Source organism: Heterocephalus glaber, unplaced genomic scaffold, assembly GCF_053883595.1.
Source record: "Heterocephalus glaber isolate CG9 unplaced genomic scaffold, H.glaber_assembly_v1.0 deba00001457, whole genome shotgun sequence".
Classification (NCBI taxonomy): Eukaryota; Metazoa; Chordata; class Mammalia; order Rodentia; family Bathyergidae; genus Heterocephalus; species Heterocephalus glaber.
In genome coordinates, this window is record NW_028258305.1 from 20,880,074 (window position 1) to 20,930,996 (window position 50,923).

Sequence of the window (50,923 nt, forward strand, 5' to 3'; positions counted from 1 at the left end):
TATAGTTTACCTTTCAATTACACCAGCAGCCCTTCCTTATGGAATCCCGGGTTTGCTGGACCTTTATTATGTCTTTATACAGCACCTACTTATACCCCCTTAAATAAGCCTTATGACATTTAGCTATTCCTTTCCTCCCTTGCATTGTCAGAATCAGCAGCTATCAACATATAGATAAGCTCATATAGATTGCTAATGATACTTCTGATCATGTCATGATCTGACTTCCTGCCCATATATTCTGGTCCTTACTAAGAAGGAACTTATTTTCACTTTTTACAATTCATCCACTCCTTGGTACTGATCTTTTTAGGCTCTCAATATTACCTCACCTGCAAACTTTACATGGTTCACTCCATGTGTCATTAACAATAATATTTTAATAAATAATATAATAATATATATTAAATAATAAATAATATATTTGATAAATATTAACTGATATTACAGTGCTAAGACAAAAGGCTGAAGCCTAGATCCCCACCAGTCTCACACGATTGGATGGGAAACCCTGCTCTTGAAGAAATTACCTCAGCACTTGAATATATCTGACAAAAATGGTTTGGGGGCATTTTGATTGCTGTCATTATAACAGTAATGGCATTGGCAACTATAGCAGCTACAGCAGAATGGCTATTTTCAATATGTTACTTCTGAGCTTTTAACTAAAACCAATATTGATAAAGAAATTTTACAATGATTGGATGGTCTCAAACCCACAGTAGGATGGCTCGGTGTACATCAAGTTCTTTGGACATGTAGTAGGCTCAGCTGTGATGCTGGTTACTATTCTATGTACTTTACTCCAATTCCATTTTATCATTTCTAAATCCTGGGGTGAAGTCTAGCATATGATCCATGGTGCTTTTCACACTTATCTCAACAGAGAGATTTCTACTCTCCAAGGCCAACTATAGACCAGTTATATAAACTTCGACTAAAACCTCATAATATTACTTTAAAGTCATCTCTATGATATTGCCTACTGGCTCAACCCTGGGAACAGGTTCTCTGGTCTTAGCCTTCACATTTGGATTCTTGTTGCTATTGGAATGATTTTCTTTTTGCTCTTTCTTGCAGTCCTAAGTGTTCTCTGTACACTATTTTAATAGACACTCTGTTCAGAAGCCATGATGACCTCCCTACACCAAGTCCAATGCTCCTCTACCCTGTACTATCCCCCCTCTGCTCAATCTAGTTTATAAAACAAAAAAGAGGGAACTGTGAGGAGGCTGTTGCTGGAAGAGTGATTGAAACAATTGCTGAGATGAAAGGATCCCCTGTGACAAAGCCCCAGACTTTCTGGAATGCATGGTTAAAGATTAGAGCAGACGGGGGCCAGGGATTTAGCTCAGTGGTTCTGCCACCTGCCTCGCAAGTGCAAGGTCCCAAGTTTGATCCCCGGTACCAAAAAAATGATTAGAGCAGACCTGCAAGGGCAAGAGTTGAGTGGGATCCAATATAGATTATCCTTAGTGGTTAATCCTCAGTGGTTGCTCCAGCCACTGTCCTCTCTCTCCCTGATGACTTGTTTCAATTAGAGAAAAATGAGTCACTGCAGACCACCCTGTCCTTCCTGCATCCCCTACATGAGTTCATATAGAGGTGTCTTTCTTTTGCCTTTTATCCTTGTTTCCTGGTTCTATCAATAAAAAGCCATAGAAGTTTCAGATCAGGGTTGTTTTTTCCTGAGACTTTCTCACGCTGAGGTGTCTCAGGTAAAAGTAGACTCTCTGGGCTGCTTGGAGGTAAAAAAAAGATTACTCTGAGTAATCTTCATCCTTTGCACTGCTATGGTCATGAACAATGACACTAATTAAATCCTTTTATAGTTTTCTTCTCTCTGCTGACATTCTCTATCTATTTATGCCTCTTACCCATCTGTTCCAGTAGATTCCTTAATAGAGCACTTATACTTATTTCAAAGTTAGCTGCCTCATAATTCCAACATTTGGGGCACTCCTGGGTCTTATTCTGTTGATTGCTTTGTCTTTTGACAATGAGTTGTCTTTTTTCTTGCTTTTGTGTGTGTGTTCATAATTTTTTACTGAGTTCTGAACAATGTGGTAAAAGAACAATAGAGACTGATATAAGTAGTATTTTCTCCTAGAAGTGGACACAGCTTTTCCCTGTGAAACTACTATGTCAGAAGTTCAGTCAGTCTATTTGGTAGTTGAGCTTGGTTTGGGTTGTGCTGTTGATATAGTTACCGTTACAGCTTGTGTCTAGATATCCCCCCTAAAGCCTCACATGGTCATAGGTGGAACTTTTAGAAGGTGACTAGATCTAGAGTGTGTGATGGTAGGATTAAAAATGTGAGGTTGGGATTGATTCATGGTGTGATGCTAAGATTAAGGCTGCCCCACCCTGGGTGTGAGTGCTACCTGGCCTAAGGGCAGGAAGACTGGATAGAATAAAAGGGACAGAAAGAGGGTTGCTGTTGTCAATGCTTGTCACTTGCTGCTTCTTTGCTACTTTGCTGCCTTCTGCCTGCCATGAACTGTTTCTCCTCTGTGATGCCCCTCTGCCATGCTGTCCTGCCTTGAAACCAGCCAACTATGAACTAAAACCTCTATAAACTGTGAGCTAAATAAACTTTTCTTCCTTTCACTTTGTGTGTCAGGTATTTTGTTTCAGCAATGAGAAAAGTAACTAAGACAGTTACCTTCAGTGCACCAAAGAATTTAAATTACTCCTGTGGTTAGCTGCTCTCTAGTGTGGGTCCTGGAGCACTAGAGGTTTTTCTCAGTGTTTCCTGCTCCCTGCCTCTCTCATATTTGTGCCTCTACCCCAGTGGGAAATGCTATGGCTTGTTACTCAGTGCAAGGCTCTTGATGGACGCAAGGAAGGGTTTTTGGTTATCCTAGTCCAGCCTCAGTCTTAGGCCTTGGAGGTAGAACTTTCTTGGTGTTCCTTACCCTCTTACCCCATGAAAGTCAATTTCTGCCTTGTAACTGTGGATTCCTGGGTAGGAGTTTCCTGTCTTAAGAGTTTCACTGCCTTGACAGTTTCACTGCTAGTGAAAGCAGATATGCAGTTTGCATCAGTGCAGGATACTAGGCCTCACGAAGTCTTCCGCCTTTTCTAGGGGCGAGTGGCCTTTGTTTGCCCTCTTCCCTCAAGGGCAGATTAACTTTGCCTAGAATTAGGGTAGGAGGGGCTTACAATCTAAGGAGAGGATAAACTCCAAATTGAGCATTTTCATTTGTTTCCCATATTGGCCAGGGTCAAAAATACACCAATGTGAATGTTCCTGGTCACTTGGCTGATGTCCTGCAATATGGAGATGGTTGTTATAGCAAAATATTAGTATTTCTTGGGGTAAATCATCTCCTTTTTTCCTGACCTTCTTTGCTTGTCAAAGAATTTCCTGGAATGGATGTTACTTCTCACTTAACTTCCTTCTGGGAATAGCCTAAATTATACTATTGGCAATTGATACTGATCTATATCTGGTTGACCTGATGAGCTGAGGACCAGGCCTGTGGTTTATAATGACCCGAGGGAAATTCTGATGCTGGGAAAATGCAGCTGGCCAGCAAATACCTTCCCCCCCACCACACTGATTATAGATCCAAATTGTGAAATATGTTATTCTGTATATTTTGGGTGTTACCCAATGTATAACTAAAGGACCTGCAGCATAGTTAAAATATCATTCCTCAAGAAATAAACTGAGAAAATTCTATTGGGACAGACTGATGGTTGTTTATTCAGTGTGAAAAGTAATAGGGCCAGGCTGGGGATTTAGCTCAGTGGCACTGCACCTGCCTTACAAGTGCAAGGTCCTCAGTTCAATCTCCGGTGCCAAAAAAAAAAAAAGAAAAGAAAATTAACAGGGCCAATCATGTGGAGAAAAAGTACACACAAATTTATCTGTATATCCACACATGCACATACAGAATTTATATTTACATATATATCTCTGAGTGTGTCTCAACACACACCTAAAAACTACAACTCTGTTAGGACTCCACTTGTTGCCAAGGTGAAACTTGCTGGAACAAATGCAGCTTTGCTGGTCACCTCAGACAGAGCAGCATTTAGGACACCTCATTCCTCTGCTGAGGAGCCCTCCCCTTCTGAGGTCCCTCTTCCTGCCCACTTACTCGCCAAAGCCAGGCAGAAACACACACTGCCAGCTATGGAGCTGGTTGAGAGTCTGAGGAGTTCTCTGTGGGAATCCCCAGTTAACACATAGAGCCCAAAAAGAAACAGGAAAGAATTCTCCATGCTCAGCTGAATTCCAGAAGCCTTCTCATTCCAATACTAACAGATGAGTAGGAGAACAGGAAAGCAAGTGTCATGATCCCAGCCCTTCCATTTTCCCCAACTCTCTCCTCTGGTCATTCCAGTCTCCTCTCTCCAGCTCCTGGATCCGAAGAAGCTCTGACACTGACAACATCTGGAGTCTCAGTGGGCATTTTTCACTTCTCAGTCCTTCAGGCTCTACCAAACCAAAGAACTTTTGTATGCTTTTGTATGCTATGAAGAGCTCTGGGAAACTTCCACCTTTTTCCCAGGGAGACAGGCACAGCGCACAGAGCTGGTACCTGCTGCCACCCAGGATGACCAGGACAGGGCAGGGCCAATAGAAGTACAGAGACCAGAATGCTCATATGCCATCCCCGGACATAATTTTTGTATCTCTAAACTCCAACAATATTCTTTATTTTTTCTCTTTTTTCCTTTCTCTAACTCCCTAATATCAGAGAGAACACTGACTTGCATTTTGAGGTCTAGCCGGGCCTTTGAATCTGCTGCATGTTTTCCCCTAGATCTCTCCAGAGGCAACATGCAGTCCCTTTGCTGTATTTTTTCAAGAAATTCACTCTTGTGAAATGCTGGCGTAGCCCAGGATGGACTCAAACTTGTGGTGATCCTCCTGCCTCAGTCTCCTGAGTGCTGGGATTACAGGCATGCTCCATCACACCTGGCAATAAATGCTGGTTAGTTTAGCGGAATTCATTTTATCTTTGGTGGAGCTACAAGAGGATAATATCACAAAATGAGGAGCCTTCTCCTGTGTCCCCAACCTCTGCCCTCCCTATTGTCTGCCTACCCCTCCCTCCAAATCTCTCTCAGTTAAACAATAGTTTCTTGCTCTAAAACTTTAGTGCTAATTGAAATCCAGAGCCTGAATGAAGTTGGGAGTAAGGAGATTAAAGGAAATGTGAGGAGGGAGTAGGGCAGAGATTCTACTTCCAAATTTGCATAAAAATAACCATCAAATGGCTCAGAAAAACAAAAGCCTCTTCATTAACATAATTAATTCTCTTTAGAACACATAAGTAACAAACTTCCCACCCCAACATCAGGAAATATACATATGTATGTATCAAATTGTGTGGGTCACAATGGAAATCACTTTTTACTCTGGGTTCAAACAAAGGAATTAGAGGAAACCTGCTTGCTGTGTCTCTTGTGGGCATTTTGGTCTCTTTGGAGAACAGCGCTGTTCTTTTGTCAGAGCTGCAAGTCTCTGCTTTGCTGCCTGGTAGCTGGAGCCCCCTCTACTCACCACTCCCTTTTCATGAATAGGCTATTCTGCTTCTTTTGTCCTCTCTGTAGAGGATGTGTTCCATGGAGCCACCAGTGATAATTTCCAGCTCATGCCTTTTAGGATTCTTCTTTAAACTTGAGTTGTGCTAAAATTCTTGTCTGTTCCTTGTTCTCTCGATTTCTTGATGGCTCTTTTCTTTGAAAGATATCCCCCAGTATTGCATGCAAAAGTATTTTTTATACAAAAGTATTCTTTAATATCAATTTATTTATTGTCCCATAGCCAAGTTCCACTGCCTTGACTTCAGTGTATATCCCAGTCCCTCCTCAGTGTGTGTGTGTGTGTGTGTGTGTGTGTGTGTGTGTGTGTGTGTCTGTGTGTCTGTGTCTGTATGAGCCCTGAGTGGTGGAGAGAATGCAGTCCTATCAATTCTGGCCTCCTGGACATTTTCCTGTTTCTCCTAGGGTGCCTGTGCCAGCTCCTTGTATAAGATTCTCTAAAGCTATCCTGAAAAATTCTGTCCAATAGAAATGTAATGCAATCCCTAATTTCACTTTAAAATATTTTTAGTAGCCACATTGTAAAAGGGGAAAAGAAATCAATGACAGTAATTTTAGTAATATTTTAAAATTTAATCCAATATATTAAAAATACTATTTCTACAAATGATCAATGTAAAAATATCTTAAGGAGTTGTTTTTGTTTTTGCTTTGCACTGTACTAAACCTTTGAAGTCTGGCATGCGTCATATATGGACAACTCACCTCAATTTATTTTAAGGCACATTTTAGATCTCAGCCACATTTTAACTGCTTCATAGCTACAATGGATGTTATCATATTAGACAGCACAATTCTAGAGTATCAAAGGTAGGTATATAAATAGCTCCCTTTCTGGAACTCTGGCCATACAAAATATGCATAGATCAAGTATAATCTCAGCTGAGCTTTTAAGGCCCTCTGTAATCTGTCCATCATTCTAGCCAGTCAAGTTTCCTTACAAGTCTCCTAGCCAGTCAAGTCCTCCATATCCCAGGTCCATTTCCATATCTGTGGCTGACCTCTGCTGGTTTCATGACCAATGAGTTTCTCTTCCCTTTGTTGTTATAACTCCTAGGCTCAACTCAAGCTCCCACTTTTCCTCAACTATAGCAATTCCTACTGCTCTTTGGAGCTCTTTCCAGTAAACTTATACTATACCATAAAATTTACCAGGTACTTTATAATAAATAAATATAGATAATAAATATAGAAATATATATATTGCTATTTTAAAGAAATATCTCCATCAAAACTGGCATCACTTTCAGAATAATATCCATGTTTTATACTATACTTCTCAAAAAGCCCACATAGCCTATTTTAATGCAGAACCCATGATACATACAATTGCTTTTTAGTGGCCTAATATGCTGTTTCAGGTAGGTTTCATGCCATTTCATTTATAGCTTGTTTTTCTAGCTAGACTGAAACTCTCCCCAAGCTAGATTTTGGTTGTATTTTATTTTCCTTGCCACTTAGCACAAATATTACTAGGTTTTAAATATCTAAGCTTAGCTAAAATTATAGAACACTTGATGGGTTAGTAAGTGCTTCTACATATCTAATCTCATTTGATTTTCAAAATAACTTCTGAGGTAGGGTTTACTGTTATCATCAGCACTTTATAAATGGTCAATATGTGGCTCAGAGGAGTTGACTGATTAGATTGAGGTCACACAGCAGAGAATTGCCAGAGGCCCAAATGATCCAACCATAAATGAGAAGTCATGCTTTCCAAATCAGCGGCTACTATGTGCTATCATTTGGCTGTCTCCAAAGTTCCCATGTTAGACACTTAATCCCCATGTGTTCATGTAATAAAAGGTAGTGCTTTAAGAGGTGATTAGGTCATGAGGGGTCTGCCTTCATGTTGTTATTGTGAGACTGGATTAGTTATCTCAGGAGTAGTTCCTGATAAAAGGATGGGTTTGGCCCCACCCTCCCCTTGTCCCCCATCTCTATCTATGTGCATACATGCACATGCAGTCTTGTCTTCTGCTTCTACCATCCAAAGATGTAGCGAGAAGTTCCTTAGAAGATGCAGGCTCCTCACCCTTGAACTTCCCAGTCTGCAGAACTGTAAGAAACGAATCTCTGTTCTGCATAAATTAGCCAGGGTCGAGTATTCTATGATAGCAGCCCAAAATAGACTAAGACACTGGTCCATTGGACTAAGACTTGCTAACCCTGCTACACCCCACTTTATCCCTCCAAATCAGAGTGAAGCCAGGGGTTCTGTTTTTCTTGGGTTTTGTAATTCATGTTCCTCAGGAGATTTTTGGGCATCCAGCCCTCCCATGTCCAAGAACAAGGATTTGGGAACTACTCAGGTAAGGTCACATAGAAGGCAGCTCCCCTTGCTGCCCCTGTGATAAGGTTTTGCAGAACAAGGCATTCTCACAAGCGGTTTCCCCATCTGCTTCTTTTCTCTGGTTGCTTTTTACTCCCCTTTCACTTTGTCTGAAAAGAGAAAGTAGTACAAAAATTGTTAAATATGCATGATGAACCTCAATAATTGTATCTAAATGTAAACTCTTGTGATTATTACTCCAAAAATCCAGTGATAATAGTTCAAAACTTTAAGCGCCCCCCTCAATGCCCCACACCCATTAAAAGCAGCATTATTAAAAACAGCAGCTACTGGGCGTGCTTAGAAATGACTCTTCTCAAGTAAATAACTTGGAATGTTTTTATTTTAGAATATCAAAGGGAATCTGGACCACATTATTGCTAATTGACTACATATTTCCATGAGCAGAAATGAAGCTATATTTTAGTTATAAGGATACCAACCACAATGTCTTTAATGTTGGTTACCAGCTTTTTTAAAAGAGGAGAGAGAGAGAGAGAGAGAGAGAGAGAGAGAGAGAAGAAAAAGTGTACTGCACAGTAACTTTCAGCCTGACTTAAATCTTAGCTTCAGTTCTAGAACAAGGACAGAATAGAGTGTAGCACAGGCATTTTGGCCTGATTACAGGGATTTCAACTAAGCTGCTGTGGCCATACTTTGTAAAAATAAATTCTGATAAAGATACATTCTTATGGAGTGTTCTTCTTTTCCCTATCCTCCCAATCAAGTCTCCCTGACTCCCTCTCCCTCTTTCCGCCTTGCCCTCTCTCACTTTCTCCCTCCTTTTTTTTCCCTAATGGGAAGTGGTTAAAGCAGCCTGCTTTCCAGAAACAATGAATTCTGAAAGCTGAGCATATTTGAACTGCCAAGCCATTCCTGAAGTTAAGAAGCACTTATGGCAAAACTGATCTGACTCTTCATGATTTGTTTAATCATTTTGTGCTACATAGTAATTAGGCTTAATAAGCATTATTTGCTTTACAACCTGACCAGCCATTTCTGGGCTTAGCTAGGGGTGGGCAATCTGTGTGAGAGGTGGAGAGTTCACAGTGGGGGCCTCTCCTCTCTGCCTCTTCACAGCTCCCTGGACCTCAAGGGCAGGGCTACAAGCGAAGCCACACCTGGCACCCCACACTCCTGGGGCTGGTCTCCTCCCTGTTTATTTTGCTAGTGAGAAAATTGCTCAACTGGGGACTTCTAAAACTGTAGGCTGTGGGTGGCCTGGATTAAATGCTCCAGGAAGGAAAGAAGAGAGAAAAATCTTGATTATCCGGAACCCTTGGATGATTAATCTTTCTGGGCAGTGGAAATTTCCCAGATAACTGAGCATTTCTTTCTTTAAGCCCTAAACATTTACTTTTAACCATTTCAAATGGAAATCTCAATCAAATATATCATAGTCTTCCCTTGGTTTTTAAACAATGGACATAATTTTTAAAATTCTACACTGAGTCGTAAAAATGATAGTTTATGACATTGACTTGTAACAGAAAAATGACCTCAGAGGTTGCTGAGAAGATAATTTATTTTTATATATAATGACCCAGATTTTTATATATGTAATACTTGCAGTGGTTTTAAAATAATTTTTTCTGAAAATGTCCCTTTGTTGTCAGTGTACCTGCCACCAGCAATTCCATTTCTCTCTTCTAAACTGCTACATTCATGGAAATTAGAGAAACAAGGGTGTCCATATGGAGTGTAAAGTAAAGATAAAGACTCTGAGGGTGGACATAGGGCCAGCAAATAGGGATATTATGTGTTCTCTCCAGTTTTCTTACTCTTGCCAACTTGCTGTATGGGGAGGTTGTTAGAAAGCTAAATTCTGGAAAGGGAAGAGATAATCACTGCTGTTCCAGTGAGGATGATTTAAAAACTTAGGAGGGCCAGGGGTGGAGCTCAGTGGTAGAGCACTTGACTAGCATGTGCAGGGCCCTGGGTTCAATCACCAGTACCACAAAAACAACAAAAACTCAGGAGAGGAAGGTGAAGAATTTATAATAAAACAATGTACTTTTTCTAATGATAAAAGTATATATATGTGCCAGTTTTGAAAATTGTCAAATTTTATAAGTATGTATGATGTGGAAAACAAAAGCTCTTCACATTCTCCCCTCCCTAACCCTAAATAACTACTTGTGAAAAGTATATCAATTTTTTCTCTATCTACATACTAGCATGTTATTATGACTTTTAAAGACATAGATTTGATATCTATTTGTGCCTTACAACTTGGTCTTTCAACTTACTAGTTTATATTAAATTTCTCATAAACTTCAGACCATTTTCACTGCTTTTAACTACACCTTAGTATATCCATTAAAAAGTATTACAGTTTATTTAAACAGTTCTCTGGATATTTGTATAATATCCAGTTTGTCAAAATTAAAGTAAAAGAATGAAATGACTGCCTTTGAATATGTATAATTAAATGAGTATTTGGGTGGAACAAATTCTTAGAGGTAGAATTTGATCTTTGTATTGTATTAGTTTCCTAGAGCTTCTATAATAAATTATTACAAACTGGATGGCTTAATGAAAATTCTCTGACACTTCTGAAGGCTAGAAGTCCAAAATTAAGGTATCTGCAGGACCAAGCTGCCTCTGAAAACTTTAGGGATACCCTTTCTTACCTTTTCCTAGTTTTGATAGTTTCCTGGCAATTTTTGACATTCCCTACTGTGGTGGATTAACTAATGGTCAACTTGTAACACCCAGCTGAAGTGAATCAGCCTGGTTTGGGCATGGAAGATCCACCTGAGGATTGTTGCCAATAGCATAAAAAGAGAACTAGAGGAGAAGATGGAGGCAACTGACTTTCTAGAAGCTTGCTGTGGCTGGTTTTCCTGATGCAAACTTGGCTGTTATCAGAAGAGGAGCTCAGGTCCTCGCTATCACTGGAAATGGCTAGTGCTCTTGTCAGGGGAGCACTGATCTTCACCAGGAGCATCACTTCCTGGATCCAATGTATATCCCTCAGCCTAGTGGCATAAATCCTTCATTCCACCAGTGTAGGTTTTCTGGCTTCCACCACTGGCCTTTGGGCCTTCTGGGTGCAGATTCCCAATATGGACAAGCATGAGACATTGCCTTGGGCTCTAGGTTACTAGCTGGACTTGTGGAGGACATTGCCTTGCACTCTAGGCCTTCAGCTGGACTTGTGTGGGACATTGCTGTGAGATCCAGGCCCTTGGCTCGATTCTCTGGACCTCCAGTGTGTGGCTAATCTCTCGCACTCCTCTGTATTTGACTTTTTGGGTAAATATCATAAAATAATCCTATAAATTGTGTGTCCTGTATTAAATGTAATCCCTTGCCAAAACCCTGACTATAACACCTACCTCAAAACTGCATAACTCCAATCTCTGCTTTCAACATCACATAGTGCTCTCCCTCTGTGTCTCTGCCTTTACAATCTGATAAGGACAGCAGTTACATTGGATTAGAGGCCTACCCCATTCCAATATGACCTCATTTTAACTAATTACATTTGCAAAAGCCTTATTTCCAAATAAGGTTACATTCAGACATACTGGGAGTTAGCATTTCAACATATATATATATATATTTGTGTGTGTGTGTGTGTGTGTGGGAACAGAGTGGGGGGGACACAATTTAACTCAAAAATCTTCAACTGGTAAAAGCTTTAAAAAATTTCAGAAACATTATGCCAATTTATATTATCATTAACAATTTATAAGAGCACCAGAGTCTAACTTTCTCATTTACACTGGATATTATCAATTTTTTTTTTTTTTTTGGTACTGGGGATCAAACTCAGGACCTTGCACTGTGAGGCAGGCTAAATCCCCAGCCCTTATCAATTTTTTATTTCCTAATCTGATAGGCAAAAATGCATAACTCATTATTATTTCATTTTTGCTTAACTATTAGTGAAATAGAGCAGACTTTCTCTTTTACTGATTTCCTCTGTGATATACTCTAGTGCCTTTTGCCCATTTTTCTATTGCACTGTTGATCTTTTTCTTATCAATTTCTAGGTAGATTTTGTCAAGCTCTTTGCTTATGATATATGTACTTTTCTTCCAATTTATCTTTTACTTATTTTTTTTTACTACACAGAAATTTAGTATTTTATGTAGTTACCTCTTTTTAGACCCTAGGAATTTTCATTCTTAGGCCTTACCCAACACAAGATTATAAAAATATACACCCACATTTTCCTCTAATGGATCTATGACTTCATTTATACATTTATTTTTTATTCTTTTGATATGTATTTTAGTGTAAGGAGGAAGATGATGGTTCAGTATTCTTATTTTTCCCAATAGCTATTAGTTGTCACAAATCATCTTTTGAATTCTTTTTCCCAAACATTGGAAATGATACCTACACTGCATTTTGCATCATGTGTAAGTTGCTACCCATTTGGATGTTCATCTCTGGGCCACCTCTTCTGTTGCATTGGCCTGTCAGACTCTTCTGATCTTGAGTCATAGTGGAACAGTTACTATAACTTCCTAACCTACCCTAATATCTATTGGAGTTTGTTTTCCTCCTTTACTTTTCATTGTTTTCCTATTTTCACAAGTTTATTCCTCTAGGTGATGTCTAAATTTTGTCAGGTTCTTTAAAGAGTTATGTTAGTATTTTGATGGAATAACATTAAATCTATAATGAAGACAAAATTGTCACTTTATATTTTACTAAAAAATGGAACTTTTCATGAATTTGAATCTTTTATGTCTCTCAATATTATCTTTTCCTTCATATAGTACAAGTTATTAACTATTTCATTTATTAATTACAACTGTGAACAAGATATTTTCTTCCAGTAATTGCAATTTTGTATGCATGAAAGTTGTCATTTATTTATTTATTTATTTATTTATTTATTTATTTATTTTTGGGTCCCGGGGATCAAACTCAGGACTTAGCGCTTGCCAGGTAGGCGAGGTGCCATTGAGCTAAATCCCGGCCCAGTTGTTGATGTTTTTAAAAATATTAAATATGTGACTGGATACCTCCCTGAATTCTGTATTGTTTCTAACAGCTTTGCAGTTGTTTAAGTTTCAGGTGTATTGTTATATCACATGCAGTAATATAATTTTGCCTTCTTTCTTAAAATATTTATACCTTTTACTGGTTGTCTTATCTAATTGCATTAGCTAGATTCTTCATAAAAAATGTTAGCTAATAGCAGCAATAGTGGACATTCTTGTTTTATTCCTGATTTCAGTGGAAACATTTTCATTGTTTTGCTGTTAGTCATGATGTTTTCCTGTTAGTCATGATGACTTGGAATAAATATTTCTATTACAGGAGTATTTATACATTCCTGTTTTGGCACAGTCATAAGAAACATGTCACTAAATACCTATATGTGATCCACTTCTTAGATATGTGATCCACTTCTTAGATTTGTGACCCACTTGTGGCAAGACTCTTACCCTTGCAGGTTTAGTGTCTTCATCCATTAAACAAAGACAATAGTACCTCCCTTGTTGGGTGATGATGAGGACTAAATGAGAAAATGCACACAAAGCTTGTTAGACAGTGCCCAGTACATAATAAAGACAAAATAAATGTTAGCTTTTGCTATTTACTATGAATGGATGTTCAAATTTATTACACTTCTTTTCTATATCTTGGAAGGTAATAAAACTTTATTTTCCTTTGACTATTTAGATGGTCAATTATACTAATAGCTTGTTCTAAAATTGAATCACCTTGAAATGAGTTTCTCCTTGTCATAGTGTATTTTTTCACAGACTATTGGATTCTATTTATTAAAAATTTTATTAGGACTTTTATGTTATATTTAAAGGCTAGAATATTCTGGGAGGTGTCTCTGGTGTACAGGTATGGGTGAGGTGTACACTGTATGTATAGGTATGGGTGTGGTATAGATATGTTTGTATTTGTGCAGTGGTGTGTGTACATGTATGTGGTATGGATATAGTCTGAGTATATGTGTGTGTGATAAATGGGTGGTGTATGTGTATGAGGCATGTTTGTAATTGTGTAGAGTGAGGTATGTGGAGTATGTGTGTGTGTGAATAGTGTGTGGTATATATGTGTGGTGTGTCTGTATTTGTGTGATGTGGGGGTGGGTGGGTGAACAGTTTCATGGGATGTGTGGTACATATGCACGATTTCTATGTTTTGGTGCCAACGATATGCTGGCCTCATAAAGTAAGGATTTTTCCTTTATGCCCTGGATTAAACAGCAACAGAATAATTTCTTCCTTGAGGGTTTAAAATCAGTAATTTTTTGAATGATCTGAGCCTATGTAATTCATGGCGGCATTGTCAATTTCTTCCACGGCTGGGGTTTTTAACAATCTCTAGGGCTGGGGATTTAGCTCAGTGGTTTCGCCGCTTGCTGCGCAAGCGCAAGGACCGGAGTTCGATCACCGGTACCAAAAAAAAAAAAAAAAAAATCTCTGAGTCAATTCTAGTAAGAATTTCTTTCAAAATCATCCATTAATTCTTGTTTATTACAAATATAAAAATAGCTGTTTGAGATATAATATCAAGGTGGGAGAGATGGGGCACAATGGTCGAGCATTTGCCTAGCATTACTGAGGCCCTGGCTTCAATCCCCAGTACTAGCAGGTGGGATAAAGTTCAAGAGATATAATATCAAATAATAATGCAATATACTAAAAGCTTTGTTCACATTTATTATGAAGAGAAAGAATAAGAACTGAGAAGCAATTCTGTCACTAAGAACACTATAAGGATGGTCAAGAATATGTACTTACAATGGAACGGGGTCATCTTTTGAGAAATAAAAATGGAGAAATATGTGATTGATTGATTTACCATGACTAGGTAAACAGTAAATAAACACCCACAGAGTGAATGTGATCAGTGGAGTAAACACTACCAACCGTGGCAGCCCTTGAGGAAAATACCTAAGGCCTTCCTCAAGGGGTAGCTGTACTAGGGCGCATGTGCAGAGAAACCCTCAGCGGGACGCGTGCCTGCCGACTCAGCAGAACCGGAAGGACTGAGACAAAACCACCAGAAGGACTTCTCTTGGAGAAAGACAGGAACAGAAAGTGAGGCGAGAGGCCCAGGGATTTAGCTCAGTGGTTTCGCCACCTGCTACCCAAGCGCAAGGACCGGTTTTCGATCCCTGGTACGAAGAGAGAAAGAGAGAAAGAAAGAAACTGAGATGAGAGACGTGAGAAGGCCCAAGAGGCTAAGGGCATAGCTCTAGGACTAGGGAAACTTGGGTACATGTACTTCAGAAGTCAGCTAACCTCTGGTTTTTACTGGACTTGTATCTAAGTTTATTCGGGGACGCAAACTGCTTCCGGTACACAGTGTGGCCTAGGCAGGTGCTGGACTCCCCGGCTCTATGGCATTTCCCGCCTCATCCCGTGAGTGTGCCATTTCTTCACTTTCCAGAGGCTGCCCTTCCTTAGCTGAAGTTTCCGAGAAACGCAGCAAGCTTTCCGCTCTTGGGTTCCATATGCCCAGAAGTGTTGGTCTCTGGCTCAATGGGCTGCTGCTTCCACCACCATACAGAACCCGGAAGATTGCTGCGCACAGACAGGAGAGGGAAAATGAACTTCCCACTCTTCGTATGACATTCCAGGTACCTTTTTGTTGTTCTGAGGAAATATTTCTGTCCCTAGTTCTCAAGGGAAGGTTAAAATGAAATAAGTTGTATTTGTCTACAATTGTAGCAGTTAGAACTGCAAGAGACATTGCACCTGGAGAAACAAGACCTTAGAACAGTGATGGCGAACCTCTTAGAAAATCAGTGCCCAAACTGCAATTAAACCTACATTTTGAGGTTTTAGTTTAGAAAAAATATATATATACTTTTGACTCCCGTGCTAAGAGAGGGTTCTGCGTGCCCACTGTGGCACGCATGCCATCAGTTCACCACCACTGCTCTGGAGTTTTGTGGATGATGTTTTGCACATGGCAGGTTTTGTTGATTAATTTTATGTTAATTTGACTGGGATATGGGGAGTACAATACTGAGCTGTGGGTCTTGCTGGCTGTTCATTCCATCCTTATTGGATTGGGTGCTTTCTGAGGAAGTACACTAAGGATGTTTTTCAAGGTTCTCTTATTTTACAAAGATCACATGGAGTAGTCGAAAGAAGTTTTGGAGCCAAGTAGGTCTTAGCTCAAAATCATGTGTTCCTCTTTCTGTGTGACCTCAAACTGGCTCCTTAACCTTTCTCAGCTACTGTTCCCTCATTTGTGAAATGAGGCTAGCATATGGAACTAACAGAGTTACTGGCAGGATTAGAGATAATGTATAGTATATCTGCCATGCTGTAGTTGGGAGTACTTATGTCAATTTTTATCAAAACCTTGGTTGAATTTAGCAGTATAAAATGCAAGAGTCAAGGTCACATTGAAGAATGCTTCAGGCTCAGGACCCAGTCGTCTGTCTGCCTCTGCCAAAAGGAGGAAACATTGTTCAAGGATCAAAATGAAAATCATCCAGGAGTCTAATACCAGGGATTACACTAAAAATTCTTGTTAACTTTAGCTAGTAGAAGCAGAACCTTCTGCAGATGTTAGTGTAGTATCTAATGGCATACAGACTGCTTCATCCCATCAGGGTAGTCAGTTTTCAATCTGTGGACTCAAATGTTTCTGCACTGGGTATCCTTGCCATGTGCAGTGATGGCAAATCTTTTAGATTTTTCAATGATATAAACAGCCCATTGTGGCATGTGTGCTGAAGGTTTGCCACTACTGGCATATAGAATGATAGTCCCTCACTCACTTGATTTCCAGTAGAGGGCAGTCCCAGCTGTGGGTACCTGTGTGCCTCTATAATTGGTTAAAGATGGCTGCAAATTCTTTAATACTTACCCCATACTGAAGTGGGCTCCATTTCCGCTCCCCTTGATTTTGAACTATCCTAGTAGAGTACAGTCTGGGGAAAGCTATGCTAGTTCTGTGGCTAGCCTTTAAAAGAACAAGCAAACTGGAGATGGTGATGGATGACTATAATCCCAGCTATGGGAGAGGCAGAGGCAGGAGTACTGTATCTTGGTTTGAGCCTAGCTGGGCAATTTAGTGAGATCCTGTCTCACTAGTCTGGAGATGTAGCTCAGTTGTAGATTGCTTGGGGAAGAGGAGGGGATGACACTTTGTTGCTTCTTTGGACAGATCACATACTGAAGCCATGAAACTAATGGACAGAAAGAGGAACCAGCCAAGCTGGCCTTCCAACTGGAGACATTCCCATTAAAGTGCCAGAAATGTGAAGAAAAACATTTTGGATTCTCCAGACCAGACCAGCAGCAACTGAATACCACTGAACAGTCCCAGGTAATACCATGTGGAACAGAATAATCAGCTGACTGAGATATGCTGAATGCCTGACCCCCAAAATAGTTAAATATAATGACTGTCATTTCAAGTCACTAATTTTATAATAGTTTATTATACAGTAGTAGGTAAGTCAGAAGAAAAAAAGTCTGCACTTGGAAAGCTGTTTGTAAAGTTGCTCATGCAACCCTAAGACTTCAAATGACTCAGCCCTCTGAATACTCTATTAGACCAAAATTTGGTGTGTCTTGGAGTTTTTACCTGCTCACCATCTGAGGGCTCAAGGTGTGTTTCTAGGGGGACATACAAAGGAAGTTTCCCAGGTTCAATATAGAAATTGACTAGCCACTTTCAAACCCAGCTTTCTTTCCCTTGACCATTGTTTTTTAAAATTGCAATAATAAGATTATAAAGAGGAGAAAGTTGAGTGTGGAAAGGAAGAATGAAAAGAAAAAAAAAAAGAAGTTAGATCAGTTGCCAGATTAGTTGCCATCTACTCAGAAATGAAATAAAATCAAAACCTCCAAATAAAGAAATGGCCCTATTCTTATGTACCCTTCAATATCATTTAACACATCAAACATACAAACAGGGCTGGGGATTTAGCTCAGTGGTTCCGCCGCCTGCCTTGCAAGCACAAGGTCCCAAATTTGATCCCTGGTACCAAAAAAAAAACTTAGAAAAAAAAGAAATACTATGGTGGCCGAGGTCCATGACAGAAAGAGTTGAGGTTAGTGTACCCACCTTGCACCAAAACCAGTGGCCTGATACTAGCTGGCCTTGTGGACTAAGAACCACAGAGTCTGACCTTCACTGCCAGTTGTTGTGGTTTAGATCAAGAATGTTCCCCAAAGGTCTTGTGCACTCATAGACAGGGCTTTTGGAAGGTGATTGAATCATCAGGGCAATAGCTGACTTGCTTTTAGGAGGTCGGGTCTGGTAGTAAGAGGCAGGTCATTGGGCATGTGATCTGGAAGAGTAAACTATCTCCCTCCCCAACTCCTCTCTTTTCTCTCTGCTTCTTCGCCATCATGATATGAGCAGCTTTCCTCCCCGTGGGCCCTTCCACCATGCCTTACCTTGGAGCCAGCTGACTGTGGACTAAAAACATGAGGCAAAATAAACCTCTCCTCCTTTAAATTGCAGGTGTCAGGTATTTTGTCCCAGTGATGAGAAAGTGACTAAGACGGTGTGGTATCTGAGAGTACAAGGAGGATAAGAACACTTTGTTCCCCATTGCCACATCACCTTTTGAGTGCTTCTGTCATCAAGTGTTATAAATCTTTAGGGAAACATTCATGTACTCCAAATCTAGAAATGTCATAGAATTAGAGTGACCAGGCAGTAGAGATTCTGTGTATGATAGCTACTAGATGTACCCCAAACCAAACATCTTTCATGAGTAGTCAGTTCGGTTCCAAGAGAGAAGAAGTCTTTCCCAAATCCAAGGGCTTTATTTCCTGCCTTAGTGTTAACCATTTGTAATTCTTCATGGCCTCAATGGAGTGAAAAATTGTCTAACAATATATTCCCATTGTCAGTGGCCATTGCAGTGCAATAAAACAGTCTGCTTCCCTTGCAGAGAGAGTACACACATCCAAAATTAGGTGACAACAGAAGAGAATAATCCATTGAATCACAGAACTTTAGAACCAGGACATACTCTAAAGACCATAGAGCTCAACCTTCTCATTACACTCATAAGGAAACAGGCTTACCCAACCTGTGAGAAGCATGCACAGCATTTGGTAGTTGAAACCAAGTCCTCAACCCAAACTCTATTCTCTAGATTTTTACATTACTGACTTCCTGGCCTCAAAACTAAACTGAAAGATACTTAAATAATTTGGGGGCTTTACTTTTTTTTTCTGTCTTTCTTTTTTTTTTCTTTTACTTTCTTTTTTCAAGAAACATTCCTTGTTAAGCCAAGGCAGGGTCTGACAGAGCTTGGCCACTGGAAATGTCTTTCTAAATCTGGAAACACCACATCTCTTTTGAAAGTGGGAGCAATAATTTGTGCTTCTTAAATGTGAAGAAATGTATTTTTGTGCAAAAAACTGCAGTGAAATTGCTGAAGATAAATACTGGGCAAGGCAGTCCACAAAGCAAGAGATACTGAGTTTGTCAGAACAGTTAGTTTCTTCATGTGCCAAAAAGGGAGAAAAGAACATAGGAAAATTATTTTCCATTTGCAAATATGTTCTCCACGTTTTCCCAGAAAATGAATATACAAGAACTGATGAGTTACAAAACTGAATGCTCAATTATTTGATAAACAGGACAGGCTGAAATAGGGCTAAAGAGGAAGAAAATAAGTTTTATTATTAACCCTGTCCTATAAAATTCTCTGCCATTACCATCCAGGATCATTGAAGAGCTAAAGTCAAATGCTTGGGATCGCTGGTTTTGGGGAGTTGTGAGTTTAAAACATACACCATTTATTCACAGACATAGATGATGTGAAGATAATGATATAATTTGTGAAGAAACACTTATAGGGCTTCACTTTCACTTCTTAAATACCTGCTGCATGTCAAGATTATAATAACTCATGGACATACAAGGAGAAATAAGATATAGTAACTACTCTCCAGTTCTCACAGTCCAAGAGAGGAAGACAGACTAATAAACAGATGAGAGCTGCAAACCAAACACTATGGTGGCAGAGGCATCAGGGAAGGGTAAGGACATAAAGGTGCAATGACCTGAAATTTAAAGAGATTAAGGCTGCAGGCCTGCTGGAGGCCATGATACCCCCTCCACATCTCATGCACACAACAGAATCAGCTAGTGTTATGACTCAAGAGGGGCGTACTTCATGTACCTAGCAGAATCTACCACTGGCCAGCCCTACCTGACAAGGCCAGCACTGCCAACTGCTTAGCAACTTTAAGAAGCTGCATTCATACAGGATTATCTGTAACCTGTTGGAACTTTATTCCTCAGAGCCTAGTCTCTTTGCAAAATTAGCCACCTGCTTTGCAATAATGTGTTCTATTTCATGCTCAATCTTCCAGTTCTTAGCCTTCAGTAGATTTCTGGTCTGGATGGCTGATGGTATAAACAAATGAGAAAACTTAGAGAAAGGCTGATGAATTTGATTTTGATCTTGTGTTTCAAGTGTCCATAAGTCCAAAATTCCTCCAACCAGTGGTGAAATTATTTCTTTCATTTATTTGGAATTTAGTGCACAGCTGCCAGCCACTTTGTTTTTTGTTCTTTAGCTTTAGTACCTCAGCTTTTTCTGTTCTTCCTCCCCTTTTTGTTTCCTTACTACTACATCATGACAATGTGCCTTCATGAGTGGTTGATGAACTCTTCTACCATAACACACCTTCAAGTCCAGTTCCCATTGTCTTCCCATTTTGAATTCATTCAGTTGTATTTACTATGTGTCTCTGTGCCTCACCACTGCACACTTATGCACTGTTTTGCATTTTTTAAAATTTTCTTACTCCCTTATAACATAGTCAAAAAGTAGCTGTGATTAACTGAAGTAAGATAAGACTGAAATTCTAGAATTAGGTCTGTTCACTAGAACTGGGGACAGGAGAGCAGGCACATACTCTGTGGGTATAGACCTTGCTACAAATGTTGGGAGTTCAGTCTACAGGCAAAGCAGGGGTGTGACAGTCGGGGATGGGCCAAGTTGACACTGGGATCCTAGGATGTAATATGGGGCTATGGAGTTCATGCCAGAGTGGTATGGGGAGATAATGTAGCCCTGACAAAGAAAATTGGAACTTTTCCTATAGACACCAAGCAACATTCGAGGCAAGCACTGCTGAGACAAAAGAAGGCAGCCATAGCATCTGGTTACCAGAATAGACTTGGGCAAGAAGTGGACCAGCGGCCAGGATGAGCCTGAGACCCTCTGGAACTTCTTAGAAATTCTATCTCCAGTCCAGGAGCTGTGGATGGATCATGGGGAGAGAGGCTATGTGGAGGAACTGTGATTTAGGGGAGAGGAGTTGCCAGTTGAGCCCAACATCTGCTAATGGAACTCTGCTGCACCCTTGAGGGTGGGGACTGCTCTGGTTCTCTGGCTTACAGTGAGAATGCACATGGTGGGTGGGTGGTAAGTACAAAGCTAGTTGAGTTGAATTAAAGGGCCACCTTCAGTTAATTACTCAGAACCCCATTGTAATAGATAGCTTTGTGGATTTAATACTCTGCAGGGGTATAGATGGCCCCCAGAAATGAACACTTCATGTAATAGAAACCTGACTGCGCAGATGACAGTGACCCACCCTCAGAGGCATGACAAATGACACAAATGGAGACTCAGCCACCTTCCAGCCCTCAGTTGGGGCTTTTCTCACCCTCATTGCCCAAGGACAGCCCTGCTGCCTGTGCTGTGATGCTACCAGGCTGAGTTGATGAGCTGCCAGTCTACAAAAGCTTCCTTTACTATTCTTATAGTAAGAATGATATGGAAGAAAGGACCATACTTACTGTTATGGTTTAGATCTAATGTGATTCGATCATGGGATCACTCAAGCTGACTTACTGTTAGGAGGTGGAGCCTAGTTGGAGGTAGGTCACTGAGAATGTAACCTGGAAGGGTGTATCTTCCTCCCTGGTTCCTCCCTTCTCTCTTCTGCTTTCTGGCTGCTATGACCCTTTCACCATGTCCTTTCTGCCTTGGAATCAGCCAGGTATGGATTGAACCATCTAATCTTCTCCTTTAAGTTGTGAGTAACAGCTATTGTGTCCAGTGATCGGAAAGTAACTAAGACACTCACTTAGATCTCTGTTCTGTTCTGGAAACTCTAGCTTGGGACCTGCCTGCCCATCTAGTACAAGTAACTGATGACAACCCAGCACATTCCTGAGTGCACCATTCCTAAAGGTCCAACTTGAACAATTTTCCCACTAGTCCAGCACAGTAACCCGTAGGTCCACTCACACCGCCAACACCCTAAAGAAAAAGTAGTTGAAACCTGTTACACCTGCCAGAGAAGAATACATTTCCATGGAAAACTTGAGAGAAATGCATATGTTCTGCTAAGGTAGGGGATGGCACCAGCTACCCTGAATGTGCATAACGTACACTTGCACTAAAGTTGTGGGATTTTTTCCTAAACAAATGTAAAAATAAACAGATCTTGGCTGAAGAAAAATTGTGAAACTGAGAAGTCATTGAAATTTGCCTTGGGTATATCTTGCCTCTTCTGTTTATTCCTCGGTGACTAACCTTCCTCACTCCCTACCCCAGCTCCCAAACACAAACACGCACTCTCCTTCCCAGCTCTGGATTCCTCCCTGAAGTAAAAAAACTCTACATACAGAATCTGATAACATAATTATACTTAATTGTCCCCTTTGCATTACTATGGAAGCTACCCCAGTTATTTGCACTAACAATGGAATGAAATAGTTTTGTAGGTCTTCCCTGGAAGGGATTTTTAGGCCAAGGTAACCTGGTAAAGTTTGTTTGTTTGTTTGTTTTAAAAACCAGAATTTTTCCTGGTTTCCAAAACTTAAGGGTGCATTGAATCAAAGGCTCCCTGGTACTGAATGTTAAGAAATTACTGTTACTTCTCTCTTTAGATGCATGAGATGCTGGTAAGTGACTTCAGAAGCAATTTAGATGTGTTAGGTGCTGGGAGGCTATTTTAGAAGGGGCAGCCTGGCCTTCTGCCTCAGCTTTTATCTCAGGCCCACCTAAACCCCTGCTAAAGAGAATACCCAACATTGACAAGCTTCTACAAATTACTAAGGTTTTTTGGTATATGTTATCTCATTTTATTCTCTCACAAGTCTTATGAGAAAATTATAATTATCCTGATTAAAACAGTCATTCCATTTACTGCTTCCTCTAGAAACAGCATTTCCTTGACTCAGTGACTCTCACCTCCATTTGTTCCTCCTCACCCTTCATTGCTCCTTCTTGGGACCTTTGCTGGTTCCATTTCTCCCTGTCCCTTAAAATGTTGGGGTCCTCAGAATGTGCCCTGGGTTTTTGCTACACTCTAATTCTAGGATTCTCATTCATCAAGGAACATTAACTGTAGTGTGTGTCTTGACTCTTGTTGGTCTTGGGGCTAGACCCATCCCTCTTGAGCTCCAGGTCTTTTCAACCCTCAAGCTTGGATATCTCACCTAGCCCTCAAATTCCGTATGTCTAAAGTAGAATGTATAATCTACCCCCACTCACCCAACTACCCACCATCACCACTGAGAAATATGGCTCTTGGACCATGTTCCTTGATACCTTAAACTCAGCGGTCAGGTCCTGTCCATTAACCTCCTACTGATGATAGTGGCATTGCCACTACCACTTCTCCATTTTGGCTCCTATAATGTTCCCCAAGTGCCTCCACAACCCATTTTGTCCCATTCTAACCCATTTTCCTTAGCATAGCATGAACAATTTTCATAAAATATATATCAAGCTACTCCTCTGCTTAAAACACTCAGTAGTTCACTGTGCCCTTATAGATATGGGTCCCCATCCTTCATTTGGCCTCAGGAGCTCCAAGTAATATCAGTCCCTGTACAGCTTCCAATCCTATCTTAGTCTACTGTTTCCTTCCACCATCAATATTCCTGCCCCTGTGGCTTTTCTTCAACTCTGGAAATTAAAGGATCCTGGTTCCTCAGGGCCTTTGGGAGGTCTTGTATCTATAGAGCCATAACCAACTGGTGTTTTAAGCAGAAGTGTACCTTGATGAGATTTGTATTCTGTAATTAATTATTAATCTCTTAGGGTGGGGATCTGGTTTTCCTCTCCTTAATCTTTGTGGAAGCTTATGATTGCTCCAAGCTATGAAGTACAATAGCACCTCCCTCCTTATCCTGAAGGGATACATTTCAAGATTCTTACTGGATGCGTGAAGCCATGGCTAGTACAAAACCCTGTATACACTGTTCTTTTTCCTATACCTAACTGTGGTAAAGTTTTAATTTCTAAATTAAGCATAATTATAATATACTGTAATAAAAATTATGTGAATGTGGTCTCTCAAAATAATCTTATTGTACTTAGACTTTTTCACTTAAGGGAAGCACTTTTCAGCTTCTTTTGGCATATCCTAGTTGCCAGCATCACAACTCTTATGCATTGGGACCATAAGAGTTATTTATTTTATTAAATAAAATAAAGGTTACTTGAACATAGGCACTGTAATACCCTGAATAATGGATCTGATAACCAAGCCTAATGGGCAGATAGCGCATATAACATGGATACTCTGGGCAAAGATGATTCATGTCCCAGGTGGGATACAAGATGATGTGAGATTTTATCATGCTACTCAGAATAGCACAAATTGAAAACTTAATTGTTTATTTTAAGAGTTTCCACTTAATAATTCAGTCCATGATAGACTGAGGGTAACTGAAACTGGAGAAAGTAAAACCATATATAAGGGGGACTATTGTAAAACAAAATGATGCTACATGATTGCCATGACTAAAACTGACCCCCCCCACACACACACATATGCATCTGGGACCCAGATAACCCACAATGAGCTTCATAGCTAGACATGAGGGATGGTTTAGCCTTGGCATCTTTCAGCTGGACCTTCCAGAATGGGGCTACATTTATCAAGGAATAGAGGTGTCTTAGTTACTTTTCTTCATTGCTGGGACAAAATACCTGACACTCACAAGTTAAAGGAGAAAAGGCTTATTTTGGCTCACAGTTTGTAGAGGTTTCAGTCCACAGTCAGCTGTCTCACAGGGTAGCATAGCAGGGGGGTGTTACACAGGAGAAATAGTTGGTGACAAGCAGGCAGGAGACAGCAAAGGAGGAAGCAGCAGCAAGCAGAAGTAGCAGCTTGCCTCTCCTTTTTATCCCTTCCAGGCCATGTGCCTTTTGGGTGGTACCACTGACATCCACGGTAGGTCTTCCTACTATACACACCCAGAACTATTCTAAACTGTCAGTGGACTAATTTAGTAATCACACACCCATAATACCACTAACACACCCTTAATCCCAGAATCATGCACATTAGATCCAGCCACCTCCAAAAAGCTCCACCTATGACTACATGAGGCTTGGGGTGGGGTTATCTAGATACAAACCATAACAAGAGGTAAGCCTTCCCTCCTTTTCCCTGTCTAAATTTTTAACCCACAAACACCATGAGAAATAAATAATTGTGTTCAAGTCACTAAATTTGGGGATAATTTGACATGAAGAGCTAATTAATGGATGCACAGTTTTATAAGCATGATTTTATTAATAGAACAAAACAAAATAATGTCTTAAGAGATTCTATAAGTCCCCAATTTAGGAACATTTGAGTTGTGAACTTTCAAACATACAAACAGGGCTGGGGATTTAGCTCAGTGGTTCCAGCACCTGCCATGCAAGCACAAGGTCCTGAGTTCGATCCCTGGTACCAAAAACAAAAAAACAAAGATACAAACAGACCTTGCATTACAAACATTTGTAGATGCAAACAAATTGTGGAGATAGCTTATGTATCTGCCAGACATTGTCACTGTTATGCTGCTATGTGCTTACTGTCCAGTGCCATAGTGTATAGTAGTACAGTGCTCAGTCAGAGCCTAGGATGTCCAGAAGCAAGGGGAAAAGCAGTGGTGATGTGGAGGGGACTGCTAGGAAGCACAAAACAATATACATTGTGTATTTGTGTAAAAGGTGTTTAAGACTCACTTTGTTGGACTTGAGAATGAATCTAACTTACTAACGTTCTCCCATACAGAACTTGTTCATAAGTCAGGGACTTACTGTAATGAGACGATCAAGATCTAGTATAGCAGATATGGTGCTGTGACATAGTTGATGTGTAGCTGTAGTAGGTCAGTGAAATTGTGCTATTGTCCTTGACAAGTGAAAGCCTATCTTAGGTATTTATATTTATTGGGCTGGGGGAAAATAAAAGTATTTAACATTATTAACTGTGTTACCAGTGTCAGTGGTATTGATTTGCTCTTGTAAAAAACTGTATTTGGGAGGCTAGAGCTATAGATCAGTGGTAGAACACTTGACTAGCATGTCAGAGGCCCTGGGTTCAATCCCAACCACCACAAAAACAAATAGACAACAAAACACAAAAAACACTGTATTTGGAATAAAAGTTACAATTGGAAATGCCAGTTAATTAAGTTCATGGTGGTCCACTCTCATACTGCAGTACAGTAGGAATTATCATATTTTCATCTTTTGAATCTTTAAGATGATACTGATCTCTAAAGTTTCCTCTGGAAATTTATGTAGCTAGTCAATAAATATTTATTAAGCACTTATCATGTGACAATAATCATTGTTCTAGGTGCAAGGGTGAACAGGCAGGCAAGAGAGAATACCATGTAAGGAGGGAAGCAGATTATATACAAAAATAATTTTACAGTACATTGCCAGGCAGTGATAGGTGCCTGAGGTAATAATAATTTTCTCCAAGAACTTACACATGGCCCTTCCTGTTATAATAGCCCCTACTCCGTGAGTTATGGAGTCAAAGTGAGGGTGCATCTCATTGCTCAGTGTGTCTCATTCTGCCTGTGTCCTTAGGTCATGGAGAAATAACCATGGGTTGAGCATCTCGGATTTCATGGGACCTACCATGAGGTGCACTGGCTCAAAATTTCATTTAATACCTGTTTCTTATAAGTCTCAATATTACTGTGGTCCTGGGCTCCAAGAAATTAGATCTCTTGGAAAAGCTGAGGAAGATGCACAGTATGTCCTTTTAGAAGTTGGTATAAACACCTTCTCAGGTATAATGACCACTCCTTCAAAGAGCTCTGCATTGGTCTGGGGGTATAGCTCAGTGGAAGAGTGCTTGTTTAGCTTGCAAGCTTCATGGAGTAGGTGCTAGGGACCATCATGAACTTCTATCCCTAGCACTACAAGAAGGAAGGAGGGGAGGAAAGGAAGGAAGGGAGGGAGGGAGGGAGGGAGGGAGAGAGGGAGGGAAGGAGAAAGGAAGGAAGAAAGCTCTGCATTGTGATTTTATCCCAGTCTAGAAATTGGTTGAGATTCTGTAATTCTCTTTGGGGGGATAGTGCTGATGAAGCTCATATTGCACAGATTTATCATTTTAAACCAGTGGCAAATCAGGTATTAGCCAACTTCAAAGATCTCTGTAGATCAGATCATTCTTATCATCTGGCCAGTGGCCTATTCAGGAACCTCACTGACTTTGCCTCTGGCAGTGAAGTCCAGTCTTGGCCTCTGCCATCCCTTGTATCTTTGCATCCCAACCTTTGTTGATTTAGCCTTGATCATTATCTTATATTCTAATAATTACCTTAACTAGTGGTGGTCCATTGACCAAGGACAAAAGCCAGACTTTACTAAAGAACTTGCAAAGAGCTCCAGTAGTATTCTTAGGAGAAAGCTTTTATCAAATTCTTTATCAAGTAACAGCTCTCTGCAAAGAATGCTTTTGGAGGGGGGATCAAATGCAGGGCCCTCATACTGAGCTGCATTCCCAGCCCTTTTTTATTTTTTATTTTGAAACCAAGTCTTGCCAAGTTGCCCAGGCTAGGCTCAGACTTGAGATCCTTCTGCCTCAGCCTCCCAGAGTGCTATAACGATAGGCATGCACAGCCATGCCCGCCCACACACTCTGTAATTACTCTACCAATACAATTTTTAAAGCAGAAATTTGTTTAAAGCAGATATGTCAGGGTCATCCAGTGAAGTTCTCTAATACACTATCTTGAATATTTTGTAACGACCTACTCTGACTAGAAAGGCATTTTAGGGCTTTTCTAAATTATCACAGACACTATTCTTATTTTATTATTTGAGTGAATGTGCCTGGGGTGAACTTAACTAATTAAAAAAGTCACTAGCATCTACTCCAAAGCAACCTGTTTCCTTCCTGCAGCAGGTCTCCATTTTTTAAAAAATCCTCATTATTTATGCCCCTTCTTTAAAATGTGTACCCTATTGGTCTTCATTGGAGAAATATCTTATTCAGCATTTTTTGCTTCTTTCCATTTCAGTGGTGGAGACATGTACTAGGCATATGAAAGGAAAGATCAATAATTTCTGGCACTTAATGTATAGTACACTTGAGACAGACTCAGGATTTAAAGGAATGAGGCAACTTGGGGTTAATAACTACACTCAAATGTGATTTCATTAGATGCCATTTGAATTTCTAATTCTACCCTTCTCTTCGCTCTGTGCTTCTGCAAGTCTGAAAGAATCTCTAGTGCATTCTGTCTTCTGAGACCTGTGAAACACTACTCAGCCACCCTTCACAATTTTGTCCATTCAGAAAAGGGCACAGAGTTCAAGGAATAACTTCAAAATGGACCTCAGCCTTTCTCTAACGTTCCCAAACACTTGTGATTCTTTTTGTGGCTTACTTTTTTTCCCCCCTTACAGGGATCAAACTTGGGACCTTGCCATTTGCAAGGCAGGCAGCAATACCACTAAACTAAATCCCCGGCTCTAGACTATATTATTGATAACTAGGTCCTTTTGAATTATTCTTTGTGTTCTTTACAATAAAAATATGAAGATGTTTCGAGCCTTTACTTTATAGACACATCCCTAAACTCTCTCCATTTATTAATTCAATCCTCTTAACAACTCTGTAAGTATTATTACTTTCCCATTATATACACAGAAAGAAACCAGAGATGCACAGAGAGGCTAGTAACTTACCTAAGTGTCATATGCTGGGAACTGATGGAGCCAGGATTTGAATACAGACCGTCTGATTCAAAGTTGGCACCTTCTAAAGTCCATACAGGAATGTTGACTAACACTATATTTGGAGAATCTATAAGAAAAAAATTTCTGTCTTCTTTATATTGTACTGTTTATGAGAGAAGTGTTTAAATGTACAGAAAGTCAAATAGAGTGATTCTCTCTTGAGGTAAGCTGAATTTAGTTGGATCCATAACGTTCATCCCTTCCTAGTCTCAGCAGTAGGATGCTTTCAGATACAGGCAGTTGAAATTTCCCTCCAGCTGGTTTCTAAAGGAGATAGTTTGGCTCCCTAAACTACAAGTCCAAAAGTAAGATGAGATCTTACTGGTTTTACCAGCTTCTTTCTATTTCTCTGGTTTGTTGTCTTCTGTCAGCTTTATCCTAAAGCTGGCTTGTCTTCTGCTCTTACAGCAAATGGACTGGCATGGTTATGCATTTCCATCTAGTGAGAAAGAAAAAGCTGCTCCCACTGCTTTCCCGGAAGACTGAAGAAAGGCTTTCCTGAAAGACTACTACCACATGTGGCTTTCCATCACATCTCCATGGCCCAGTTAGCATCACATGCCCTTTCTTGCAAGGAAATGAAATTATCCTTAAGCCACTCAAGCCTATCTCTGAAACCTGGAGGGTGTGGCCATCATCTCAAGGCACATGAATGTGGGGAAGCCAGGGGGGATGGTAGCAGAGAAAGCTGAGCAAAATTGTGGTCCTCTTATGATAGAAAAAATGGAGGATGATGATTAACTGACACCCAGCAATATCCAGCATATTCCCAGGGGACCCATTATGTATTTTCCTTGTCTCTGATTCTATTTTCTTTAAACTGGTATTGTAGTAATAGCAACTTCTCATAGAATGGGTTTATGAGTTAAGATAGATAGAAGTTTAACACTACAAATATGAGTTGACATTGTTGCTGTGTTGCTATTATAGTTGGGGTCTATTCTTCAGAGTATGTTGTGTGAGAGGAACAAGAGATCAGATGTGTTTGGTACCCGCCAACCCACCATTCTTGCCTCCTGGAACCTAATTTCTCCCACCTGCATTCCTCATTTTTTCCCCATGAAAAATATTTTTGTAACTTTACTCATTTGTAGTTCATTTTTCATTTTAGCTGCCCAAAGCAATGTGTTTGTGGTTTTATGCTCTTGCTCATCATGACATCCCGTGCCCTAGAATCCCAGATGACTTCCCCCTGGTACCATCCTTTTTTTTTTTTTTTTTGGTACCAGGGATTGAACTCAGGTCCTTGTGCTTGCACAGCAGGTGGCTAAACCACTGAGCTAAATCCCCAGCCCTCCCCTGATACCATCCTACTGTCAGATCTCACTTCCTAGCACTGTTGCTTTGAACTAGGTTCCAGTCCAACTTGCCTCTCACTAATTGTGTGATTCAGGACAAATAATGTCAACTCTGGGCTCCACTTCCCACTGCAGTAAAATGAGGGGCTTAAACCAGTTAATCTCTAAGGCACCTTATGATTTTGTGAATTTCAGGCAGCAAGGCAAAGAGAAGTGAAGCATTTCAGCAAGTGAAAGAAGGGATTTTCAGGGTCAAGGGATTTTAAAGAATCAGTAGAGCTACACTGGTTTTGGGTTCCAAAGACAGACAGACACACATGCACATGTACTCGCTGCGAACATGTTAGCAGTCAGTAATGAACATCACAACTGGAACAAAAACAACTACTAAAGCAGAAATGGGCCCAATTACAGGGCAGACCTGAGGGAAGGAGATGTGAAAAGTGAGGTGATGAGACCAGAACCTTAAATGTACCCAAGTTTGGCAGGCCTGAGGGGGTCCCTGGGGGTGGAGAATTATCACTGCTATGAACATGGCTTTGTGGGCCCATGAGAGCCAGAATCATAGGGATCTCTGAAGAGATAAGCCTGACCTAGCTGCAGGAACACAGCTACAGTATACTGGGTCTGACCTTGTTTTATTTTTCCCTTCTTAGTTTCATTTGGGCCTCAAAAGCACAAAGGCCAAGATCCAACAAGAAATATGTTTCAGTTATATTCTCTTGGCTGCCTAAAAGACCTCTTTTGGCAGGATTTCTGGTGGTTGGTCCAAGCCTGAGGCCTTTTTTTCCTGGAGTTTCCATCACCTTGTTTGCAAGAGAGGAAACTCTAAGCATCATTATGCAGGGCTAGAGAGACAGCTGCATTCTTTATTAACTTGGAATCCATCAGCCCTTTCTTTTCCTCTTCGACTCCCAAAGAGATCAAACAACCTACGCACAACGTGCATACAACTGCACATACAATAATAATGCTTACAAAAGCTGCTATTTATCGTCTGTTTATTATTGTCAGGCATGAAACCAAAATTCTATATGTTATCTCAATTATTAATAAAAATGGCAAATATTAATGTGGTATACAGACATTAAAAGGTATAAAAATTGGTACATATTGATAAAGTACGCAGTCCACCAAGATGCTACACTGCTCATGAAGTTGTATGCACCTAACAACATAGTTTCAAAAATGTATAAAACAAAAGAGCAAGGAAATATAAAAAGAATCAAGATGTGTTAGGTACAGATACCAACTTCCCATGCTATTTTAGTCATGTACTGCAAGGAGGTACTAATAAAAATTTAAAATTGTAATACTAAAAAGAAAACACTTAGAAGTTAACAGAAAAAATAATGTAATAGAATCAACCTACTTAATGCAAACACTTTTATAAATGATTATTGCATCAGTTAGGGTTTCATCAGAGAATTACAGAGATTTTACCTTATGCAGTTGTGGTTGTTTACTGAACAGTCTCCATAAAGCTATTGTGATTGCATCTAATGCTGGACCTTGAAGTTCTTGAGGCAAGTGGTCAGGATGTAAAACAGGAAGAGCAAGAACAAACTAGAACTCCCAGGCACAAACTGGAGGCAGTGAGTCAATGAGGACAGCCTAAAACCTGTGTCAGTTCTCTCTCTCTCTCTCTCCACTCTCGTTTCCTGGTGTAGAAGTCACAGAGGCTCAGGAAGATTGAGGAGAAGGTAGAGTAGTTCTAGTCCTAGCCACAGTTCACATCAGCAAGAAGAGGCAGCAAACCAAGTATGTGAGCTACCCAATGGCTGTTGCTTCATTTACACCATCCAAATCATCCATGAGACTCATTCTTGTGGTCCAATCTAACTGGAAACATACAGCAAAGGAAATTCTGGTAATGTAGTTCAGCCTGGCCAAGGTGACCCATTACAAAGCCACAGCACTAATACATCATAGTAAGCATGCTTCTGCCTAACAATACAATGGTCCCCACATACCAAAAACATATTAATCCAGAGATCAGAAGACATTTTCTTAAAGGGCAAAGTAGTAAATATTTTAGGTTTCTCAGGCCATCTGATTTCTAAGGCAGCTACTCAGTGCTAACATTGTAGCATAAAAGCTGTCATACACAATATATAACCTAACAGATGTTCCAATAAAACTTTACTTACAAAAACAGGTGGCCAGCCCTTGAGCTATAGTTTTTTGTTTGCTTGTTTGTTTGTTTTGCCATAGTTTTCTGGCCCCAATTGTTAATTCTTTCATCAAAAGAGAATAGAGTCCCTTTTTGGATTTGGTTGATCTTTATTCCTCTTCTAGTTGATTTTCATACTACCCTTTAATATTCTGTAACTTAAATATTGAGGTGATATTTAACTTGGCAGCCCTATATTAGATAAAGAGATGAGAAGGAATAAAATATAAATATCTGGTTTATATTTATACAAACATGCATATTGAAATAAGGGAAAAATGGCCAGGGATTTAGCTCAGTGGTTCCGCCACCTGCCTTGCAAGTGGAAGGATCCAAGTTCGATCCCTGGTACCGAAAAAAAAAAAAAAAAAGAAAGAAGGGAAAAATGCTAAAATCCCTCTTTTCTACATCTGGTCATGTGGTCATAGATGCTATTTATAACTATCCTCTTCGAGTACCCATTTATATTCCCTCACCAAGTCCCTTAAATGATGGTTCCTTGTCTGCTTCTAAATCTATAGTCCTAAAAGGTTTGAGCCATTAATAATCCTACTTAAATTGAAGGTTGTTGTAGTTTTTCCATTGAATTAATAATCACAGAATATGTACTCTACAAGTTGCCCTAGAGCCATGGTGGCGAACCTATGGCACATGTGCTGCAGCCATTTGTCTGTTATCATTGAAAACGCTAAAAGGTTCACCATCACTGTCCTAGCCGATCTCCTGCATTTGAGACATAGCCATTGTGCAGTAACAACTTAATTTCCCCTTAATGGTCAAGATCATTCACCCATCCAGGATAATAACCCCTCTTTACCTGTTGACTCAATAGCATTAGGAGCCCAAAATGGTCAGGTGACAGTCTCAGCCTTTAATTCAGTGGACCCATTGTTATGTGCCTGGAGGAAGCATTTTTCTTTTTGGAATTAAGACTTCTAGATCAGCAGCACCTAAAGTTGTGGGGATGGGAAACAAGAATTACACACTAGTGGATTACTAGGAGGGGTAATGAAAGCAACTGCTTCCATTTCTGTCCCCTTGATGCCTGCAATGGAAGAAAGAGCACCTTATAATTGACATTGGTTTGGAGCATTTACCACAGCCTGCAGGACCTTGGTTCAGCCTCACAACATGTTTCCACCTAGCTAGTGTCATTACTTAGCCTTCAAAATGTTATTATTCCACTGTTCTGTCATATCATTTGCTTCTTAATAATGGCTAACATGGAAGACTTCCATGAGGATGGGCTCATTACCTCACTTCACTTGCTGTGAAGTGAGTTTCTTGGTCAAAAGTGAAGTTATGTAAAATACTATGTTGTTGGATAGTACTCTGATCATAGGGTACTCCCCATGGGCCATAAATGTGCTTGAGGCCATAGGTAGTATGAATAGGGGGCATGGGCATCTGAGTTATTTCTTCATGCAACTTAGGCCTTCAGAACCCATTTCAGTCCAGTTCATAGATATGAATATGTCTGTTCTAATTAATCATTCTAATACTGGGAAAATAACCACACAATGGGGTTGGAGACAAATTGGGCCCACAGTGAGATGGGCCTTAGCCATGCATTAGCCTTAGCCATTTATTGCTGGGTAAAAAATTATTCTGAAACTTATAAGCTAAAATAACCAAACATTATCTTAAAGTTTCTGTGAGTCAGGAATCTGAGACAAGCTTAGTTGGGTACTTCTGGCTCAAGACTTTTTTGGAGATGATGGATCCACTTCCAAGTTCATTCACCTGGTTGTTAGCAGGCTTCAGTTTCTCTGCATTGTTGGTCTGAGGCCCTCGGTTCCTCACCACACAACGTAGGTATTCCCTTAAAGTTGCTCAGAATATGGCAGAATGCTTACCTCAGTGCAAGTGATCTGGGAAGAAAGAATGAACCAAACACAGAAGCCATAGTCATTTTATAACCCAGTATAAGAGATGTCAGCCCATTATTTCTGGCATAGTCTATTTATTAGAAATAAGGTCCAAAGTACACTCAAGATGAAGTGACTAATCAAGAGTGTGAATGCCAGAAAACGAGGGTCATGCGAACTGTTTAGAGGGTTGCCTATCACATTGGATTATTGAAGTAAAATACAAATTCTGAGTTATTTAGAAAAAAAACCCACTAAGAGTCAAAAGAGCAAAATTCAGGAAGTCTTTACATAACACATCCATTTTACAGATTTGAAACTGAAAGCATAGAGCTGTTCAAATGTATTTCTCCAGGGTCATTTACTTAGTGGAAAAACTAATGCTCAAACCTCAGTCTAATTCCAAAGACTTATTCTGAGTGACTTCTCCCTCCAAAATGTCTTTCAGTTAGGTCATTTATGCCTGTTGGCTTCTGTTCCCTTTTCCTCTCTGCCTTCCTACTTTTCTCTCCTTCTCTTCCATCAAAGAGAAAGACTTTTTGGGGATTGGACCACTTATGAGACCCTTAAATGTAAGGCCAATATCAAATTGTAACTCATGACCCACCAAACCAAACTGTTCTTTTTCTCTAATGACTTTACATCTTTCATTTGTGCTATTTGAGCAGGAGCCAGTGATACTGATACCAGAACTCAGACATGTTAGTTCCTTGGCAACAACAGCTGAGTTGTCTTTGTAGGCACCTCAAGTTTCAGAGCTTCTCAGACTTCCCCTCTAAAAGGCTGGAGTACCTTTCAGAACAATAAATCAGATATTTAGAACATAATTTAAGTGGTTTAGTCATGGACTCCCCCATGCCCACCCATCCCTTTCTCTTCCCCTTCCCTCCTTCCTGGAGGCCCAATCAGCAATATCTCAGCATTAATTTCTGTAGTCTGGGAAAATGCCGGGGTCACACCTGGCTGCCCCAAGGACAGTTTCCCTTCCCACTGCCCACCTACAAATGAAGATGCAACTTGCAAGCATAAAATATTCATTTTCTTTATGTAGCTGAAATAAACCTTATACCACAAATTAAGAGTTGAAAGAAATCAACTTTATTTTCTAGTAACCAAACATAATTTATGTTATGAGCCTTGTTGCAGGTAAAAATAAAACCCTCGTGTGTCAATTCAGAGGCTATACTTCGGGTGGACTTGAGCTTGAAGTACAGGCTAGTAGGAGGGAAAGGGGACTCTGGCCTTTAGTTCTCATCTGTCTGTACCTGCATATACTGGAGGAACATCATTCAGCTGGTCTGCAGTCAGAGCCATTCTCAGCACCTTGTGGTCCTCAGACCTCTAGGCCCTTCTGTGCCCTCTCAGAGACTCAGAAAGCAGCTGTCCTTCTATCCCCTCAGACAGGAAGATTCTACAATATCTAGGACCTTCCTGGAAGCAAGGTACAGCTTTCCTCTTATCCTAAACACCTGTAAGTATCTGAGGGAAGGTCTTACTTTCTTCACACTCTCCGGGAATTGGCCCTGGGGTGAGCCAGGGGACCCTATCATATCCTAATTCCTCTCAGATGATCTCTTCTTCCTCCTCCTTCCTCTTCTTCTAGAGACTTATTATCTAAATCTCAAGTGAAAAGGAAGGAAAACTATCTTGGATTAATCAAATATTATTGTAAGGCGTTTTGCCTTCTTCCTGAACCTAAGCTTTCGAAATTCAAATGATAAAATTTCATTCTTTTGTTCTCTGATTTTTCTATTACAACCTTCTCTAGGACAATCCAAATCTCAAGAATGGAGGAAGGGCCATAGGATTAATTAAAAAATTATAAGGCTGTATGTATATCAACTAATATCAAAATATTATCCACTACAATTAAAGACATTTCTCAGCCTTAACATAAAAATGATTTCTTTTTAAATTGCAGCCCTTAATTTTTCTTTTTTTAAGAATGTTTCTTTTTAAATTAGTTAAATAATTAATTTTTATTAGTATTTGTTTGTGTTACATAATGAATATAATCTTTGTGGAGTGTCAATACAATGTCAGATCTTAAATGTTCCTCCAAAGGCTCATACATCAAAGACTTGTTCCCCAGAGTGGCATTTGTTGAGAGTCAGTAAAACTTCTAGTTGGGGATGTGCACTCAGAGGGCACCCAGCTCCTCCTCCTCTCTCTTTTTCTGCTCAATTATAAATGAGGTCAGCTGTTTTTTTTTCTGCCACATGCTCCCATCATGATGTGCAGCCACAGACTCAAAGCAATAGGGCCAATTGAGCATGGCTGAAACTTCTAAAACTGTGAACCAAAATAAACTCTTCCTCTTTACGAGTTGATTATCTCAGGTATTTGTCATAGTGACACACAGAATACAGAGGGAGAGTTAGAAGTGATGCATCTGCAAGCTGAGGAACACCAGGCATTGCCAGCAAGCACCAGAAGCTAAAAGAGGCAAGGCAGAATTCTTCCTCAAAAGCATCATATGAAAATGTGGTCTCACATTTGGGGGTGTCTCATAATTGACCCAGTAAGGTAAAGATTCCAATCCCTGAATAGTTTGTCTCTGATGAAAGATGAATCATGCGTGATCTGACACTTTGATTTTGAACCTCCAGCTTCCAGAACTGAACTGTAAGACGTTAAACATCTGTGGTTAAGGCACCTGGTTTGTGGTACTTTGTAATGGTAGCTCTAGGAAATGACTCCATTGGTCTAATTAAAGATTCAAAAAAATTCAGACATAGAAAAGTAGATACAGAGTAATTCAGTGCCCAACTATGTGACACTGAGAAGAACTGCAAAAGCAATCCAGAGACTCTCAGACTGCCTGATTTCCACCCATAGACTCTCCCAGTCCTCAGGAGTGATAGGTTACTTCACTCGTAGCATTGACACAAATAACTTTCTATCTCCTTGATATTTTAGGCCTCATGCTCCAGGATCTCCCAAGACAAATATTCCAACCAAAGCTCTAAATTCCCAGAGAAAGTGATTCCTTTCAAATACAAATATAGGCTACTGGGACAAATAGGATAATCCTTCAGATCTAGGAAAGTTATTACTTGGTCTTTTAGCCTCAAGATGGAACCAACTACATGTGTTTGAGTTTCCCCTAAACAGAACCTCAACAAACAGGAGAACCTCATCTTTTGGAGTGGGACTTTAAATCATTGCTTCCCTAGACTCTTGCTGATTGGGTTATAATGATGAATCCTATCTAGCATGTTGGACTGCGGGGTCCTCTTCTCTTGGGACCTCTTATGATATGGGCCACTGAATGTTAGTTGCCTCTGTTGATGCTTCAGGGGCAACCAGACACATAACCAATAAATTCTCTTTCCATATTCACATGGTTTACTGTTCAACATATTCTGCTTTCAGAAAAGGAAGTAAGAAACAAGGAAGGAGATGGCCTTAAAGGGAAGAGTGGCAAGAACAGAATAAAAAGGTAAATCAAAAAAAGAAGATTGGTTAGGCTGCTAACAGGAATCATCCTGATTTGCTTTCTCTCATCTACCACATCCAAATCATAAGCCAGTATTATCCATTTTACATCCAAAACACACCTTCAGTATCTCACTGTCACTCTCTTGCTCTCTCACTTGCTCCTCACATTTTTTTTAAACCAGGAAAACCTTATCTCTACCCTGGACTACTGCTTAGACCCCCCTAACTGATGTCTCTTTTTGCACAGAGATTATTCTCCTAATTCATTCTCTATAAGGCAACCACAGTAACCTTAAATCATTAAGGCCGGGGATTTAGCTCAGTGGTTCCGCCACCTGCCTCAAAAGCCCAAGGACCCGAGTTTGATCCCTGGTACCAAAAAATAAAAAAAATTTTAAAAAGTAACCTTAAATCATGAATGAAACCACTTCTGTCTCCTAATCAAAATACTTCAGTTTTTGTTTTCAGCCAAGATGGAGTAACAGATCAGATCTGTTTTCCTTTCCCTAAGCAACTAGAAAAATGGACAAAATGTATTTCTGGGCAAGTAGTACAAAATTATGGAGACAAGGGAAAGCAAAAAGGTGAATCCTTTAATTGCATGATCTCATAGCCTGGAGGCAGTTTCCAGGCCATATCACTAGAACAGGTAAACCAAAAGATTTCCAAAGGTTGGTGAGATAGAGAGCTGGCTAGAGGAAGTTATTCTACCAAGGAATCCCACCAAGTCTGAGTTCTGATCTATGCATATTTAGGAGAATCTATCCAAGACCGGAGGAAAGAACCACATGAAAAACAGTAATTCACATATCTGAGAATAGTTAATGATTCCATGACCCAGAGTAAGAAGGCATAATACATGGGGACTAGAAAGAGACTTGTAGAGACTGCAAAAGGGTTTCACCTTAGTAGTAAATTAGCCCTAGATTAAAGGCTACTCTGGACATGGTTTAACAAAGTTTAAAACCTCAAAATAAGCTAAATAATTCTCAGTAGCTTAGTTGTGCAACAGAACAAAATCCAACATTTATTAGTGAGATAGAACAAAATCTAGCAACTGGGCCGGGGATTTAGCTCAGTGGTTCTGCTGCCTGCCTCCCAAGCACAAGGACCCAAGTTCGATCCCCAGTACCAAAAAAAATAAATAAAAAATTTTTTTAAAATTACCAAGCATGTAGATAGTACAGTACTTCTGGCTATGGCAGAATGAAGAGGCTGATGAGTGCTGTCTTCACAAAATAAATGTAAGCTATACAAAAATATCAATCCTAAGAACTTCACAACACTGGAAAATGAATAAGGCAAAAATTGAGAAGCATCTATTGATATTTATAAGAATTTGTAGAGCCTTGGGTAGTAACTTCAGGAGTCTGAATGGGTGCAAGTCCACAAGGTTGCTTATTAAGAATGGGGGAAAAAAAAAAACAGCTTTGCTGACAGAGGGGCAGAAAAATAACCAAACATATATTTCCAGACAGGTAGTACAAAACTATATATTTCCAGACAGGTAGTACAAACTCTTCCCTGAGACAAGGGAAGCCATGATGATCTCTATAATTGCATGATCTTACTTCCTGGAGGCAGTTTCCAGTCCGTATCACTAGAAGACATAAAAAGTCTCCATGGTTTACAGAGAGATCTGGCCTAGAGGAGGTTAAAGTGGCTAGAATTTGGGAAGCAGATTGCTGGAGAAGGGTGAGTAGTACTTTCCCTGTCTTGAGGGAGAAAGCAAAGCCATAGCAGCACTGACAACAAAAGAAGAAAGTTTGGTAGTAAATGAAAAGGCAAAACCCACCACTCTGCTAGCCTGAGTTTGTGATCACTTTTGAGGCAAGCAACAAGAGCAGGTTGAAAATTAACAAGGAAATCCTGGAAATGACAGAGCCATAGAAGAGCTAACTTGATTTTCCACTCATTTACTCACTGAGTAGAAAACCATACACACACATACACAAACCAAGAGAGCCCACTGGAAAGCAAAAAGCCTACACAGTCTTGAGAACTAGCTGAACTTTAAATGTGCCTGTGACACATACATAAATAGGCCAGCAGAGGAGTGAATGAAAATTTTATGAACTCAAGGTATTGGATCAGAGTCTTTGCTGAAATCATTGGCTGACCATTAAACTTTGACAGTACAAATATGAACTATAGTTAATCAGGATAAAAAATTTAAAAAGAATAAAAAAATCTGAGGAGAAATGAGTAGGTGGCATGCAGCCCATAGAAGAGAAAGATTCCACTTGGTAAATCCAAGCAAATTATTTTTAAAAATGAGGAAAATCATAATACAGAGTTGCTATATTATTCAAAAGGCTCAGTTTTCAATCTAAAAAATATGAGAAATTCAAAGAAAGTAAGATTTATATTCAGGAAAACTCAAGTCAATAAAAACTAATCAGTGGGCCCAGATGTTGGACTGAGCAGACAAAGAGTTGTAAGCAATTATTGCAAACATATTCAAATAAGTAAAGAAAACTGTGTTCAAAGAATGTAAAGAAAAGATGAAGATGTCTAAGAAACAAGGAATGTCAATAAAGAAACAGAAGTTATAGGAGGGGTTGAAGGGAGGGCTGGGCAAGGGTGAAAAATAAGAACCAAGAGAGACTATGTAAAGATACAAATTTCCAATGATGAATGTCATTATATTGTATACCTAAAATGTACCAATGATTAGAATGAATAATCGATAATGTAAAATAGGAAGAAAAGGTCCAAAGGGGTAGGGGTAGTGGGAGGGGCAGGGGAAAGGAAAGAAGGGAAAGGAAAAAATGATGAGAAATGGAAAAAATGGAAATAAAGTCTTTGTAAATAGGGAAGGGTGGAGGGCATGAAGGGAGGGCTAGGAATGGGGAAAAAATAAGAACCAAGATGCATTATATAAAGGTACAATTCCCAGTGAGAAATGTAATTGTGTTGTATACCTACAATGTACCAATAAAAGAATTTAATACAAAAAAAGTTATATATTAAAAAAAAGAACCAATGTAAATTCCACATATAGATTAAAATATATGACTAATTATATAACAAAGGAAGGAGAAATGGAATGAACCATATTTGCTATACTTTCCTGGAATTAAATCAATATTAACCTGAATTAGATTTAGATTGTGATTATTAACATGTATACTGTAATCCATAGAGCAGTAATGTGTGTGTGTGTGTGTGTGTGTGTTTCCTCTTGGTTTTCTCTGGAGAACCCTAATATATACATAGCAAAAGATATATTATGTACACAATAACAGTAAGAAAAACTAGGTAACCATATTATAAGACCAAATAAACATTCAGACAAGAAATATTACTAGAGAAGGGAAGAATTTCATGAAGGTAAAAGAAATACTACATAAATACAAAGATAAAAAATTACAGAAGTATATACGCACCTAATAACAGAAGCCTAAAATACATTAAGCAAAAACTAACAAACTTGAAAGGAAAAACAGACATCTAGTCAGAGATTTGAACACTCCTCCATAATTTATAGAGCTAGATAGTAATTAAAAATATAGAACACTTGAACAGCACTGTGAATCAACTTGACCTAATATTTATAGAACACTACAATCAATAATAGCAAAATACTTATTCTTTTTAAATGTTGATGGAGCATTCTCCAAGGTAGTCCATATGCTAAGACAAAGTAAGTTTCAGTAAATGTTGAAAAGATTGAAATTATTCAAAGTATGTTCAGTGACCACAACAGAATTGAATTAGAAGTCAACAACAGAAGATTTGAGAAATTTTCAAATGGTTAGAGGATAAATAACACTTCTAAATAGCCCACAGGTTAAAGAAATCACAAGACAACTTGGAAAATAGACCAGATGAAAATAAAACACAAGCTCTCAAAATTTGTGGCATATAAAGTAATACTTAGAGGAAAATTCATAGATTGACTTACAGTAGAAGTCAGAAAATTCTAAAATCAGTAATCTAAGCTACCACATCAAGAAGCAGACTAAATCCAAAGAAAATCATATCAAGGCACATTATAATTGTGTTAATCAGCTTTCCATTGCTACAGCAAAATACCCAAGAAAATCAGCTTAAAATAAAGAAAGACTTATTTTGCCTTTCAGTTTCAGTCCATGGTCCTGTGGCCTTAATGAGGTCGCATTTTGGTCTGTGGTGAGGCAGAACATCATAACAGGTACATTATGGTGGAGAAAATCTGCTCACTTCTTGGTGGCTGGGAAGAGAAAGAGAGAAGGGAGGGTGGGTAAAGATTCTGATACCCTCTCCAGAGGCGTAGCCCCCATGACCTCATTTCTTTCCAGTAGGCTCTACCTACCAAAGGTTGCACTGCTGAGAGCCACAAGCTGGCATCTAAGCCTTTAGCACAAGGGGGGAACTTCAAACCATAACAATAATCTAATTGCTAAAAACTAGTGATAAAGAAAAAAGTATAAGTAAATTTAGAAAAGACCAGATAAAAAGGGAACCAAGATAAGAATGATAGCATATTATCAAAATCTAGACAATCCAGGAGGCAGTAGAGAAATACCTTTATTAAAAGAAGATAAGTGAAAACCCAGAATTCTTTATTCAATAAAAATATATTCAAAAGTGAAGGTGAAATAAAGATATTTTCATATAAGCAAACTTGAGAGTATTTACAGCAAAACTGATAAAGTTTTTCAGGCAAATGGAAAAAATGATAACGTTTTCAGGTAGATGGAACAGATGGAAATTTGAATCTGCACAAGAGACTGAAAAGTCCCAAAATGAATTGCTCATTGATTACAAAGAAAGAAATGGTAACTTTATGGTTGAGGAGCCTGGTAGACATCACCTTAACCAAGTGATAAAAATTATCACCAATAATGAGATAAACTGACACTAGGAACTTCCTGATCAAACATATTGAAAAGGACACACATCATTTGTGAGGTACTCATACCAAATATGTATCATGAGAATGTGATCATAAAGAAATAAGCAAACCCTAATTGAGGAACATTCTGTAATTCAAAAATATCATTGTAATCCATGATAAAGGAAAACTACTTGGAAGCAGCCTGTATGTCCATCAGCACATGAATGGATAAAGAAAATGTCCTATTTATACACAGTGTAGTACAACTCTGTCATAAAGAAGGATAAACTTGAGTCATTTGTAGGTAAATGAATGCACCTTGAGACTATAATGTTAAGTGAAGTAAATCACTCACAAGCTTAAATATGTGTTTCTTGGCTTGTTAGTCTGGTTGTTAATCAGTATACAGAATAATTAACTTTATAAGGACTTATAAATAGATGACTCTGACACTAGCAAAAAAAATTTTTTTAAAGGAGTGAAAGGATAGGGGAAAAAAGGAATTAAGATGTGTTGTGTACATATACCAATTCCCCATGACAATGTAATCATTATGTACTGCAAACTAATAAAAATAAAACTTTTTTTTAAAAAGGAAAGCTAAGAAGCTTGGGACTGTTAATCATGATATGTCAACTACTGGATTAAGAAACACCTAACAGGTTATAAAGCACAGTTCTGGGTATGTCTGTGGGATGTTTCTGGAGATTACTGGCATGCAGGCCAGCAAACTGAAGGCAGAAGATTTACCCTACCTGTGGGTGGCACCAACTAATAGGCTTGTAGCCTGGATGGAATAAAAGGAATGAAGGAGAAAGTTGTCAAGCCTCTTTATAGAGCTTCAGTCTGCCCAAGAGGGTATGTCTTTTGCTGCCATTGACTTTGGACAACAGTGTCCAGTTTCTTAGCCTTCCAGTGCAGTCATACCAATGGTTCTCCAGTGAGCTTCAGGCCTTTGACCTTGGACTGGTGCTGCATCCTTCATCGTGTTGTTCTGTGACTTCCATTTTCTTTCCATTTTCTTGGGAGCAGCTACTTGGATCCTCCTATTCTCTACCTCTGATCCTAGAAGCCTACATAATAAATGCCCTTACATCATTATACATATATTTTCTGTTGATTCTGTCCCTCAGAGAACCCTAACCAATATAAAGCTGTTTCAGGTTAAATGAGACTAGAGGAAGATGATAACTAAATGTAACACATGATCCTGGATTAGACATGACATTGGAGGGCAAAGAAAATTACTATAAAAGACATTATTGGAGAAACCAAAAAGTTTTTAATAAGTACAAAATATTAGATAATAGTATTATATCAATATTAAATTCCTATATTTGATTGTATGTTAATTGTATAAAAGAATATAATTTTTCCTAGAAAAGGTAGACTGAAATATTTAGGGATGAAGAACGTTATGATTATCATGTATTTTCAGATGGTTCTGCAAAATCGTGTGTGTGCATGCATGAATTTCTATCTCAAAAATGTTCTGATTTTATCTTATTTTTCTCATCTTCTACATTCCAGTGACTGCCCTTAACTTACCTGAAAGCTGCCCCACAATCCATTTCCCAATTGGTCTCTTCCACAGGGAATAGGTATTATAATTATGCTCCACTGATTTAAGAAGGTAAGAGTAAACATGAACAAAATAAGAGCAGTGGGAAAATTTTAAAATAAAGAATGAAACTTTAGGGCCGGGGATTTAGCTCAGTGGTTCTGCTGCCTGCCTCACAGGTGCAAGGACCCGAGTTCGATCCCCGGTACCCGCGCCCCAAAAAGAATGAAACTTCAAGAGATGAAAAACAAAATATCTGAAATTTAAAATGCACTGGAGGGCCAGGGATTTAGCTCAGTGGTTTTGCCACCTGCTGCGCAAGCGCAAGGACCCCAGTTTGATCCCCGGTACCAAAAAAATAAATAAATAAATAAAATGCACTGGAGAATATTACACCCTACAAGTTTTGTTTTACCATCCAGTTGACAAACCTTTTTTCCCATATTGTAAAGCAGCTGTTGAACCATCATCTCCTTTAGGCAGCCTTCTTAGATTTTTTCAGTGAAAGACCTTTACTCAGGACAATACTTATAGTTACTTCTTCCATTACATATTGAACTTGGCTATAAGAAGCAATCATTCTTGGTCTATATCAACATACATATTTTCCTGCTTATTTGTGGCTTGACTAAATGTGCTAAATTAGGTCTGCAAATCCTCTTTCCCCAAGGGAGTGGGGAGAGAGAGTATCTGTATTTGACTTTAAAGGGCCTGTATTCTTATAGTTTACTAGATCTAGCCTTACTATTTAAAAAAATCTGAAAACCCAAATTTTTACTTCAGACTTTATTCCTAAGTCTCTAATTAAAAAAAAAAAAAGCAGAACTGCTTTGAGGAAATATGGAGATGTACTTTTCCTGCCACTAAGTACAACTAAAAACATTAGACATTACATAAACATGTCAGAGCTGTAAGTGGAGAAAGAACACAGTCTAGCCAGGCCCCTCAGAAGCAAGGGATGACATGAGATGAGCCCCCTGGGTTTACTTTTGCCTCATATACACCTAATCATTTGGAAGAAGATCTCAATATAGAAATGTCAGTGAGCACAGACAAAAGCTATTCTCTAACTAAGGATGAGGAAGGTGGAAAATTCTTAGATAATATCTGCCCTACTGGAGCTACACACTACAAAACACATGACTGCATGCTAGGGCCCCTCAAAACTGATAGTCTATAAAAGGGAAAGTTGGTCAGTTTGACTTCATAATGTAAAAACTTGTGCTTTGTGAAAATGTTAAGAGAATAAAAAGGTGATTTACAGGCTGAGAGAAATAATTTGCAAACCCTATATTGGACAAGGGAGTAGTATCTACAATATATAAAGAACTCTTAGCTGAGTTTTGTGGCACACACTAGAAATCCCAACACTTTGGAGGCTGAGGCAAGAGAATTGCAAGTTTGAGCTCAGCCCAAGCAATTTAGTGACTTAGCAAAATTCTGTCTCAAAAATTTTTTTTTCTTAAGTGCTGGGGGCATAGCTCAGTGCAAAGCACCTGGGTCCAATCCTCAGTATCGGGGGAAAAAAAAGCAACAACAACAAAAATACTCTTAAAACTGAATTGTAAAAAAATTCAATTAGAAAATGAGCAAAAGATACAGATATTTCAATGAAGAAGATATGCAGATGATACATAAAGACATGAAAAGATGACTTTATTAGCCATTGGGGAAGTGCTATCATATACCTACCAGAATGACTAAAACAAAAAGTAACGACACCAATTTCTGATAAAGATGAGGAGAAACTGGATCATTGCTGGTGAGAATGCAAAATGGTACCGCCGCCGTTCTGAAAAATAATTTGTCAGCTTCTTTTCTTTTGTCTTTTTTTTTTTAAGGCAGGGTCTCACTATATAGTACAGGCTGTCCTTGAACTCACAGTGATCCTCCTGCCTCAGCCTTCCAAGTGTTGAGATTATGCACGTACCACTATGCCTGGCTGTTGGTTTCTTAAAAACAGCAGCAACAACAAAAACATGGAATTTCCACATGACCAAACAGTTGAACTCTTGCACATCTGTCCCAAAGCAATGAAAATTTATGTTCACACAAAAACTCACATATGAATGTTTATACCAGCTCTATTCACAGTAACCAAAAACTGGAAGACAACAAACATCCTTCAGTGGGTAAGTGGGAAAACAAAATGTGGAACATTCGTATGATAAAAACTAATGAACTTGGGTGGGGATTTAGCTCAGTGTTTCCGATGCCTGCCTTGCAAGCGCAAGGTTCCGAGTTCGATCCCCAGTACAAAAAAAAAAAAAAAAAAAAGGGAATGAACTACCAATCCATGCAGCAACCTGGATGGATAACTCTTCAAAGAATTATACTGAGTGAAAAAAGTCAAACCTTAGAGATTATATACTACATAATTCTATTTACACTGCATCCCTGAAATGATAAAAATTATAGAAATGGAGTACAAATTTGTGATTGGCAGAAATTAAGGAAGGAACAAGGGTGTGAAGGAAGTATATGGGGCTTTCCAAGGTCAACATAAAGGGTATTTGTGTTGGAATGTTAATGCTCCTTGAATATCAATTTTGATAGCCTAGTTGTAATTTCATACTCTAGTTTTGTGAAATATGCCTATTGAGGGAAACAGTGGATGGTGCATGGGATTTCTGTTTTATTTTTTACAACTGCATGAATCTACAATTATCACAGAATGAAAATATTATGTTTTTCTAAAAAGTAAATATATCAGATGAGATCACATTTGGCTGTTTTTTAGGGTTTTGGACCTTCGCGTAGAAAATATTTTGATAGATGATCCTTCAGGGAGAACAAGATGACCCTGGGTGCCTGGTGAAAAGAAGGTAGACATGCAGTGGAGGTTAAAAGCACCAGAATAAACCCAGGCACAGCAGTTGAACTTCACCAACTTTTAATTAAGTGCAGGCCTGGCCCTGGTAGTTCCCTTGCATAAGTTCTTAATAGGCCGATACCCATGCTTTATTAAATACAAAATACTTTTCATGAACTGCTACTCAAAATGCTTTTGACTCCTGTCACAGGACTGCTGTCAGGGAGGATTATTTTCAAGCCAGGACAAACTTTATTTACTGAAGCCACATCTGCCTTAGTAGCCATTATAGCCTTGAATGACAAGTGAAATAATAATTGATTCCTTTTCAAACCTCCGTGTCTCCTCTCCTCCAGAGATTGTAGGTAGTTTTTTCTCCATCTAGTCATTTCTCATTATGAAAATGGTGTATGTTCTGTTTTTGTGTGTCTCCTGCTGCTCTTCTCTATGCTGTGGATTCACTGTGCCATGGCCAGGGCCACTATTATGACCTCATCAGCTGCTAACCTCTGATCCTTGGAGTTAAAGGGATGCTTTATTACTGACAGCAGTAGGGACCAAAAATTTAAACTTTCCATTTTTCCAACCTCTTTTTTGAAGGACCTGGGTCAGGGCTGCATGGGACCACTGTGGAAGAAGGCACATACACCTACTCCTACCTGTCAGCACCGGAGCATATATTTTTTTTTCAGTACTGGGGATCAAACCCAGGGCCTTGCACAAGCTAGGCAAGTGGTCTATCACTGAGTTGCATCTGAGCCTCTGGGGTAGATTGTTTTTAACTCCTTCTCCTCTATGTAATAAAATTGTTTTCAGCAATAATCATGAAATTAAATAATTACTGTGATCAGCAAAGCAACACAGATAGTTGATTTATTTTATTTAAATTATTTTATTTAAATTCTTATTTTATTTTATAGTATTTATTTTAAACACACTTATTTAAATGTGTTTGTGTATATATTCCAGTAAAACATAAATATGTCAATATAATATATAAAGATCGGTAAGTGCATGCAGACCCTGGCAAGCAACAAGGTGGACCAGAGCGGTGCAGTTGCAGGCAGATCCAGCCAGGGCCCCACCCCGACCCCAGCTGCTTGGGCACACAGGCCTAAGTCAAGGGCTCACCTGTAAAAGAGCTGCACAGGCGCAGAAGCCACAGCCAGAGGCTCACCCTGATACCATGAGTAACTGTGTGGAGACCCTAGACAAAAGCCTGCTCAGACACCAGGGACTGAAGTGCACAGCCCCAAGCCAAAGGCCCTCCCAGACAACAGCTACATTAAGGGGGGCAGGCCCTAGCCAGAGGCATGCCTAGATACCATCTGAAGTGTGCACAGGCCCCAGCCAGAAGCCTGCCCAGACAACAGGTCCACTCAGGGATCCAGAAGGCAAGCATTCTGAACCCAGGCATTGGTGCACTGGTGAGCAGCAGAGAAAAGGCTGGGCTTGCTTAGACTTGAAGACCACTGGGTGAGCAAAAAGTTACCTCAACAAAGGTGTAACAGGCTGCATGTATTGAAATGAAGATGTGTAAACAAGTCTCAAAATCAGACTCCCAGATCAGCTAAGGCAACTGCAAAGGGCAATGAGATGGAACAATCTGATACTCAACGACTTGGACTCCCTGAACTGGCAACAAAAAAGGATCTGGAAAAAAATGAAATAAGAAATAATTTCTCACATAACAGCAGAGATTGTGCCCATAGTGCAAGACATGAATAATAAATCTAGAGAGGACACAGATAAAAAAATAGAGGAGCTGAGGAACATGATGGAATCCCAACATTGGAAACAAATGGAATCCATAAAACAGCTGCAAACACATTTCCAGGAGATTAAAAACCCCATTGAAAGTTTATACAGCAGAATGAGCCAATGTGAAGACAGAATTTCAGATATAGAAGATAAGATTGCAATTAGTGACCAGGAAAAGAAAGCGAGGCATATAGGACTCCAACTAGCCATGATAAAAAAAAAATCTACACATGGGCATATCATTGTTAAGATTCCAGAAACCCAACAAGAACAAAATTCTATAAGCAGTTAGAGAAAAGAAACAAATCACATACAAAGGAAAGCCCATCAGAATCACAGCAGACTTTTCAACACAAACCCTCAAGGCAAGAAGAGCTTGGAGTAATGTATTTCAAGCCCTGAAGAAAAACAACCTCCAAACCAGATTGATGTATCCTGCAAAACTATCTTTCAAAATTGATGAAGAAATAAGATACTTTCATGGCAAAAAGCACCTTAGGAACTTCATGAATACAAAACCAACACTCCAAAATATTTAAACAATATCCTAGGAAAAGACAATGAGGACCACAACCCCAGGAAGCCCAGCAGAATGAATCCATCAGGCATGACAAGAAATTAAATGCAAAGGGGGAGTTTCCAACAAAAAGAAAAGGTCATGACAAGGATAAGTCAATACAAATCAGTTATAACCATCAATATTAATGGTCTCAATTCACCAATCAAAAGAAATAAAATGGGTCAAGAAGCAAGATCTGGGCCAGGGATTTAGCTCAGTGGCATCATGCCTGCCTTGCAAGCACAAGGTCCTGTGTTCGATCCCCAAAACCACAAAAAAAAAAAGAAAGAAGAAAAGCAAGACCCAACAATATGCTGCATACAAGAAACACACTTAATTCAAAAAGAAACTCATAGACTGAAAGTTAAAGGGTGGAAAACAATACTCCGTGCGACAGGAACCCGAAAAAAAGCAGGGGTAGCTATCCTCTTTGCAGATCAAATGGATTTCAAGCCAACACTGATGAAGAAAGACAAAGAAAGACACTACATCCTTGTAAAGGGAACAATCCAACAGGAAGAGATGACAATCATAAATATATATGCACCAAACACTAATACACCCAACTATATAAAACAAATACTAACAGATATGAAAAATCAAATAAGCACTAATACAATAGTAGTAGGGGACCTCAATATGCCACTGTCACAAATAGATAGATCAACTAGACAAAAACAAGCAACAAAATACTAGAACTCAATCAAACTTTTGAACAAATGAACTTAACAGATGTTTAAGGAGTGTTCCACCCCACAAAATCAGAATACACATTCATTTCAGCTGCACATAGGTTGTTTTCCAAAGTAGACCACATACTTGCTCATAGAACATGTTTAAGTAAGTGCAACAGAATTGAAGTTATCCCCTGTATATTATCAGATCACAGTGTGATGAAATTGGAAATCAATAGCAAAAGAAACCACAAGAATTTCATAAACACATGGACATTGAACAACACACTTCTGAATAACCAATGGATCACAGAGCAAATTAAAGAAGAAATCAGTTTCTACAATTAAGTGACAATGTGAATACAACATATCAGAATCTGTGGAACCAATGAAAGCAGTCTTACAAGGGAAATTTATAGCAGTGAATACTCAAATTAGGAAAACAGTGAGCCCAATTAAACAACCTGATGCTGAACCTCAAGCTCCTAGAAAAAGAAGAGCAGGACAAACCCAAAGCCCATAGAAAGGAGGAAATTATAAAGATCAGAGCAGAAATCAATGCAATGGAGACTAAGAGAACGATACAAAAAAATCAATGAAGCAAAGAGTTGGTTCTTTGAAAGAATAAACAAAATTGACAAACCTTTAGCCAGCCTTACCAAAAAAGGAAAGGAAAGGCCCAAATCCAATCCAATTAGGAATGAGAAGGGTGAAATTACAATGGACCCAGCAGAAATCCAGAGAATCATCAATACCTACTTTGAGAACCTATATGCCAATAAGATGGAAAACACAGAAAGAATGGACAGATTGCTAGATATGTATAAATTACCAAAGTTGAATGAAGAAGACCTAAAAATTCTAAACAACCCAATATCAATCAATGAAATTGAAAACATAATTAAAAACTTACCAACTAAGAAAAGCCTGGGACCTGATGGCTTCACTGTTGAATTCTACAAGATATTTAGACAGGTACTATTACCACTATTGTTTAAACTCTTCAGTGAAATTGAAAGGGGAGCAATACTCCCAAATTTATTCATGCAAGCAAGCATCACCTTGATCCCCAAAGCAGTGAAAGACCCAACCATGAAAGAGAACTATAGGCCAATCTCACTAATGAAC

General features: G+C 39.3%; 3 long non-coding RNA genes across 3 annotated transcripts; 1 reads left to right on the forward strand and 2 right to left on the reverse strand.

The window, feature by feature from the left end:
- Positions 1-7,527: 7,527 nt before the first annotated feature.
- On the reverse strand, positions 7,528-16,421 carry LOC110347980 (uncharacterized). Its single transcript, XR_002392940.2, has 5 exons — positions 16,198-16,421; positions 15,127-15,408; positions 13,233-13,376; positions 11,236-11,310; positions 7,528-8,004 (listed from the first exon to the last, which is right to left on the reverse strand). It is a non-coding gene; the product is annotated as an uncharacterized LOC110347980 (long non-coding RNA).
- LOC110347981 (uncharacterized) lies at positions 15,334-38,658 on the forward strand. Its single transcript, XR_002392945.2, has 3 exons — positions 15,334-15,464; positions 17,009-17,170; positions 37,541-38,658. It is a non-coding gene; the product is annotated as an uncharacterized LOC110347981 (long non-coding RNA).
- On the reverse strand, positions 31,112-37,542 carry LOC147826978 (uncharacterized). Its single transcript, XR_015453119.1, has 3 exons — positions 34,041-37,542; positions 33,115-33,247; positions 31,112-31,966 (listed from the first exon to the last, which is right to left on the reverse strand). It is a non-coding gene; the product is annotated as an uncharacterized LOC147826978 (long non-coding RNA).
- Positions 38,659-50,923: the final 12,265 nt, after the last annotated feature.